Raw genomic sequence first — 72089 nt, forward strand, 5'->3', positions numbered from 1 at the left:
ATAGTTTGATCTAATCTGTTCCACGGATTTCTCTGATATAGGATTCTAGCTGCCCACCAGTCCTGGGTCTTTGTTATAGTTAATGTTTGATAATTCTCCAAATGTTTTCAGTTGGTGAAGGGGATCATTACTTTGAATTTGCTCAACAATCAGTAGCCTCTGCCCATCCTCTGAGCGACTCTTTTCCCCCCCAATCACATCACTGTCCTGCTAATCAACCTAATTAGTTGCCACATGGTCCTCCAGCTGTTTCTTTTCAGTACCACTTTCTTTTCCAGCCTTTCGTTGCCCCGTCCCAACCTTTTTTTCGAGTCCCGTCGCCGCCACCAAATTCAAGATGTTATTCATGAATTAGAAACATTTCTCATTTTAAACTCAACTCAACTTTATTTATAAAGCCCTTTAAAACAGCCGTGGCTGAAACAAAGTGCTGTACATGAGTAACAACAGGCATAAAACATAAGAAACATGTAAAAACAATAACAATATTAAAAAACTAAAAATAACAGAAACAGAGCCTCATGCTGGGTTAAAAACCAGGGACTAAAAATGGGTTTTAAGACGAGTTTTAAAAATGGACAGGGTTTTAAAAGATTGTTCCCATTCCCTTTTCTACACTGGAAAAAATGCCCCTCCAAAAATAAGTAAGAAAAACAACAAATACAAGACGTTTTTGCTTGAAATAAGCAAAAAAAATCTGCCAATGGAACTAGTGAAAATCGGCTTGTCAAGATTTCTTGAAATAAGATGTGATATTTAGGACTTTTGAGATAAAAGTGATCTTGAAATTAGCTTAAAAACCTCTTCAAATGTCAAAAAAAAAGCTTGTTTTAAATGAAATCTGACTCAAAACAATTTGTTTTCAAGACTTTTTCGTTTAACAAGATATTCCAGATGTATTGTCTTCAAACAAGTCCTTATATCTGGCTGAAATAGTACTTGTTAGACAGTTATGTCTTATATTAAGTGTAATGAGATATTTAGACTAGAAATGAAACAAATATACTTGGTAAGACTTTGATTTTTTCCAGTGTACTCTGTGTGGATTATTGGTTCATGGGATTTGCATATCATTGCACTCTCTCTACATTTTAGACGGCATCCCAACTTTTGTGGAACTGGGGCTGTAGAAAAACTCCATCCTGCTCCAGTTGCAGTTCTTCATGATCATTCATTGAGAGACACTCTGTTGGCGAGCTGCCAGACTTCCTAATGAGGTCAGACTCCTGCCTGCTCGACCATCCTGATCAGCAGTATGCGTGTCATTATGTGAAGGGTGTGTGTGTGTGCGTGGCAGTGTGTAAAACGTATGCGTGTGGAGGTGCGCTCTCTGTCCCATAGGTAATGACCTGGAATAAGGCTGCTGCTAATGAGGAGAGGGAGAGAGTGCAGTGTGTGGGGGAGTTCAGGATTGCCAGGTCAGGCCTGATTCGCATTAAGGGAAGTCCTGATTTGAAATGTCATGCACTGGTTGTGCTGAATAGCAGCTACTTTCAAGGTCTGGTGTCACACACAAAAGCTTGGCCGCTGATTTGAATGGTATTAAGAGAATGTCCAGGGGCAAGAACCCCAGCAGATACCAGCGCTAATGCTGTAGCAACTGCAGCAGCTTGGAGTTCGGCTTCTACAAATTTGTCTCTAAGGTCAAAGTCACTACTATGGTTTTGTTTTATGAAGCAAAACATTTGCTTTGTGTATGCTAAGCATGCACATAACTTTGGTATTTTAGGAACTCTCGAAGAGACTTTTGGAAACAATGCAGACTGACTTTGATCTTAAAATACTTTTGAAATTGAGGATAGCAGAGACCAAAGTTTGCTGCTGTACTGCTGGGTCTTCTCGCTGTGTGTTCTTTCCTGACTGACACTCACATCACATCACACTTTTATGTTGTTTTGCCAAAAACTCCCAGTCAAGGTTTTCTGCAACCTTGACAACAGGTTTGATGCATTGCTTTTAGTAATGTCTGTAAATAAAAAAAAGAGTTTTGGTACCTGAAGTTTTCCATTTAGAGTTCAGATAGCACTGGCAAACCTTATTTTAAACAGACTTTGGTCGCATTTTGGCTGTTTTTGTTTAATTTCTTTTACATTTCAATGAATTGATATTTGCTTATAACAGGAAATAGCCCCAAAACATTGGCCAAAGCTGACTTTTTGAAGAAATGTCTAGTCCTACTTTTTTGTCACTTAATAACAGCTTGCCCTCTTTTCGGCACACACATGCTCAGTGAAGGTCTGTGGTCCTGTGACAGTCACTATGGCAAAGGATCAGTGCTAAAATCCTCCTATGGACCGCATAAAGGATAAGCACAGCCATTGTGGTGTCATCCATCAGACTGTGGGCTACTGTTTTGAAGCTTCCAGCTTTGCATTTTTGACATCATACATTCGTAACGAACAGGTGGCTGCTCGGACTGAGACCCTGTAAACTATGCACACCCATTGTTCAGTGGTTTATTAATCCCAAGGGAACTCTGCAAGAAAGCATCCCTAACTGAAGCCTCTGTTTCACTCTGAATGAGACCAGAATTTCCATAATGAACGTTATATCGTATTAACCTAATAATTCAGACCATAAAGTCATTAGAAGATGTTTATAGGGCAGCAATTCTACAAAGAACAGGGTCAGTTTTACTCCGACCTTAGTACCGTCTTACTTTTTTGCAATCACTGGAGTTGCCTCCTGTTTGCTGTTAGAATGCTATAGTTTAAGGCTGAACTAACACAGCTACTCCTCAATCACAAATTGTGATTTTCACCGAACATGGTGTTGATGAGAGCAACCAAAGTGTTGGTGAGTGAACCAAAGCAATGATCTCTTTGGACTGTAAAGTCAACCAAACACGAGACTTCTTTTGAAATAAAGAGTTTTGTTAACTGAAAATGTTGATTGTAGCGCTAAACTGCTCACAGTTTACATGCTAATATGTTATCATTCAGTATGATACATACAAGCATATACAAGCATTTTTATTTTTAATTTTTTTCCAGCTCTGACGTGGAAATTTTGACCCACTGGTGATAAACGTAAAGCAGGAAAACCACAGTCATGAGGGATTATCCCTCTGGGGATCACACCACACCAAATTTCCCAAAAGTATATTGAGTAGGTGCCAGATGTTTTAACGTAAGTGTCGGGAAGATGATTAGTGGCTACCACTACTCTCTCTGCCTCCTAACATGACTATTACTCTTTCTAAACCAAGGGGTTTAAAGGAGATACGGCCTTTTCACAAGCTGACACAACATCCTTATGTCTTAATAAAATGCGTGTGATGTGCTTTGGTCAAAGTACCACAAAGACACAGTTCAACACTTCCCCATCAACCATGTCTTTACATTTCTGTGTGGACTGAGTGACTCAACTCCAGCCTCTTCTTCTATGGTATACTGTATTCCTCTTTTTGAGATCAATATCACAGCTTTGTGCGACAATGCAAACATAAATGTGATGTCGTAGTCTTAATTCTGTAGAAGGGCAGCTTTGCCATTCTTGATCTAAAGAAACATTGGACTAAACAGTGGTATAAGATTATCTCCTTTTTATGAGTGAACCTTTTTATATAACTACTAATGGGAATCCGCTGTTAATCACAAGCTACAGCAAAAGAGATTTTTATGTCCCACAGCCGGGGTGCAGCAAGCGGAAAATGATGTGAAGTTGTGGGTTGAGATAAAGATGGAGAAGCTGGATGATTCTACTCTGTGCTGTTACCATGATGTAACGGTACTCTGTGAATCTGAGCCGCCCACAGAATGACAGATTATCCAGGCTGCACCAAACAGAGCGACAGGTTGCGCATGTCTTAGTGTTTGAGTTGGTAGGCTCTTCAGAAACCCAAATTTATGCTCTTGAGCATTTCCTTCATGAAACGGCTTCTCTAACATGTGAAGCGAAGCGGCAACTGTCTGCCAGGTGCTGCTGATCCCCCCCCCCCCAAACAAACAAACTGATTTCATTTATCTTATTGTATTATTGTTATGATAGACTCACAAACCGTTTCTCCCAGAGGTGGCTGCTGGAGTTTGAGCTCTCAATTCTCAGAGTTTTGTTGTGTACATTCTTACAACCAGTATTCAGCAAAGCCCCAAGACTGCTGATTAACGTCTGGTGCAAAAGAAAAATCAGGTCAAATCTGTTCAGCACTCGACGAAACAAATTTAAATGCTGGCCGGGCAATACTGAGCAAACCGATCGAGAAATTTAAAGCCAAGAGGGCAGATTAGTGCCAGTTTTTTTCTCTTTCCTTATACATAAAAAACAGTTGACAGTCTCCAGTTGTGACACCCTGTGGCATCTAAGTCTGAGCCCGGCGTGTCATTTCAATATTTCTGACTATGCTTTGTGCGAGAGTGAAGCTCTTCACTGTTCTCCATTTGTCCCCAGGCACCGTTACACCCAAGACTTTGATTCGGTAGACAAATGGTGTGTACGCAATAACAGCAGAAGCAGCAGAGCTGGGCTTTGTCCCGAAATGAACCCTGCAGCAGCCGTGGCGAGGGCTGCTCGCTGCTGACAGAGAAAGGAAACGGAGGGAGGGAGAGCGAAAGGCAGGGGACAGCAGAAAACTGACACGGAGGAAAAAAAGAGCAACATGGAAGGCGGACATGACAAGAGACAAAAGTTAGGCTAAATGAGAAGGAGGAAAGCTAAAAAAAAAAATCAGGAAAAACAGCAGAAACAGCAGAGGAGCGAGTGTCAGGAAGAAGCAGAGCAACAGGAAATCAGTACGGGAGACGAAGAGAAAGACAAGAAAATGACACTTACTTAAAGCTTTGGACAAAGACAAAAAAAATCAAGAGAGAAAAAACAAACTAGACATCTTAAATGGTGGTGGTATCAGAAAAAAAGACCAAAAATGTGATGGCTCAGACCGTGAAAATAACAGTATAGTGGGTGGGGAAAAAAACACCATGGAGAGTGGAAAACAAAGACAGTGATCAAGGGGAGAGTGACGAGAAGAAATACTGAGACTGAAAGCATGTAATCAAGGCATTAAAACAGAAAAAAAACAAGCAAACAGAGCCAAAGAGGGAGATGGAGCCAGGTAGTGAGGGAGAAAAAGGAAAAAAAATAACTCTGCCAGCACTGAAATTTCCTTAACTCCCAGCGATAATGGTTCTGCATAGTAAGCCGATTTAGCAGCTCAGTTCTAATAAAACACCCAGGTGGTGCTCACTTTTCAAGCTGCGTTTCAGGCAAATCTGCTTCTCATTGTTCTGTTTGTGTTCTACTCATAATATTCAGCTACAGAAAGGCTCAGGAGGGAAGATCACGTGGCATCAATGAGTCCTCCTGCCTGGAGAATGTTAACATTATGCTGCTGTGTTTGATACGGTGGGACACATGGTGCCAAAGTGCTTCAAGGTGAAGATTTTAGTGTGTCACATGAAGTTATCTTAACTGTGTTTTTTCCCCTGAATGTCAAAAAAAAGGTAGCTCCCTAATGTTCAAACTATGTTCTTTTCAGAACATTTCCAAGGAAAAGCTGGAATGCTGCAAAGTTAGAAATAATCTAATAAAAAAAAACATAACTGCAGAGTTTTTAAGGCAATTCTTTGTTACAACACTGCTTTGCATTTCCACAAAACTCATAAAACTATTGTGATCCCTCCAGGTCCTGCTGCAAAGGAGAAACTCAGAGAGCAATGTGTGCAAAGATTGGGGTAGATTGAGCAAGAAAAAAGGACCAAAACCAAGACAAGACTAATGATTGAGAAACCTTTCATAGATGGGCTTCAGTCTCCTTTAGGGTGACGTACTTTGGATGGAGGAAACCGGTAAAGAGATCTTTGGAAATGCAGTGCATTAGTTTGTTTATAGGTGACGTAAAGGATGTAAACTCACAGCCAAGAGTATCAGGAGTTCATATCTGCTGCTTCACAGAGACAAGTCCAGGATTTCACCATCAAGCGCTGTTAATGCCTCCTCCTTCACGCTTAGCGCTCTGTCTGCCGTCTCTGTCTGCAGTCTCTGTCTGCCATAAAAACTGTACAGAGAGTGTGAAATATGTTCTTCCTTCAGGGTGGAGCTGGGGTGGTTTCTAGGGTTCATCATTTCAATTTCAGTCCATCTAAACCTTCAACAAATTCCCCTCTTGACAACAGTCAATAAACCAACTAGCGCTTTTCTTCTTAAACAATAATACTTTAAAATATATGAAACTCTGACATAGCACAGTCTTCTTTTGCAAATGCAAAGAAAGTCTTTAAAAATCAACTTTTGGTTATTTCCCCCCCAGAAAATAGCAGAGAAATCATAAAACTATTGCATCTGGTTCTCTGCCTTTCCCACAATTTGCCATTCACCATCAAAGCTTTGCAACAAGCTCCATCTGACACTTTTATTTTCTAATTCTCTGCTTCATTTGGTTTTTATTGTTTCAACTGCTTTTTTTTTATGAACATAGACTGTTCAATATGAATATAGACTGAATGTTAATAATGGATGCAGCCACAAGGCAATGCAGAACTGACTTAAAGTGTAATACCACTGACGACCACTGGGCAATGACTCTAAAAAACGTCTGGCTCCAGTGTACACTCTTTCGAAATGTCTCTAATAAATCCCTAATAAAATACTAGATTAATACATTTTTCCTCAAGTACTTACGGTGTTACCAACCAGATCCACTCCTTCTAATCAGTGTGCTGGTGATCTTTCTAAAGATAATTCCATCATTTCATAGATATTAGGCCTAAAAGATACATATTTTTGTCCAATCAGGTTTCAAGTATCATTGTTGAGCTCTACCCTCTTGTCCAAATATGGTCACTTCTGGTTCCAAAAAGGCTAAGATGGTGACAGGTAAGTGCCAAATTCAAAGCACCCTGGAAGCAGAATCCTCTTTTCTTTCAGTAAATACTTTAAGATTTCAGTCCCTCGGCATTCTTCACTTGCATCATGTAAAACTCTTCACCAGAATAGGGATGAATTGGTGGATTACATGCATCGTGGCTTGGGAAAGCTCTCAGAGTCCTTGGGTTCCTGGCATAATCTGACATTTTGAAGATGAAAAGTGTCTGATTAAATGGTAGCATTAAGCCATGTACAGAGCTCTCTGTTTTAAAGGCAGCTGCACAAGCCTTAAACCAAAATACCTCAGCCTGTGGAGGTACAAGCCTTTTATTGTGTGGAGAGCTTGGGTCCATTTATTGTCCTTGGCTTCAACTGATATGATTAATGATGCATCGTATGACTGTGTGCCTCGGCCAGCTCTGCAAACTCTGGAAGAATACAGTCATGGTCCATTGTTCAACTTTTTTTTAATTTGTCAGGTGTGTTTCTTAGTGTGGTCAGTGTTTAGTGAAAGTGGCACACCTGTGTGCACGCCAGGCCTCTGAGTGGAGTTTCAAAGAAGAAAACAGGTTTCCACAGAGAGCTGATGAAAGCTTTTCGTCCACGCTCCTTGATGAGAGGCTGCAGGGATTATGTAAACAGGCAACAAAGAGGAAAACACTATGTCTGTAATCTCTCATTCTACAGCTTTGTTGGCAGCGAGTCGCTGCATTGTTGGTGAGCGGAGGCAGCTCTGAAAGCTGCCAGTTTTTAAAGCTTTTTTTCCAGAATACGAATTCAACTTTGTGGAAGCTGCGCTGCAATAGATAGGAGGGCGCAGGACTCTCATAATAGTTCAATCAGTGCTTTTGTTAGGTCTGAGAGATCTCACCAAAGTTCAGCCATACTCAGAATTTTTACTGTACTCCTTGAATGCCCCTGTTTGTGCCTGCTGTACTACAGAGACACACATTCAGAGTGGAAATACCTCATTTAAGTTAAATTCTCTGTTTGAACGGTTGCCAGAAAAGAGCATAAGCTTGAGCAGGCTGGCTGTCACAGCAGCATCCAAAAACCAACTTTGTGATTCCTGCTTATTGGCATTGTAAGAGTGCAAAACTTTATAGGAGTTGTAACTAAGATTTATGGTGCCCCATAGCACACAGTGATCATAATGTATCTGCAGGAGGATGATGGGGTTTTAGATCAAGACCAGCGGCATTGTGATTACCTCAGGAGGTTCGGCGATGTCAGGCTCTTAAGATGCACCGCGGGGACTGTTGGAACCAATAAAAAAAATATAAATCCATTTTTTGAAAAAAGTTGCCGATGTAACTAAGTTACAGCTGTTGTTGAAACCGTCAGTAAGACCGATGGGGAACCAAGCTGTCGCAGTCTCATGGACTGGAGCTACCTTTGGATGTGAGACTGCCAGCGACCAACTGTGTTAGGTCTAAGTGTGTGTAAGTCATCTGTAATGCTATACTCATACAATGGTTGTCATGTTGGTTGTACTGTTGGTTGAAGAGGCTTTGTGAGAGGTGCTTATTCATGGTAAGCGCATTATCTACAGATTAAGTCAACTCTTTTTGAGAAAACAGAACCTCGCAGAACACAAAGGTTGCTGATTTATTGATGCCGGATCTTTGGTTTAAAGGACCAGGGTGCTAAAATCCCCATGTCACACAATTACAAGAATGAATCAAGGCAGCTGTTTACTGCATCCTGCAGCTCTTTTTTTATCAAAAGAGTTTGGTGGCTTTGAAGATACCCGCTTTCATCACCCATTAGAAAGGGTTGCCTCATGGTAAAGGAGTAAAAATGTTTCTAATTCAAGCTAAACTTAAACTGTCGTTATTAGAAATACGTCACAATGCTGCTTACCCCCGTCACAGCAGCATGGCTTAGGGTATGTGCTGGTGCTCGAGCCTTCTTCATTAAACTGGGGCGTAGCAACTAACATCCCCTGCAAGTGACACACTGACTATAGCATAAGCACCCAACCCCTCATTAAAGAGACCACTCTACCCTTAAAGAGACGTTTTTTGTGGTGTTGAGTTAGCCAAATGAAAAAGGTACTTTTCAAAGTTATGGTCTTATAGTTATAAAAGTTCCCCCCTGTGGTCCCAAGACATTTTTTTTTTTTGCTTAGCTGTTGGTCTTAGCTAAACAGAGTAAGTATCGAGTCAGAAAGCAGCTACTTTATTTGCCTAAACGCTGGTTTCCACACAGTTTGCTGCTGTACAGACTATTTGCTCCTTGGAAACTTTGCATCCACGGAGGACTGATCTCAGCTTTCTCAGTTCTTTTTAATCGAATATTCTCTTTAAATATCTCTGTGATTATAAATAGGAACAATAAAGACGTGGCGAGAATTAAGTGAGGAGGTTAGCTGGCCTGTAGCTTCTTGCATAGTAGCCATTTTGGCAAGCACTTTATGCAGCATATTGCTTATACCCATTAATTTAAAAGGGAGTTTTCCTCCCGACTGTGGCCTCATGCGTACGGAGAACAGGGAATTAATCGAAGAGGAGATTCAGTGCAATCCTTTGGTTTGCTTAGCGAGGCAACTTTTTCTGTGGCTTGAACTGGACTGTATTTTGTGCTTTGAGATGACATTTGTTGTGATTTGATTTGTATCGCCATTCCAGTCCTGTGAACACTGCCCTGCAGAAGACAACAGCTTAGGGGTTCATTACCATCTCACAATTTACAACCATGGATTGTGATAGTACTACATAATGGAGCGTAGTGAAGGCTGCGTATTTTCAGACTGAGGAGGCCCTAAGTGGCCGGGTTGTGAGTATTTGTGTTAGAAGTCAATTTAGACACTCAAAAAGCTCAGAATAGATGATCTATTTCATGTCTCTTTTAACACACAAGTCTTTAGTCACATGTTCTTTAGTGCAAGTAGTTATTTTTCATACTATTTGAACAAGATTCCCCAGTTAGAAGCTCCAGTAAATCTAATTTAAAATGTGGTATAATGAAGGGCTCCGCATGTGTGTATTTTTGTCACAGAAATGGATTAAAACACGTGGATAATAAACACCCTTTTGTTCAGTTTCTCGAGGAATCTGCCATTTGGCTGCCTCAAATCTAATCTCTGCTGGCACTGATCCCCAGAAGTTGAATATTTATGATCATACAGATGCCACTGTCCGGGGAAATCAATTAAAAACGTGTTCCAATGAGATGTAAAGCTTAAACAATCCCGAGCATGCACCTGATGAGCAGCACAGAGGGAGTTGGACAATAGGCCCTTTTTAACCTGGGAGAACGCAGTGGGATGCAGGTGTCATGTACAGACTTGTCATAAAAAGCTAATGTAACGCAGCCGTGAAATAACATGTTTCTGTAATCAGCTTAGGCAAAACATAAGTGATCACAGAGCGAGCTGGGGGGGAAGATGACGGGCACACAGACCCGAATAACTGCAAAAAGTCTTCAACGTTTGCATCCTGTGAGGACCTTACATCTTCAGACAAGGACACAACAGCTTTTTTTGGTTTGGTCATTTCCTTCAGCCACCTTAGCTGTGCATATGACACCTGAAAGTATTTTATCTGCACTCTTCACTTTTAAATTAATTAATTAATGATTATTTTTTATGTTTTTTTTAAATGATTGTATTGCCTTCTTGTGATTTTATGTAGCTGTAAAGCACTTTGAATTGCCTTGTGTACGAATTGTGCTCTACAAATAAAATTGCCTTGTCTCAGAGCCAATTATCTGCAAGTTTTTGAAACTACTAAACAGCAAAAGTGCTGATCACACCAATCTTTTGCTCAGGTGTTTCTCTAAAATGAAACTCTCCATGCACGTGTAAGTCTCTGGAACAAGTTGACCTCAAGTGTCGCCATGTTATGCATATTGTGTTGGAGCTTGTTAGCACTGTATCCATAACAAGGGCATGGGTGGAGAAGCACCAGATGTGGACATTGGCAGATTGTTCATGAGGAGATCCTCCAAGTTCGGACAGTGAGAAATACATGATGTCATTACCAGATGGTTTTCTCATTAACACCCACCCTCTTAAAACATGCAGGAAGGAATAATGCTGTGTGGAGGGTCCAAGGAGCCGAAATGCCACTGAAACTGCTGTGTGCTGATTTGATCAAATGTTAGATGGTGTTAAGCCAAATGAACTTTTTGTTTGAGTCTTTGTTTGTATCGAGAAGCTAAAATATTGCTCAATCAGTTCAATGCTTTTGAAACAGCTTAAAGTTTGTTTGTATGAGGATAATTCATAATGACAGCAAAGAAAGCCTGTAAAAGTATCCAATGCCTTACATTAAAACTCAGCAGATCAGTCAGCCTTTTGTTTGATCTCTCTTGCAGTTTGCTTTCAACTCAAATGAACTGAGTGAACTGGAGGGAAAGGAGGGGGGCGCAGCTACGGCGCTTGGCACACTCGTCTGTTCCACTTCAGCTTGATCCATGCGTTGTGATTCCTGCAGTGTCCTGGTTTGGCCTTCCGTATCAAATGACCAACAGAAAGTAAAGTATTAACAGCACATGCTGCGGTTTCACAGCCACAACACAACGGAAAAAAGGAAAGGCCCGTGTATTCAAAGCAAGAAACCGAGATCCAAACTGATATCTGTGAGAAAACCGTGTGCAGATTAGTCATTTTCCGCTCTTATGGCATCTCTGTGCCAACACACACCTTTTGTGTTGCAAACCAGTCCGTCTGCCTGGAATTAAGAGTATTTTCCAAAAGGTGAAATATTATTTCTAACACGACCTCAGACAACAATTTAAATAGCTTCCTGCCTAAATAACGAAAAGATTTAGACCGTCACAGTGTTGAATCATTGCATTCCAAAGCTCGTTTTATTTAGTTTCTACCCAGCTGTATTTATGAGTGAATAACTCAGCGAGAGATTTATTTTTCAGCAGTAAAGCAAATATGTTTATTGAGCACTTTAATATACATCAGAAAATTCCACTTCATATAATACAGAAACGTTTTTTTAAATGAAAGTTGAATGTACACGGTAAGCTATTTACAATCCAATCACAGACAGTCAAATCAAAGATGACAGACAAAACACCGTCAAGACAAACAAGATAACTGCTTCATAAGACTATACAGTATGTTTTCCAACTCTTTTTCTAGACTGCTCCTGCCTGGAATCCTTCGATTGACCCTTCATGGCATACTTCTGAGCTACTGTAGTACTGAAGAGCTGCGAGCTTTCACGAGGGCTTATAAGTGTTTGTGCATGCGATAGGTTTCTACTCCCCCCAAAATCCAAGTTCATGGCAAGAAATAGCTCACTGTTAACATTATGAAAAGCCTGCAAAAATATGACACAGCCTGTAAATGCTAGCGCAGCTCCACACAGTTCATGAGAAACAGATGTTTCGATTCCCTCGGTGTCACAGCCGAGCTCCTCCTCTCCCCTCCGTCTCCCCCGGGGTTTAAGTCCTGTTGAACTGATACTCGGCTTCTCACAAGGAGGAGGTGGGACAGAGTATGCCGTTTCAACTTTGGCTTTACAAGTCTGCATTTCAAACAATATCGCTAACAGCTAGGAGTCGTTGCAATGGCTGAACCCTTTTTGTGTCATGCCCCTGATGAATCCAGCAGGAATTACTGAAAATGAACCACATGGCAGTAAGGAAACAAAGCTCGACTTTTGTTTTTTGTTTTTTGCACCGCAGTAGGATGTACACGAAACTCAGCGGACTAATGCAATTATTTTTAAACAGTTGCTGCATTTAGCACCAAACCTCTGCAGACAGTACACAATGGTTACTTAAATATTCTTTATGCACACAAAAACATGAGACACTTAAAAAAAAAAAAAAAAAAAAATCCCATAGGGACAAAATGAACCTTTTTTTGTTTGTTTTTACATCATCAATGAACCTCCCTCTTCCTCAGATATTTGTAGTACACAAACGCACAAAGCCAAAGATATAAAAACCAAAAAAACAAACTGCAGGCATCTTCTGAACACAGCACCATGGTAGAATGTAATGCAACAAAAGTGGCTTTATTTTCCAAAAAAATAAATACGCTTGTAAATACCTGTGAAGTAAACTGCCGTAGCCGTTAACATAGTACACGCAACGAAGGTTTTAGCACACTGATCGATGTTAACACAGATTATTTGGGCTCTCTAGAAAAGGCAATCTACCAATGCGCTTAAATTCATACCATGACATCAGTTACTGTTATGTCCTCTGATTTGTCACAATGTACCCACTGGTACACTGCTGTCAGTGTGGAAAAGAAGAACACACATAATAATAATTTTTACACATAATATAAAATAATAATAATAAAAAAAAAAAAAGCATTGGTTTGTTTCTCTCAAACAGTTGATAAAACATGGATGGGATACAAAGTGAATAGAAATGCATGTCTGTCATTTTACTCTTTTAAAAGTGCATACACTGTTTATTAAATAGCATTAAATTAAAATGATACTTTGCATGAATACATGAAGAAGGCTGTAACAGATGTAGGCACATCAAAGTATCAGTTCACATAAGCCTTAGGCAGCAATCAACAATCTTCCCTAGGTGTTGTTTTGAGGTCTCCCACTGATGAAACAAAAAAATAAAATCTAGTATTTTTATGCAGATGAAAACAGTTGCTTTGGCACATTCTCTCCAACGTCTGCGTGACGAATGGCATTCAAGACATCTGAAACAGCACAGGAATGATTTGGGTTAAACTCTGCTAATCCAGACTGATGTATTCTTCATGCAGACATCTGATTTAAAACTGACTGAATGATGGCTATGTCGAGTTGAATCCATTTATTATAGGCCAGTTATTAGCCGTAGCAAATAAAGAGACGAGCTGTTGTAATTCTGGCTTTGATTTCAAACTTCTACACATGCTGTACTTAAACAAAAGCACATATTGATGGATAAGTTGGATAGTAGTCTCTTACCAGCTATAATGGAGTCTCCTTTTTGTAGTTAAACCCAGGGTCCGATCCTTCAATCTGCAGTTTCAGGGCTTGTTTAAGGCTTAGCTCCGTTTCCCCAATGGGGTAGTTCTCCAGAACATCCTGGTGACCCTTGTTTTGCACAGCCCGAGGAACCGATACTCTGCCCAAGAAAACCTGATTGCCCTGAAGATGATAGTTGGGGTTGGTCATGATGCCGTTCCTCTTCTTCTCAGCACAGCTCTGCTGCTGGATGAAGAACTGATCCTGGCACTGCACCCTCTCCTGCTGGACTGGACCACCGATCATGATCTTACAATGAGGATCCTTCACTGCGATGTTAGCTACTGATTTGTTGAGAGCAATTCTCTTGTCAAACTGGGTCATCTCATACTCCAGAACCTGACCTTGGGTTGATCCACTGTTCTTGGCTTTCTTTTTGTCTCCCTGTGCACCTTTGCTATTTGATGTACCATTTCCTGTTTTAGTTCCCTTTGATGACTTCAAACTAGGCTTCAGCTGAGACCAGTCAAAGTCAGTGGATGGAGATGACGGCGGCTGACCGATTGACTTTGTCGTAGAAGAAGGGGACACGATAGACTGTCTGCTCCGGCTGCGAGGCAGTGAGTGCTGCTGAATTTGTTCTGTAAATGTCATTCCGTGGAAACTATCAATCGGCACCGTCTGCGCTGTGGCTGTAGACGATGTTGTTCTCAGGGAGGAGTTTTTTGAGCTCTTGAGGGAATTATTTGACAGGGATGATTTCTGTCGGTCCACAGTGGAATCGGGAGACTCTGATGGTGAACTGAAAGCGTGGACAGGCCCGTTGGGTATACCACGGCCAGAGGACAGCATATCGCCCGCCCCAGTGCTGCCAGAACTACTTGATTTGATGGTGAGGGATTGCATTTTACCAGTCACTGTCAATGGCGTTTTTTCCTCCATGGTATGAACCGGGGAGGGGTTGCAGCCATTTAGAATTGTGGCTCCATATTTTTCCAGAAGTTTTATGATCATCGAATGGCCGCCCTTTGCTGCCACTCTCATTGCTGTGCGTCCAAACTGATCGGCGTGGTTGGGGTCGGCACCGTTTTCCAGAAGTATTTGCACGACGTCGATATGACCCTCCTGGGCGGCTATGCCGAGTGCCGTTGCTCCCTGGTTGCATGTATGATCCACATGTGTGCCGTTCTCTATCAAAAACTGCACAACTTTTGTGTGGCCTTGCCATGCAGCTGACTGGAGGGCGGATCGCTTCTCATTGTCACAGGCATTCACATCAGCATGATAGTTAATCAGCAGCCTCACCATTTCAACGTGCCCTTGCCAGCAGGATACATGGAGGGCCGTTCTGCCCTCAGTGTCACAAGCTTCCACATTTGCACCATTTTCTAAGAAATACTCTGCCATGGCCAGTTGATTTTCAAGTGCCAATATGTAGAGTGTTGGGCGCCCATCTGCATCTTTGTAATCTATATCGGCACCGTGGCTCAGCAGCAGTTCAACAATGTCCCTGTGACCCTCTAATGCAGCTACCCTGAGAGCATTCCTCCCATCGTAACCCCTCTGGTCAATGCACGACTTGTTTTCCAGAAGAATTTGCACACAGTCGTAGTGTCCCTCTTGTGCAGCTAATATCAGCGGTATTCTACCATCGTTATCTACCTCTGTGCAACGAGCACCTTGTTCGATCAGCGCATCGCACACTTGGCGATGGCCCTCAAATGAGGCCATGTGTAGCGGGGTCCAGCCTGAATCGTCCCTGTGATTCTCATCCAGTCCTCTGTCCAGCAGAGTTCTGACCACCTCAACGTTTCCTTGAGCAGACGCGATGCTCAGCACAGTCCTTCCTTCACTGTCGATGCTATCGACGGCAGCTCCCCAGAAAAGCAACGTGTTCACAACAGATGCGTGGCCCATTGATGCAGCGGCCAGAAGAGGGGTGCGCCCGTTGTTGTCCGTGTGATCCACATCAGCTCCGCCTTCCAAAAGCAGATCAACCACATCTACGTGTCCTTCATAGCCAGCCACAAGGAGAGGAGTCATGCAGTCTTTGTCACAGTGGTCAACCTCTGCTCCCCTGTCTATCAGAAGGCTCACAACCGATGCGTGACCTTTACTAGCAGGAACACAGAGAGCAGCCACCGAAAGGGCCGTCCTCCCATCGACATCTTCATGATTAACTTCAGCTCCATGATCCAGCAGATGCTCCACTATTTCTCTGTGCCCCATATACGCTGCAGCGATGAGAGCCGTTCTTCCTTCATTGTCTGCTTTGTTGACTTCAGCCCCATGTTGAAGAAGGTTTAACACTATGTCTTCATGACCTCCCCATGCAGCAGCTCTCAAAGCAGTTCTCCCGTCGGCATCGGCACAGTCCACTTTGGCGCCAGCATAAAGCAGCGCAGACACGACTTCTGAATGTCCGCCCCACGCTGCCGAACGCAGAGCAGTCCATCCATCATGGTCTGTGTGGTTTATGTTGGCCTCACAGCCGATAAGGCAGTTGACCACTTTTGTATGGCCTTGCCTCGCAGCAAGAGTAAGTGCTGTTTGTCCGTGGTTGTCTTCAAGCTCCATGTTTGCCCCTCTAGATATGAGCAAGTTAACTACATCAAGGTTTCCACTATATGCAGCATTGCCTAGCAGAGTTCTTCCACTGGAGTCACACTGGTTCACAGATGCCCCGTTGTCAAGTAATGTTCGTATTGAGTCCTCTCTTTCTAGGGCCTGTTGCACAATACACGAAGCGTGATCATTTTCATTGTTAACATGAGCACCGGCTTTGACCAGAAGTTGCAGAACCTCTTGTTCTCTTGGTATGGAGGTGCTCAGGGAGTCTTTAGCAGGAGTTCCATTCCAAACCATCCAAAGAGCCAGATTAAATGGCTCAATCTGCAGATTGGAGTTGACAAGGTGCAGTGCGAATTCCTGCACCTCGAGTGGTTTGAGCTGCTTTGCTCGGCAAGTGTAGCTCATCGCCAACATGCGATGTCCCTCGGCAGCGTTGCACAGGTACTTCTGGGTGCAGTGCTTTACATCCAGTAGCCATTCTGCAAAGCTGTAGTGAAAAAGGATTTTAGTACTCCCAAGGCCATCGACCAGCAACTTGGAGAGAATGTCCATCTTTTTCTGAAACTCCTCCATGGTCAGTGTCATGTTTTTGGTCCAGACTGCATGGTACAGTTCCTTGACTGTGAGTGGCCTGCAAGTTGCCAGGATTACATTAAGAATTGGTTGGACTTTGGCAAATTGCTTTCTGACAAATAGTCTCTGGCAGAGCCACAGATAGAGGCCATTGAGAGTGCCGGGGATGTCACGGATTTCCCGAAGCATGATGAAGTTCTCCACCACGCCATCCAGCACCCGCTCCAGGTAGAGAAAACAACCGCTGCTTTTGATGTGAAGTTGGTTCAGCATCTCAGCGGTCTCCTTGGTCAGGTGCTGCCGCAGGGCCTCCTCCTGATCCAGCCGGTGAAGGATGTACTGTTGGACATCCTTGACGATGTATGCCTTGCGCAGGTCATCGAGGCTGATTTTGCGGAATCCTGAAATCAAAGAAGAGGTCATGATATGAGTCTGATGACAAATGGATGACAGGTCAAAAAATAAAAGATATTTTAAGAATACATAGTAAAAAGAGAGAAGAATAACTCTCCCCCACCAAGGCCCTGTTTGACAGTGAATACAAAGTATTTTTCCACTCATCGTGTATCTTCAGATAATTAAATTAAGGATGCCTTTAATTTCCTGAGGCATAAGATAATTAACACTGGAACCATGTTGTAAAAGAAAAATCTTTCAGACGAGCCGAGGGCATAACCCCTCTGGCTGTTGGAAGCAGACACAAACAGCAGGTGTTTGCCCATAAAATACCGACAAAAACAAAATTGTTGCAATTACTGCAGCACTTTGTTGATGATGCAGAGGTAATATGGCTGTTAATTCAGCGTGGGCCTAACTTTGGCATAAACATGACAATATATTAAAGTGTAGCCATTTGTCCATGTACCACAAACCATTTAAACACCAACTGAAAGAGAAAAAAAACATTAGTAACCATGTGGAAAACAGTTGTACAGTCTGAGGAAAGCCTGCTTGACTGGTCATTCGACCCACTCATTGAAACAACTGGAGCAAATCTGCATTAAGGGCTGAGGAGTTAAAATGAAGGAGGGCAAGGATGGCAACATTTCCACACCGGTAACACATCAATGGCCTGTAAAACGGTTCTCCAAAGCCTCACTCATCATGCTACAGGACCCCCACACAGACCCAAGTGTGACAATGGCTCTTAATTAATTATTTTAATGGGGTTATTTTCCAAGACATGGGAAAATGGCCCCATAATGGCCTCGGTTAATGGGCATCAAGTGAACTAGCCATGTTTAAACAATCAGTTCATGGTCTGTGGAGCCGGCAGCCTGAGAGCACGGGGAGCAGTTCTGCATACTTGTATTTACAGTTCTCATGGATCCCAGGGTAGCTGGGACAGGAAAAAAGATGTCACAAGAGGCTCTCAGTGTTGTTGACATACTGATTTTTTTCCCCTTATTAACAGGCCTGCTACTATGGAAAAAGCATTTTTCAACCCAACAAAATGTGAATTAAACATGATCCTAATTATAGGCTAATGAATGACATTTTCATTTTTGGCATCCCGTTGCTGAGTGAACGTAATACTTTGTTGAAAAGTATCACAAAAAGCTGTACAAAAAGCCTCTCCAAAAGCTTGAAATGTGATTGCTTTGATACAACACTTTTTCTTTGTTCATCCTATGGATCAGACAGCCACCAAGCCGGAGGCAGAGCCGTGCTCCTCTGACTGCTATTGTGTGGGTAGAAAAACCTGAAATCCTACTCTGCACAGGATGAGTGGTAACCACACACCTGGAAGCCTGATAACAAATTAGACGAGTTTGGCTCCAGTTCCAGAACAGGCAGTGGCAGTTTGGACAACTGATCCTGGTAAACGGGAGGAGCACATGGCTTTTCTTTATCACCCGTTTCTGGGTTTGTTTAAGATAAGAAGCTCCCAACAGTGCTTCCCAACAATCTCCTTCACTTTGAGAGATCGATGGAATATTTCAGACTGCCAAAAAAAATAGAAATTTGTGCCCATATACGGGTTTAAAGGGGCTTGAAGCACCCACACCTCAAATAATTTCTATATTTAATTGTAATCTTTGATGCAGCACAAACCAGTAAAACTTCTGATTAAGGATTAATTACAGCAACTCACCGTTCTTTGAGTGGACTGTGTTATACGCTGTAGTTACCTATGAGAAAATACTTCCTAACCCCAAAGAGCAAGGCGCTCTTATTGGGATAAATGACTGTATTTATTGTAGAGATCATACAGACTTACACTTTAAGCTAGATTTATGGCTGGCAAATGAGGTTAGTAGGACTCCCGTCAGAGGATTTTACCCACTTTTCCTGTGTATAAATCAAGCCGCGCTGTTCTGAGGGTTTCCCACAGGAGCATTGTCGACATCATTACATTTACTGATGCTGATCAACATTGAATTATACCCGTAGATTAAATTACCTTAGTTATCATCCCAGTGATTTATGACATCAGAAAGATTCTGTCAATCCCAGTTCTTTAGCCCTCACACAGTAAGTCTTTGTGTATAACCTCGGTTTACTGTAAATCCGTCAGAGTTCCTCAATCTGGAACCACGTGACGAAAGGAAAAACAATAAACTACCAGATTTGCTTTTTGCTTCAATGCTTAAAGTTACAGTGTGAGAGAAAGACAGAGTGCAAAAGGTTGGACTTCCTAGAGCCATGAAGTATCCCTTTCTCAGCACCACACTGCATAACTGGCTGATATTTACAAAAACTCAATGACCCTAAGCTACTGTCAGCCTGTCGTTGTTTGCAGCATACACTTTCCACACTCCCTTCACCCTCTTTTCTCCAGTTCCATGACCCTCTGTTCCAGCTCTGCTGTTATGCAGCCCGCACTGACATTACAAGAGCCAGACAAAAGTACTTCAATCTCTGAGTACCTAAAACAAAAAAAAAAAAAACACTGCTTCAAATACCTGGCTGTTTACTCATTGTAACCACATTCCAAGAGGAATTGGGATGAGTTTCTGCAACTGGGCTGTGACTTTAAAGCTCACATCAAAAGATTACGCAGCAGACCACAGAATCCTAACGTTTGCTCGCTGCTCTGGCTCCAACTTCAGTCATTAAAGATCAAATTTCAGTCTGATGTTATCATCAGAGGATTTCTCACTCCCTTTGCTTTAATTAACCATCTGATCTACCTGGTTTCTTCCCCCCTTTTCTTACACGTTTGACCTCTTCTTTTCAGGCCAATGTACAATATCCAACGCCTCGGTGGACATGCAGACAGATATCTGATGCTTGTTGTGATCCTCTGCGTGCGAGTGTGACTTCCTCTGATGACAAGACCTCCTACTTCTGCTGGACCAAATCCTTCTTTGGACAGTCTGGTTTTGCTCCAGCTGGGACAGGAAACCCGCTCGCTCAGAATAGTGAAGAGGCCATTAAAGGAAAAACTGAGGGCAAGGGACCAAAAGGAAAGCTATTCTCCACCTACAGAGTGCCTGCTTTGTCCTGCTCATGTGATTATGCAAAGTTCAGACATTGAGCATGCTTTACAATCCAATTCTGTTCTGCCATAAATTCTCTGGGAATTTCTGATAAGCAGTTTTTCTCCTACATCTCATGGTCACTGACACAACAATTATGAAGATGTAGCGAACAGGAAGGCCAGAGGAGGAAACAGAAATAGAAATTTGACTGCAGCCACCGTGAAATAAAAGCACGTGCTCGGATTTAAAAACGGTCGACTTCTGTGAGCAGACAGTAGAAGAATAGAGCTAAACAAGTCAGTCGGAACAAACCAGAAATGCCTTTTCCTGCACTTACTGTACATGGAGGAAGATAACCTACAATTTCCACTCAAGTCCCCAGCAGGCATCACCTCATCAGACGTCAGCTGTGAAGTCACGGGCTGTGTCAGAAACCGCATGCTACATACTCGGAAACTGGATACTTCCATACTGCATACTTCTATGGAAGTATACTCATCGATCAGACAGTATGCAGAGCGTTTACCCACAATGCATTTCGCTCCTGCCCGAGCCGAAATCAGCCGGCCTGAAGCTGATTTCGCTTAAGCTATAAACTCTGTAAACTTTAGCAACATTTGAAACATTTTCAGGCGAGAAAGTCGTCATTTAGATCCCCAACGTGTTGAAAACCAGTGTTGTTTTTGACAACCATCTTAGATTTAGTCTCAGTCTTAGTCTTTTGGACTAAAATGCTTATTAGTTTTAGTCACATTTTAGTCACTTCTATATGTGATAGTTTTAGTCCAGTTTTAGTCGACGAAAACTCAAAAGGGTTTTAGTCTAGTTTTAGTCAAAAAAAGAAAAAATAAGTATAGTCTACTGTGTTAAGAAAATAGTATGGTCTTAACTATCAAACAAGCAGAACAAAAATACATAGCTTATTAACTAACCCTGTACTAAAGCTTTCTGATTTTTCATTCTGTACTGTGCGTGTGTCCCAACTTTACTGTAAGCGCACTAAACGCACAGGTCCTGGTTAGGGCTGCACAACGTCACTTGTGGCTTTTAGGCTAAAGCTAGCAGACTCTACGTATAACAGTAACTCGACCTGTTTAACATATCAAGTTACGTGCTGACAGAACGTACACACAACAAGATAACCACACCACACCTCACTGAATGTAAACATGGCTAAACATGCTGCTAAAGTAACACACACATAATGAATTGATGTTAGCGTAACAAAAGCTAACTTTAGCCTGAAGTTAGCAGCCCATTTGCGCCAGGAGTATGTGGAAAACGTACTAATATATTAGCTTACTATGAAATTGATCGATTATGTTAACAGCATTTGTAACTTACCTTTGAAAAAATATCCCTGTGGCGAGCCTTAAGGTGCCGCAGCAGATACTTTTTAGGTTTTAATTGACACACACAATAAGCAGAAATGTCATGCATTTTAAACGTCTGACAGATCACCCACTAACATTTTCGTCCATTCTCGTCAACGAAAACTCACACACGTCTCGTCATGTTTTCGTCATCTTTTCGTCATCAGAGAGCTATGTTTATCTCGTCACCGTCTCGTTATCGTCATGAAAAAAAGTGCCGTCAACGAAATGATTTCGTCATCGTTATTAGATTCGGTTCTTTTAGTAGGAGGCTCAAGAACGGACCGAAGTAATTCAAGGGAAAATTAAGTGTTTATTGGTATGGCAGCAAGTGCAGTATTTCAGCGCTGGTCTCAGTATGACAAAACTCTCGCAGGAATCCGTCAGACAGAGCCCCTTATTTCCGGTTACAATTTGCATATATCTCTTCTAGTTTCCCACGGTGGATCCCGTGTTGATCAAATGTGATTGGATATGAATCGTACTAACCCAAATAATGTCTCTGAGTAATCCAAATAATGTATGTGTGTGCCTTTTGCACCTGGATCTCAGGGTTCCCTGTTCTGTCTGGGTCAGTCTCAGTAAAGGTCATGTCTCATGTCTTTTATGGAAAACTACTGGGATCATGTCTATTAAATAAGCCAATTTTAACATCGTCATCGTTGACGAAAACAACACTGTTGAAAACCTGACAAAATACCGGCTATTTACAATTTTGTTCCGATGAATTCGGTGCTACTAAAAGCTAGCCGCAGTGAGCAACGCACTTCCGGTTATTTTCACAAAATAAAATACCCGTTGCCTTTTATCACAGGGAAAGCCATTACGATATAATTGGTGCTTTTGTTTTGAAAACAGGAAGTGAACCTACCCACGTTGTAGCTAGCTTGAAACTGCCGTTTTGACAGGAAATGACGATCGGCGACGTCACGTTACGTTGCATCTTGGGTAGTTTGAGTATGAGTAGTAACCTCATGATGCATACCCAACATTTCGGCGAATCTAGTATGCATCCGGGAACTTCTCGCTTACTCAAACTCGCTTACTAACTCAAAAAGTTAGTACGAGTAGTAGGAGAAGTATGCGGTTTTCGAACACAGCCACGGTGTTACTGCTGCCTGATAAAGCACTAAAACAGCCAAACCTGCACTTGATGGCTGTGGTCTAGATGGGACTGCTCAGTCCTACCAAAGATTGCATGAACTCTCATTGGCTACAAATGTTCAGATACAATCCAACAATCCTTTTTCTGTCCTTACTCTCCGGTTTACAATACAAGGGGCTACACAAACCATAGATGAGAATTGTATGTGTTTGTGCTGTTTGTGCATGTGTGTGTGTGTGTGTGTGTGTGTGTGTGTGTGTGTGTGTGTGAGTGAGAGGGGACGGTTCAGACCATGAACAAAAGCGACTGCTAAACAAGCAACAAATGACACATTCATCAGGGTGAGGGATGCAGCTCCAGAGTGCAGGCCTCTGAGCCAGCTGCTGCTCGTTACAGAGCTGGATACCAGCCACAAGAGACAGAGTCTCGCACACAAAGACAGACTGTTTGCTTTCTAGATTCATTTTTCAGATGACAAATGAGACTGCGTGGTGCGTGCGTGCGTGCGTGCGTGCGTGCGTGCAGAGAAACCAAAAGGTTCTAGCTCATCAGCGGGGATATCAGAGTGGCAGCTCCTCTGATTCGGCGTGTTCTTTTGCGAGACACCATCTTAAGGCACTGGATCCATAAAGAAAACAGAAACCTAAGCCTCGCTGCCCTCTCCTCAGGCTCTCCAGTAAATCCGCGCTCAACAAACGTCTGTTCAACAGCTGCAGCCTTCCCTGCTCCAAAAAACATGAGCGCCAACCTCCTAAACACAAGTATGTGGATGAGAGTCAGCTCCATGAGAGTCTGCAAACAACAGTCCTTTGAAAGGGTCTGCTGCCATTTCGTTCTTTAAAAAAAAAAAAATAAATAAATACTGTAAAGTTCCCCCGTTTGATTGCACAAACACTCCAGTTTCTATTCTAACAATTAAAGGCGAGAAAACACCGAGCGTCTTATCTCTGACAAAATGTGGCTCGTGCAAAAAAAAAAAAAAAGTGAGAAAAGACGGTGAAGAAGTGAGAAGCTTTGACTAATTGGGACATAATTTAACCAAACAAAGAAAAGGATTTCAGAACAACATCACACAATACATTCTCTGCTTTACTACACGACTTCAGACATGACACTGGAATCATTACACTTTAACAATCAATTCATGTGAGCTTAAGGCTAAAGCACAAGAAAACACTCCTGCCCAAACAAGCCTCTTTCTGGGTTTCAAACGGGATGTGAAAGGGTTTCCAGTCAAACCTGTTGGAGGGCAACTGAACAAAGCTGAGGTGGTGGTTGGGGGTGGGGTTGACAGGAATACAGTCAATAAATGGCTCAGCGTGCCTCAGATTGTGTCCTGATATGATTGTTGCACGCAGGGCTGATAGTTCTATGATCATCTGTTATGTTTCATTAACCAACCAGAGCTCTGCTTTTCATTCTGAATGACAGGAGCTCAATAAGATGGTGACAAGAGGCCGAGTCAGAGGCAGCGCACCTGGTCACACGTGTGTGATGGATATCTCATCACTCCTCCTCACAGAGCTTCCTACATAGCAGCAGATGACTGGAGATTTCATCAGAGTGATAGAAATTCCAGCAGGGCACTAAAGTAGCAGAGCGTTAGGCCAAGGACACATACAACAGACACGTAAACATTTAAACTGGACATTTATCAACTTCTGCAGCAACAAGAAGAGCTGGACTTAAAAATAGCCTTTTTATTGCCCTCGATCCATTCATAGTCCAAATAGCTGCCGCCATTTTATCTCATTTCAAACCAACGGTGCCGTTTATCAGCTGAAACAGTGGTTGCATGAAATGCTAAATACAGATTCTCTCTGAAATGCACATTTCGACGCTTCACGGTGACCTTCCCCACGCGGGATCAAGTTTCCTCAATCTCTGCTCATGTTTTTGTTCATCAATACCCCGGCTGACCTCCCAGTGCCCTCATTTAGCTCCACTGCTGTAGGTCCCCGTTCACCCGCTCAGGAAACTGCTCTGTCGAGTCAAACAAGCCATTGACAGCCATCAAAATGCACTGCCAACCAAGTCTGCTACTGCTTTTGATAGATTTCACATGTCCAGACTACAGATCCAGCACGAGGACAGCTGGGGAATCAGGTACTTGCAAAGTCATCCTTGGCATGCAGGTCGAGAGGCAGTTGGGTATAAAAAATGCCGTCTTTACTTTGGAGGGCTTTTTTCCCCTCGAGCAAAACCTGCCAATGAACAATCCAGGAATTCTGCACGGCACTTATTCAAGCTAAGGTCAAATTAAGACTTAATTATAACACCCTTAAATTATATATATATGTAAAATTAAAAAACAACAACTAACAAGTCTGCACCACAGACTTGAAAAGAAAAATCAGAAGTTCATAAAAAATGTGGCACAGGCTTGCCACATACCAAAGGGCATCACCTCAGGAGGGAGGAGGCCCGTTTGTTTGCCATGTTCCGAGTGGTGTTACCGCCATGCAGCATCCACGCTGTTACACATGCAGACGAGCTACACCTGTAATTTGCCCGGCTGTCAGACTGCGTGGTGGTAAATTACAGTATTCAGTGGGGATTATGGTCTTCAACTCATCCAAAGTGAGGCTCGACATGCAGCCTCGCAGACGACGACTCGTACAAGAATATGGACATAAATCAGCTTGTCTGTGTAAGCCAATTTAAAGAAAGGGAGGGGAAGCGATTAGAGGTGTCATCCTCGCTTCTGTTATCCTGGAATCGTGGCAAAGAGACGATCAATATGAAAAACTAAGAGAAGGGCAATAATGGTTATGTAGTGACACAAGGCATTTGTCGAATGTGCCCTTTGCAATTCAGGCTCTGGTAAGGGGCCACAGCGTGGCCAAAACATGTCAGAATTGGTTTTTAAGGCTCTTTGGACTGTTCTATAAAGGCCTTTTAATTCTCCGGTTTAAGAGTGTGTTGGAACTCATTCCACTTTCAGTGCTTAAAATTATTCTTGGCATCTAATATCTCATAAAAGTCTCAAAATTCATGTGCTGCATTGTACGGCTCTGCATCCAACTGTCCAAAATGATGCCACAGAATGTCATTTACTGGGGAGTGATTAGGCAGACCCATCCTCGTGCCTCTTCAGGGAGCGTTCCACAGCCCAGAAGAAATAAACCGTCCTCGCTGCTTTACGAGCGTGTTTGTGTTGTCAGTCGGCCAGAAGATCTCGTGGTCGTCTCCTGAGAGGTCTCATATTTGACCAAAAACTAAAGTACACAGAAGAAGAAGAAAAAAAACATCTCGGGTGATGTTAAGAGTTTCGTTGGCCTTTTTGTGGAAGGACTGTTTTGGCTTGTGTCAGATTCACCCGCAGGCCTCTGGACAAAGGGCTGCTCTGAGAGGTGGAGGAGACCACACGCTCTAAGACAGGGCTGCTCTTTTCATTTGTGTTGCTCGTAGTAAATCACTTCAGTCTCTTCGGTCAGTTGGACACAGAAAGCTCCATTCACAGCAGCTAAAGCATGGGTGGAAGATGTGGTTCAGGCCCCGGCTCGGGTGGGCTACCCTCTCCCCAAAGAGACACAAATACAGGAAACAAAAACACAGACCCACCCCAGAGTCACAATTTCCTGAAAATTGAGCTTTTTCTTTTTTTATATATATCTATATATATATATATCTATCTATCTATATCTATATATATATATCTATATATATCTATCTATCTATATCTATATATATATATCTATATATATATAGATATATATATATAAAAAAATAGCTATGATTTGTAATGACTTATCAATACACTTTGGGGTATGCAAACAGATAAAGATTTGGGTAAAAAAAAAAAAAAAAAAAAAAAAAAAGTGCCAGTTAATGTGCCATTTTGGAAAGGAAATGAGTTAAACACCCCCCCCAAAACCATCAAAATGCCTCACAGGATGAGTGCCTTAGAGCAGCCACACACTCTTGTAACATTCCCCAGACTGAGCCAGGAATATAACCATGTTAATTAAAGCTGTGATTCATAACCAAGAGGGCCTTTTAAGTGTGGTTTAGTGTGCATGTGTGAGGCTCTCTTCCTGGGTTTTGCCTGGTCGACCCTCTTAAATCTGGCCAAACGGCCCCTGTCACTAAACAGAGGAACCAAGTGTAAAATTAGGGGAAAAAATGGTTAAAATAATGTTGGATTTTATGATAAAGTCCATCAGTCTAATTGAAGTTGCAGTGTTACTGCAGAGCAGGAATGTTGTTTAAGGGGAGCCGTTATATTTCACTGCTCCAGCAGCACAGGATTATATTATTAGAACTACTGGCCCTGCATCTGATAGTTCCAGGCCTTCACTTTCCTCTCTTTTATTTTGCTTTTTTCTTAATATTCTAAAGGACATCCTGCACAGGGTTTTGATTTGTGTTCCATTAAAACTTGGCTGTATCTGTATCATCTGCCTCTGCATATGTTGGAGGATTAGTCATGAGATGCTTCCAGAGGGGAGGAGACACCGAGCAGTAGCTCACTTAGATTATCTCAGACTTTCACACCCACCTTTTACCTTTCTGTGCATCTTATTGGTGCTATTTGGATTCAATTAAAAGATTCTAATATGCACGTTTGGATGGACATGTTGCAAATTAGATTTTTTTTATATTGTTTCTGGTATACGTGGGTGCTTAAAACTTGTGTTTTAACTTCACTGACTGCCACCTTTTTGCTGCAAATCTAATAAATTGCCTTCATTGTCTTACTTGGTCTCTTTGTTTTCTTTTGGCTTAAAACCAAATGTAGAAATAGTGATCCAGTAGTGTTTGGCTTATCATGGCACAAAATGTAAATGTCAGTAAATCGTCTTTGGAAATAGTGATGGGAAAGTGAAATGTATGTTATCTTCCTGCTGTTCTCATCAAACTGAATGCAAATCATTTGAATAGTTGTGCTCATTGTGAGCTCCGTTGATGCCTCAACATCAGGCCGACGTTAAAGCCCACAGGGCAGCACATGTCAGCTGGCCTGTGCATTTATGCTCGTACAACCTGTTCGTCTTTGCTTGAGGCTGGATCACAAACCCACCGGCTCAGGCTGAGGGGGGGGGCCGAACTGCAAATGAACGCAACCAAAAGCCAAAGTTTGTGGGAGTCACTGAGATTCTGGGAGTATGCGGGGAGCTGATAAACAGTCACTTCTTTTCATATGATGTTCAAGCTTTGTTGCATCACAACAACAGCACAGAGGCAGCGTGATGAAGGTTGGGGGGCAACAGATGTAGTCCAACTGCAGAGAAACTATGAAGGCTGGGTATTTAAAAAGATACCGTTGCCACAGGCTGTTTACTCATATTTATCCACACAAATCAGCGAGTAAAACTGGATCAATATAATCCTGCATCGCTTTGAATGTTGTGGCATGGAATTATTTTCTTTCTTTCATAAAGGACGATCCTCTGTTTGCTCTGCTAAAGGAGATACTAAAGGAAGCACAGGCGCTCCTTTCCTTCATTTTGGAATATTTGAACAGCTCTTATCAAGGCTGCAAATTTCCAAACTTCAGGGTCATTCAATCCATCAGGAAACCTTCCCGGCATGTGCCAAGATTTAACTGAGTTTTTACATGTGACAGGTTTTAAAACGTGATAAACTGAGTCTATTATAGTCTGCAGTCAAAGGTCTGCAGCTACTCTGTAGCGAAACTGGGATCCGGCAATAAATAGACTAATATTGACTGGACTGGTTGTTGCACCAGCATGGGTTTACTGTAAAAGAATCGAATGGAATCTCTATATTTAGTTCTCTACCTGTGAAGAACCTCATGAAGCCTTCAGCTTTATGGTTATTTAAAGTGTCACAGACATGTAGAGTTGAGGTGGGTTAGTTCAATCCTAAAACGACTGAAGATCCATCTTCCCTGATGAGAAATAAAGTGATCAACAAAGTTTGGTCCCGTGTATTCATGCAGTCTTACTTTGCACCCGTCTACACGTTCTGCTTGAGAAAGAGCGACTTTGACAGGCATGAATCATAAAGAAAATTGGGCAGATGGTAGCCATTACTGTTCAGTGATGCCTCTACATGATAAAAAGATCACACACTAGGGTAGATCAAACACTGCGAGGGGATGACGATTAAAATTAGACGGTAATTATTTCAACGAGGCCATCGGTTATGTGATTATTTTGGAAGGCAAAAGAGAAAAGGGAGTCAAAAATAAATCGTCTACTTGATAATAAAATAGGCTTTCAGTTTGAGAGTTCCATCCAAGTCTGAGAAATCATCGCTTACCTTCACAGTGAAAAAAAAACCATGACAGATATGAGCTGTTAAACCATAGACGAGTGTGAGAGGCTGTTTTTATTTAAACCCCCATCTCCCACTTCCACCCCTCCTTCTCTTTTCCTTGCTCTCCCTTCTGCCAGAGGCCTTGTTCGATTGGCATGGATTCCACTCGGCTCCCAAACAAAATTGCTGCCTAAGTGTTTCCACTCTGTTACCCCCACCATGCCCTTACAGTAGCACAGCTCACAAAGGAGGTAAGCGCGGGGAAAGCAAGCTTCTCACCATAGGTCAGCTGTCACATGGGACATAAGGAAGAAGCACGGCTAAAGATTTGAGTCATCGGCTCGGTTTTTAGTGTGACTAACATCTCGAGAGTCCGAGATAACAGAGGAAAGCCTGAGGCTTAATCAAATATGAGCGGTCATATAATGTGAGTCAGCCAGAGGGATACTGTGCAAAAATTCTTGTAGTGCTCCTCACAAACAGACCGGTCTTTGTTTGTGAGGCATTAGCCGAGCGGATGCGAGTGAGGCATTCTGCTGCAGAATTCAGTATGCCTCCGTCTTCCTGCTCGGTCTCAGAGGTGTTGAAAACTTCCCAAAGCACATTCCACTCGGAAATAGACACAAGGAATAACAGTTCAGCAAGGAATGAGGTATTCAGAAAGCTTCTGCTGTGGACCAAATCATCTGTTTTAAGAAACAAAAATGGCAGATTTGAGCGTTTTAAGGACAAATCAAGGTTGTTTTTTTGTTTGTTTTTTTAAATCTATTATTTAAGGTGCCTTAAAAGAGCTGGAACCAAACTTCAGTTTCCTTCAAAATGACTTTGTGGTCTACAGGTCATTCCTCAAAGCCTTATGGACACTGTATTCACAAAACCACAAAGTTCCCATCACCGCAAACCAGAGTATACTGGGAAACCCACACAGCCTCCACCCCAGACAAAATAGGCCGCTCATATAAAAGATGGGTTTGCTTTGCAAAGAGCATGAAGGTTTTTTGGCAGGTCACCGCCATCTCTGAGTTGTAAACAATACGGCGGTTATTTTTAGGGGACACTTGGCCTCAATTTGATACTCCAAAGTCCTTTGGTCTATTTCAGGTCCAGCGCGGGATGAATAAGAGCCACTCACTCTGCCATATTCATAATAAGGTACAAAAGCCAATGGGAGACATGGAGAGTGGCTCAGTGGGTTTGTGTGTGAGCCTACATCCTCCTTAGAGGAAAAAAAAAAAAAAAAAAAAAAAAAAGCCAGTCTGGCAGAAATATCCAACTTAAAGCGGAAGAGTGGAACTAGACAAAGCAAAGAGGCTGCTGAAAGCATTAGCAACACGGAAACGTTGCATTCTGTGGAGACGTCCCAATGCACAAACCTCCATGAAAGCAGAAGTATGAAGCAAGGAAAGCATTAAATCTCCCGCAGCATGTTCAAATAAACACAACGCCATGGGTGAGTCGAAAACAAAAGAAAAAAAATGGGGACATCAAACCTCAACAATAGCCGCTTTCGGACAGAGCCGTTCTAAGAACGCAGTTATCAGAACTGTCCTACTCGAATTTCGTTCTGATAACTGTCCTTCTGTTTCAGTCTGCATTCGCACATGAGTCAGGACCTGATAAGGACTGATGCGCCGCGCGCAGCCGTCTGCTTCAGTGACGTGTTAGCCGTTAGCGCCACATTCAACAACAAAACAAAACCCGTAAAAGTAGGAGAGAAGAAAAAACACCACAAAGAAGCTAATATGGAGAGCGGGGAGGCCACTGTGTTCATGGTCTGCATGATGGTGATATTAATCATGGACGATCACATCAGGCGTCTAATATCGAGGCTGGAAAAGCTCACAGAGAGAGTCAGGAGATACTTTTTCATTTCATGAAGGAAGGAAGGAGAGCAGAGTGCTGCAGACAAATGAGACCAGTGTAAGTTTAACTTATTAAACACCCGCCGGTTGTGTCTGTGTCTATGAGGAAACATTTCAGCCGTGATAGCATGACATGGGGCGTAGCTACCGACTACCACACACCTCCGTCAGATGCGTTCTATAGAACCATGAAAAGACCCGACCTCGGAGAAGGAGCTAAATAGTTATAGGAACTGAGGGAGAAAGCCCCGAGTTCCTGTATGTCCGAACACGGGAGAAAACGGCCCCGCGGATTAAAAGGTTATTAGAACTGCCAAAGGTTCCTACAGTCTGACGGCTTATGTTCTCTCTTTATCTAAAAAGAGACATTTATTTTCAAAGCCAATTTTGATAAGAGCTCGACAGAAGCCGGGGCACCAAAGAGGCGGCAAAACGGGAGAGATGGAACCAAATAAATAAAACATTTTAAAAAGGGAAGATAACTGCTATTTATCAGATTGTTCTGAGATGAAACGCCCTTTCAGCCATGTCAAAAACAAAGAAAAACAGACGCCGCTCATCAGCTGAAAACATAAGAGGAGCAAAAAGCAAGCAGACAGTCACAGAACGTGCTCTGATTCCCTGAGAATTATAGATAAAAAAAATTTAAAAATGTACATCCGTATCGTACCAGCTTATGTATTCCCCTGCTGACTCCTTTGTCAACTTTATTTCCAACCAAAATGACATTTTTAGATTCTTATCCATCTGACTCAGCAGACAGCATCGAATTAACCGGAAAATGTGATCCAATGCAAATTACTGCTGAAAGGAAATCTAATAGAAAACTTCTTCCAACTGGGTCGTCCGTGGGTCAAACACTCCTGAACTGATCCAGAGTTTGAACTACAGCAGGTACCCACGTAGAACCTTTGGTGTTGGATGGATGGGCCTGCATGTTGCCATCGACATCACCCTTAAACGACTCAAAGCGAGGTTCTGATCTCCACAGATACAGTGGATACGACAGATCCAAGCGACACCAGTCTGACCCGTACCTCACGACTTCGTCCACAACACTGGAGCCACCGTGTTCATGGTCTGCATGATGGTGATATTAATCATGGACGATCACATCGGGCGTCTAACATGGAGGCTGGAAGAGCTCACAGAGAGAGACAGGAGACGAAGGATGGAGCGCAGGCCATACTTCTTGGTTTCATGAAGGAAGGAGAGCGCCGCGCCGCAGACAAAGGAGACCACGTGGAGGTTTAACTTATTAAACACGCCAAGGTTGTGTCCGTGTCGTATGAGGAAACATTTCAGCCTGACAACATGACAAGGGGCGGAGCTACCAACCACCAAACACCTCCGTCAGATGTGTTCCTATGGAAACCAGAACAGACCCAGCTGAGGAGAAGGAGCTAAAATGGTTACAGGAACTGAGGGCTGTGGTCCTTAGTTCCTGTATGTCCGAATGTGGGAAAAAACGGCCCCGTTCCTGAAAAGGTTATAGGAACTGCCAAAGGTTCCTACAGTGGGAATGCGGCTATTACCGGAGCCAAACAGATAGCCATACCTGCATCATAACAGTTCCTGAAGGATTGTGCTGCAAACAGGGGAGCAGAACTTTCATAAAGAAGGATTACAACATGACACGAGGGAGGTCAGCCATGAACAAATATAAAAACAGCTGCTTTCCATGTTAAATTCTCTCCGTGTTTGACTCACATCAGCAATCACTGCCACGCTGAGGAGGAAGGTATGAATGTGAAGATTGATGCTGCTTATTTCTGGGGACATTGTACTGCACAGATATGGGCACCGCGTGATTGTTAAGGGACCTTGAAACTGACCGCATGTACCTCCTCAGTAAGGAGCCGTGAAACTGCCTGAATATTACGTAACCGTAAAAAAACGTGAGGCGAGATAACAAGAAGCTGTGGCATTCAGTGGTTGTGGGAGGTAGAAAGGGTACCCACAGCAATGTGAGCCTGCGGAAGAGACTTCCTCCCACACAGTGAGATTTTTGATTAATGCCATGCCAGCTCATCACCACAGAGTGGGCTGCTGCCCCGACAAGGAGATAATAGCAGCTGTTATGGTGCGGCGTCATTAGCACCAGGAAGTTCTGCAACTCTTACAGAGGTCCGCAGCGGTGACCGGAAACTCGTCAGTCGTGCTGAGGTGTTAGAAAAGCCTTTTACATCTGTACAGCTCAACAAGCTGAAACAGGAAACGCTCCACACCGCACGCTTCGTTTGCATTTTGAGCAAAAGGTAGAATATTAAGATAGAAAATAACGGCCATCGACGGAAAACTGGAATCAAGTAGTACCAACGAGTGCAAATAACGTCTCATTACATTACATTACGGTCATTTTGCAGATGCTTTTATCCAAAGCGATTTACAATAAGTGTGTTCCACATCGGTAGGCAAAAGAACTTCAGGTTACAAGAAATCAGAAGTGCATTTCCTTCCAAAACCAAACAGCTAAGAGCATAACTAGTGCTAGAGTAAGTGCGGTAAGTTAGGTACCTAGACAAATGGGAAGACAATTTAGGAAACAAATAAGTGCATAAGGAGCTGGGACGAAACAGGTGATGTCCTAAAAGGGTGGATTCCTGAAGAATCAAACTAAGCTGGACGAGATTATGACCATAATGCACAAATCTTACATACAGCAGATTTAAAACAACCTGAAAACAGAATCCTCACTGGGTGACGTCAGCTGAGCGAAAGGCAAATCTGGGAAACGTACCCGTAAAGAGTTTTGTGATGGCCTTGTTCTGTCGCCGTGCAGAGCAGATAAGCAGCAGCCAGGGAGGCAGGAACTCGTGGTGACTGGCCAGGAGGTCAGCGATGGTCCTGGGGGAACCGGGCGAGGACCGCTGCTCCCCCTCCCCCAGCTGACAGCCTTCATCGATGGAGTCCACGAGCAGGAAGAGGGACTGCTGAGGCGGCTTCACGCTCAGGAGAGGCAGGAGGACGCACCTGAGGATCAAAGGCAAAACAGAGAGTGTTGTAGTTCAAAGAATCAACGGCACTGTCCAAGATGAAAACTTCCAAATGCAGACGGCCTCCAGCCATCAAGGTTATTCATAGGATTATAGAACATTTCAGAGAGGAAAAGGAACCCCTTACCTTGTAAATCTATTAAACTACACATCTTTCCAAAGGTAAGCTGGGTTAGGTATTAATAATGTATTACACATCGTTCATTACTGTAAAACCCTGCACCCACGCACAACTTTTCAATTAGTTTGTCCATGGTTTCATTTAGATATTTGAATGTTTTTCCGTTACCATCAGTGTGGCATTCAGTTAATCAGACGTTGGTAACTTTTCCATTATTGTGGTGTGTGGAGTATTTTTGATTTGCAAGAAAATTGGACAGTGCACGAACAGTCTTTCTACAGTCATAGTTTCTCCCATCACCACAGTCGTTGTGTAAAACACGGTGGTGGAGGGAAGCAGTTGAAAATATTCCTTTTCTACATGTCGAATCTTCTTGTTACAGTTGCGAGGACTTAATTGCACAACTGCAGCAGCGAGGCTGTTATTATCTTGAGAAAAATGTAATCTTTTACAAAACCTGAGGACACGTATCCACACCGTCTGCTGTTAGTCAGAGAAGCCACCGCATCACACAAACTGGAAGTCCTATAGTTAGTCTTCTGCTAACATTCTGTCTTTTTGCCATAAATATTCACATGGAGCTAACAGACGTGCAGCATCGTATGTGATGCAAAGGTTGCACGACAATGACACAGCCACAATGGACACGAGTGACCCTCCTCAGGCACGCCAACCCTGCTTTCATAAAAAGGTCAAATGACAAGAGTGTGGGACCCTAAATGCAACTTCATCCAACCCAAATTGGATCCATTAACAAGCCCACTGCCAGTGATGTGAGCCCCAAAGAAGCATCCAGAGCAGATGCATTCATTATGATTCAGTGAGCTCTGCCCGAGAGCTACACAACCAAACACGCACAACAGTTTCAGAGTCAAATCTTCACAAATCTCCTTGCAGCATTGATATTGTTGCCTGAATATTAATGTCCAGTAAACCAGCCCTGTGGCACTCGGTGATAAAGCAAAGAAGATGTAAAGCAACCCATCAATACTCAGCTGAGCGCAGCAATTTAAAAGGCCACATTCACCTTTTCTCAGAGCAAAACTGACTGCTGGACCCGCTTAGCTTTAGTGCTAACGTCACACAGAAACGCTCAGTGAAGCGACACGCCAACAGATGCATTCTTTCTTCTTGTGGAGTCACGTTTATGCTGGAAAAACCTTTGTTGCACTGCGACTGCCACCAACAGTCTGAAGGCAGCCATCAGACACCCGTTGGGGAAAGTCTTATTTCCTCATAGACTCATAGAATTACATCCAGCTCAACTGGCTGCGATGAAGCATCTGAAGATTTTATATTAGCGACATTTAATCTGGGTCTTGGTTAATTAAACATTTTGAAAAGGTTGAACAAATCAATTCATTCACATGCAAACTTAATTTAAGGGTATGCAATGCTGCAGGGCATTGGGGGCTCTTCACGGGTCGCTCAGATAAAAATCTGCCACCTTCTGGATGATGGCACAGTCTCCCAACTAACTGCGTACCCTACTGGAACAGACATGTACCGATTTAACAAGACTCTTCTTTTGAATGCTTAACAGCCTGTAACTGACCTTGATGCTCCAAAGCTATTCCCTTTGAAAGTATCAACAAGTTTAAACTAATATCTTACTCCAGGTTGAAAATCATTTAGCACACAGAGGCAGACGAGTCTTGAATGAAGGCGTGTTGGGGTGCTGATTGTCTAAAATGCTGAATATATACTGATTTTTACAGTGACTTGGTCATAAAGAGCCCTGCAATTACTGACACTTCCTGTGAAAAGAAATGTAGAAAATCACAGGAAATAAAATCAAACACTGATAAAAAAAAATATATATATATATATACATTCCTCTTTACAACAATGTGTAATATGATGGAATAAAAAGAAAAGTCATTTCACTGGACGGTAACTTTGTACGACCGTGTTACATGAATTCCAATTTACAAGCACACAGCTGGCTCTGTAGTGTCCAACTTGTTCTTACGTGGCATTTCATTTAAAATCGCAGGCTGCAGAGATTATTTTCATTCTATCAACCGACTGTTTCTAATATGAAAATGGCAAGATGGGAAATGTAGTTTCTAAATGAGAACATCTATCAGCCACTGAAGGATGAATCTTCCGATTCACGACCCACTCAATAGTCTGAAGTCTACGAACCGCTCTCATCTTGGTCAGCGTTTGGCTGATGGCTGGTGCTAATTTTCTGGAAAACATTTGCACAGCCCAAATAGCCAGAATTAAAGTGGTGATTGCCATTTTTCTTGACATTAAATAGCTGAACCGGTTTTCTGACAGCTTCTACAAACCTCGGCTTGCATAGAAAACTTTCTCCAAACAGCAGGAAAGAAAACCCCCGTTAAGGTCTTTTAACCTTCTCACTCCACAACGCTGCTCGGCCTTTCAGCAACACAGCAAATCACTTTTTTCTTATGGCTGCAGCCCACAGAGAACCTGCAGCTCCATCTGGGAGTCCTGCCAAAAGGAATGTCCATCCACAGGGGTGACAGTGTGTGAGTGTGTGAATGGTTGTGTCTGGGGCCATGTTGCCTACTGAGACAATCAAATCCACAGTGACAGCAAGTGGGCAAAACAAAGAGCCATTCTTCTCTTACAATTTAGCTACTTTCAGGCTGTCAAAGAGTCAAAAGACAAGGATTGCAGACAAAGTAAACTCAGCAGGGTATGGTAGATGGAGGCAAAATAAGCTCTGGAAAAGCTGATTTAGTTTGCCTGACAAACCTCCTGCATACCTGGGCCACAACACTAAAAAGGAGCTCATCCCCAGACACAAAAGGTCCTGGATGTTTGCACCAGCCTCAACATATACCCAAGTTAATGCCAAATGCCATTTAGGACAGAAAAATGGGGGAAGGGCCACTTTAAAGGCATCTAATACACTCACCATCTGTCATGTTGTGTTGAGGACTGCCGTCACTGAAACCACAATGAGCACAGCGGGGCTTTCTTTGCCATGTTCAGTGAAGACGTCTGGCCAGAGTCTTACAATTTTTATAGAGCGGCAACGGAGCCTGAAATCCGTGCTACACAACCAGAGATCAACGTGCACTCGCACACAAAAACCTTTACCCGGGATACAGCATCAGCGTTGTTATACTGATAAAGGAACGGTCAGCAGGCGAGTGGAGCTCCAAGCTTTGGACAGGGTGATGTTGACAAAGCTTTCCTCCATAATCAGTAAGAAAAAGAAAAAAAAATTTCATTAGATGGGCCTCCATCTCTTCATTTAGCGTTAAATCAATTCAAACCAAGCTTGCTCAGCGTCTTTGCAGAGTCAGCAGAGCTTAGTGCCACAGAAGTGAACAACAGCAGCTGAGTCACCCACCGGCTAACCCAAACTGAGAGAGACAACTATCTTGCAGATCGTTTCCTCCCACTTCAGTGCCATTCTTCCATTATGCATTACGTTATTGCAATCACACCGCTCAGAGTAATCGAAGTGATGAGAAGACAGTAGGAGAGACTCGTGCTGAGAGCTCCGAACAGCTCAGACACGTCGGCTGGATTCTTTTCATTTCAGCCACAATTCTGGGGCTTCGCTGGAGCTTTTCCAACAAGTACATGCCGCCAATAAAGCTCGTTTTTTAAGCTTTTAACAAATAAAAGGGTTTGATGCAAAGTGGTTGCACGGGGGCAGAAGTGCAGTTACATAAACTGCGGACTGGCATATGTACATTAATTTGTGCTCAGAGCCTTTCATTACGCCGATAATCCACTGAAGATGTCAACTTCGTCGAGGCAAATTAGTCCCATTTCAAATATGACAAAAGTGTCGATAAAATCATTCATTCAAGCCAAGTGAGTGGAGGTTTGGGTCCTTATTAAACTAAACCAACTACATTGTGTTCAAACACAAACGAGCACAAGACGTGTCAGTTTTCTGACAATTTTTTGGGCGTCATAACTCCAAAGATGTCAGTATTGATCTCTTCATTTGTCAAGCGCTTTATTGCTTCATGCACTGACAGGATTATGAGGTTCCAGTTTATTGTTTTGAGAGAAATATCATAAACGTCAAGCTGCTGCGACACTTCACACCAACTTAATCTATTCTTCTGTTACCATCTGCTTTTTAAAATTCAGTTAAAAGGGGGCGAATAAATCACTCAAGATAAAATATAATAGATTCCAAATTAAAAAATCCGAAGCCATCAAGAGAGCACAAAGCAACTGTGCAATTTAAGGTCTGTTGCAGGCACAGAGCTGTTGTAATGGGACGTTACTGACGCCACAACCCTTTCATTCGAACAACACAAATTAGGATACTGCTCACTGGTCCATATCAACTTTATCAATGAGGAGTTGACAGATTTGATGAAATTTCAAAAGGTGGAACCAAGTTATTCCAGTTAGAGATGTTGCATAGCATCCCGATGTAATCGAAAAGTTTTTGGCATGACCAAGACCTGCAGCGAGGGTCAACATCAGCTTACATCTCAGAGAGCCTGACCTCTGAGGAGCGAAGCAGGCATAGGACCTTCTTGGCTAATACAAAGAAATCCCATTCACATCTCGTAAAGGCCTTTCTCCCAACTGCATTTCAGAGAGTTTACGGATACAGAAATCATAAAAATAAGCCTCTGGATACTGACCCATGGAAAACAGGGTTCTATTGGAGTAACTGAAATGTGATTATGTTGGCTCCAACATGGTTTCAAATTTGTAGAAAATCTAAAGAAAAGGCTCTGGGACACATTCTATTTTTGTTCTACTTTCACTGGTAAAAAGGGACAAACATTTTAATTTCATTTTACTGCACTTAAATAGTTGGAAAGAGTCGTGTAACAGAGGCCGTAATTCAGGATATAACATGTTAGCTCGCTGACATCAGCGTCAGCAAAGTACCCAAGAGCAGCCTTCCAAAGCTATTAGAGTAGCAGAAGATGTTCGTGTCCACTTACGGCTACTTTAAAAATATAATTTACTTGGAAGAGTTTTCATAACACCTATATTTTAAGCTGTTAAACCATAGCGGACCATATTCTTCTTTCGGCCTCTCCCTTAATCAGGGGTGGCCACAGCGAGTCGATCTCTCATCATTGATTTGGCACATGTTTTACGTCGGATGCCCTTCCTGACGCAACCCTCACCATTTATCCGGGCCGGTACTAGGAACACACTGGCTCGTGCTCCCCAGTGGTTGGGCGCTCACGCTAACACCGAGGGACAATTTAGAGTCACCATTCAACCTAACATGCATGTTTTTGGACAGTGGGAGGAAGCCGGAGTACCCGGAGAGAACCCACGCATACACGGGGAGAACATGCAAACTCCACACAGAAAGGCCCCAGCCGGGAATCGAACCTGGAACCATCCTTCTGTGATGCGACGGTGCTAGCCACCATACCACCGTGCAGTCCATTATGGACCATATCCAAAGGATTTAAATTAGATAAGGACTCTGTTTCACATACACAGATTAAGCCTAGTTCAGTAGGAGATATATAGATAGAGTCATTTATCTTTTAATCATTTTAAAATGCAGGTTTGCAATATGTAAACTGTGGTTTATGAAGTCTCTAAATCTGGGATTAACTTCAATACTTGTACAGCAAACTGCCATAACATGTAAAGTGCTGTATATCCAACACTCCTGCTGGGTTTGGGCAACAAAAACACAAAAAGCTCTGGCTGACATACAAGAATTTCTTACAGACAGAAATAATCACAGACAGTATTATTTATTAAGCCCTGGCACATCTGTCATTAAAGTAGGACTCATATTTCTTTTAAAGGCTGATGCTATAATGATATATCAAAGATTTCTAACCCCATTTGAAACTCAGTCAGGGTTTTAAAACAGATGCCTTCCACAGATCACTTCCTGTCATGGCAAAACATCAGCAAATACGATTAAAAAAAAGACCAAATCACAAATGATCCCAGAAGGATTTGATCTTAAATGCTTGCTTTTGCTGATTTCTAATGGGGATCTCAGCTTAATGGTTGCCACAATCAATTCTGTGCTGGGTCCCCAAGCAGACAATCGCCTCCAGCCATCTGAGGAATAATCTCTGCCGACTGCTTGGTCCACGAGAAGTTGGAAGCTACTGAAGTCTGGGTGGCCGCTGCACACAAATGCAACCGTTTCTTTTAAGAACAAGCCCTAAAATGGTTCTCCAAAAATCAGGCGTCGCTAATGGCCACAGAGAGACTAATTTAAGTCATTATCCGATGACTGGGGGTCTTATGATGTTTGTTATTCAAAAGATGGTCATGGGACGTCACAGTCAGTGACCACATTGTTTTTGCCGTCAAAGTGTGTGTTGTCCTTCTGAAATCCGAGTACAAATCTCTCCAGAAATGGTCTTTTCAGCTAGCTTATCACATGTCATATTCCAATTTAATCACTGAAAGCAGACAAATTCATATTAAAATGTGATCTCTCATTTCACATTGTATCCGTTTACCTCTATAATGGTGCCTATTAATGATTTGCCAAGGTGTACGCACTCTGAATGCAACTCATACCTCAACTATCCCACATCCCCCCAAAGCTTTTCCAAACCCAGACGAGGTGTGCATTCCTGACGAGCTATCCAATACTGTCAAAGGAATCTGAAATTTCATCCCTCTCAACCTCTCTCTCTCTCCCTCTTTTGTCCCCCATCCAAAAATCTACCCCAGTTCTCATCACACACACACACACACACACACACACACACACAGATGCACATGTCTGAGTCCAACTGTATTTCAGTCTCTGCAAAAATCAAAAATACACTTTGGAGAGGATTTCAACCTCGACAGGAAAACTTTAACGCTGTCCAGCATGAACCAAGATGGGATCGTGTATGCAGCTTTACGTCTGATCAGCAGCTTTTGGGTAACAAAGGCCAGCAGTGTGAACTCTCTGGCACAACAGATGAACACGCTGCTGCCGCTGCCGCTGAAGCTTTCAGCCAATTATCTGAAAACCATCTTAAAATGTGATCAAATCTGCTGAGGTAACATTCTCAGCCACGTGCAGCGAGTATTCTGGTTGCACTTAAACAACATTTGCAGCCAGACTTGTTATTTTTGCATTGCTGTTATGGTCCTCAGCTTTCTTAAAGCTTTAAAGATGACATATTTATGTCCACAAAACAGGATTTAGCAGCATTTCAGCCTAAATGTGATGACAGCTATGTGGTGGTCTGCTTATGTTGCCAGCCTATCAATCACACAGGATCCAAACATAGCCCATGCAATCCTGATGGAGAGGGAGGGTGGCTGAGATTTGGACTTTTAAGCTTATTTACAATAATGATGCCTTTGTAAACATTTGTGGTTGTGCCTTTTCAAAAAGTTACGCTTTGTTGCTTCCTTTTTGTTTTACTTCACTGTAAACCGAGCACTTCTGGGTTGTGGGCTGAAACCTTAGCTTCCACACATTATGCACCGTTTTCCCCCATTGTTTAAAAGTCTGTAGACAGAAAAGATTAAAAGAATAAAATAAAAATGAAGCTAAAGCGTACATACTGTGGTGTTATACGACTTTTACGAGCAGGAAAACACCGTTATGTGAAGCAGCTGCATAACCATACACACAAATCCACCTTAAAAAAGGTAAAACTGTGCACACACAGCTGATGGTGTGGAGACAGATGCTGGCATCAGATTGCTGAGTCATCGTTGCAGCCGCACCAGTGCTGCCGCTTCACCTCATCTGCTCAATTGGAGTCGATGCGTCACACTGGGAGCTGCGTGTTTTTTTTGTTTGGTTTCTAAAATGTGGCCCTAATCTGCAGCATGTTTTCCACAGCAGTGCACCGCATGAAAGCCAAGGAGCCGCTTTCATTTAACGTCCCTTCGTCCCAATAAGAGGACCGCCCAACGCGCATCAGTCAAAAAGTCGAGAGGAAGAAAAGAAATACGCAGCGCTCCAACTCATAAACTGTCAATGATGATTTTACTAAAGACTGGGATTTGTCCCAGTCTGGACTCACTACTTAACTGAATTAACAACAGTTGTTAGGAAGAATATAAAGTTTTATAAAAGGCATGTTTGATGCAGCGGCCAGAAAAATCTACATCTAACCGTCTTTAATCAATTTCCTCCTTCACAGAAATGCTGAAGCATTTCAAAACGTTGCCCCGAAAGGTCAAATCCTCCTCACAAATGTAAGCCGTGGTCATTCATCATTCCAAAGTCTGTGTCCTTTAAAGAGAAATAGCTGCAAATACCAACTAAACTCGTGGCTCAACAACAAAACCACGCGAACACATACCTATCCCAAAAAAAGAAATAGTTTCGTCCCATCAGCAACAAAAAACTGTCGGCTTCAGTGCGACTGGGTTAATTCCACCTATTTGAAGCCAGCTCTTTTGTCCCGATGGGAGAAAAGAAGGCATGTTGGATGACAGGAGGCCGGCTGGCCATTTAAAACACAAACCGACTCCAGGTGGAGTCAAAACACGGCAGTGGCCTTTGATAAAGTGAAGACGGACACGAGATAAACACATTTGTCGAGCCTTGATGATACACATGGATGGCAATGAATGTGAATGAAGTCATTGTTCCAAAAGTATCGAGTTTATCGTCTGAACAAGACATCAGCTGTTGCTGCAGAAGAAAGACAAAACTGCATTATATCAGGAGAACTGAGCCCCATGTTGGCAGGCATGTGTCCAGCTCATGCTTCATGTTAAATTATGAAGTTAAAAAGCCTTAAAGAGGGGCTGACAATCGGTTTCAAAATGAAGCAAAAGGACTTGTTTTCAGCACATTCCTCCAGTAACATAATCACTGTTTTTTTAGTGTTTAAAATATTAAATAGTAAATAATGCACACTGTGGGCATTTCAATGGCTTTTTTTGTCCAAAACACTAAATGTGTTTGAGAAGTTTACACTAAATCATGACAAAGACAAATTTTACCAGCTATTTTCTTTTCTTTTCTTTTTTTAAAGTTTCCTCTAATAAGCAGGTCTACGGGTCGCAAAATAGGAAATGCATGAAGAGAACTAATAATTATATGAATAAAAATGTGAAAATATTGTGCCTCCTTTCTAGGAGCCTGACTGCAGCAGCCTGGCAGTGACATCCAACGTTTCAAGCATCCTGAACTACATGCTGTCACATTATGGATGGCTGCTTGTCCACAAACTGATTCCAGCTTTGTGGTCAGTTGTGTTAACATGGGCATTTAATTAGGCTAAAGTACATTGCTGAGGTGCGTATAAGTTCAAATTCTGCAAAGTCTCTCCTAAAAACCAGCATCTGTGCTGTTCCTCTGCCATGTTGCTGTTCTGAATGGACATCGGTGCGGGTGCACACGTGGTCGGCATGCTCAGTCTGCATGGTTACAGATATTTTGGCTGCGAGGAGTCAGCCACAGATGGAGCTGCTGGACTCTTTGCAGAGTTATGATGCTAACGGGGAATTCATATCGCACTAACCCTGACCCACGGATGAGGAAACCAGGAGTCAGCTTTAACAGTTGGGCACAAACCAGACGGCAATCTGGTCTTATGTGATGGAATTCCTCCGTCTGAGGTCCGTTAACTGATCAATCACACGCAACATTAAATACTTAGTGGCACTGACCGCTGTTATTAGCTGAGGAGCCGACGTATTTTCCAACAAACTCATTTGAAAGCGTTGTAGTAGATGAGCAGCTCTTCTGTAAAGCCAGCCACGTGTTTGCATCTTTTCCTCTAACTGACCGCACAGCGAGCCACTGAAACAACTGACTTTTCAGACAAACCACACCTTCTGTCCGTTGAAGAGAACCACCAGAACAGCCCAATGAGCCCCAGGACTCCTCTCCAACCGGCACAACGCATCATTTCTGAGTTAATGCAGCTAAAATCAAAGCTGGGCTGTCGTCTGTGGGGATTGTCGTCCGACCACGTTATGGCTGCTGATTAACACGATGTTTTAACATGATGCAGAAAAGCATCGGGCTGCTTCAGCTGCTCCCATCCTGACTGTCGTGTTTTTGACAACCGCAGAACCCTGACATGAACCGTTGTGACAACGTGAGATTTTGTGCAGAGCAAACTCTTGCCCCGTGCACGAAACCTCACCTGCTGCACCGTCCAGGTTTGCTGGAGCAGCAAATGTCACGCCTGGTTTTTCCTCGGTCACTGCTGGAGGTATATGCGAAGGAAACTGTGAGGAGCAGCGATGCAAAATGCTTTGAATACTGAATTTCTAACAGGAAACATTAAGCTAAATGAAATTTGTAGTCGATTTAAATACTGGATATTTGTGAAGCCGTTTTAATCATCTTCAGAGATTTTATTTTTATTTTATCTCCTCTGAATATTTGAATAATTTCAGGAACTTGTACTCCGTTTATCCAGCGAAGTTTCATGCTCACCTAATCATCAACAGAGTTAACAGGAAAATGTACTTTTTACTGCTGTAAATCGGGTTGTTTATCAATTACCTTGCAGATTTAAATCCAGAATACAGAGCACGTGATAAGTCCACAATAACAAGATGTGCAGAGTTCCACACCGAACGACCAAACGGTTCATAATCAGTAAAATTACCCTTACTTCGATGTTCCTTCCAGCTGCTACACTACTCCTCTGGTACAGCTGCTCCCATTTACTTAAAACGGACAGCAATAAAACACATAAGTAATAAAAACACAAAAAAATGTTGGCACGATTCCGTTTGAGCACATCAGAAGCAGAAGGGGAATTTTGAGGAATTTGAAGATTGCAAAATGAACAAAGTCGAGCAGTGTGTAGCGGCAAAAAAAAAAAAAAGTATGGACAAAAAGGGACTTTGAGTGGACTTAAACTCATGTCTGAAACAGTTTCAATGTATTAACACATGAGTGGTGATTACGACCAACAAACAGACTTGTTTGTCTTTGACTAGGCAAAAGAATTTGGCAGGGCCCCTTGTGCTCACTCGCTAGCTAATGTTTAAAATCACAGCTGGAAGGGGGTTTCGTGAGGGAGGGTCAAAAATCTGTGTTAAACAAGACCCTCTACTACATGAAACTCGTATAACTCTTATTGAGTAAAGTACAGGCCTGTAGAAGCGTCTTTTTTTTTTTTCATTCCTGATGTAAATTAGTGGTGAAATAACAGTAAAGTTTTACACTTTTCCACATCCTGCTCTGCTTTTTTTAAACCTCACTGCCAGAGGGAGCTGTTTGTGTAGCTTTTACACCTGAAATGGCAATAAGGCATCCACTGAATTGTTCATTTGGCTGACAAACCAAAGATTTCAGGCCCGGGGTCTTGAGTGTGACAGAATATTTGCTGGATGAGGCGTGGGCTGAGCGAGTCGGTGAAAGAGCCCGCTGGATGTCCAGCGTTGACACAAAGCAGAGCTGGAGTGAGCGGCCCCGTCGCCGCTGGGTTCATTCTCTGTTTATGTCCCAACAATAACCCGCCTTTCATCTAAAACGGGTCAAACTCGAGTCAAGAGTCGCCGGGCAGAGGCCACATGATTACGAGCAGATGATGGGAGCACCTACATCCTGAGTGGGCGTGTTAGAAAACGTGAGATGAGCGTGAGGTCGACTCTGGTGAGCTTTTAAAAAATGATTTACCCCACCGAACATTTGACCTGCTTACCCCCCCACCCCTCCAACCTCCTGTGTGATGTTGAGATGGTGCAATAAGTGTCACCAGATGGCCAGACAAGAAGCGTGCATGTGTGTTTGGTGCTGCGTTACAGCCTGTTACACAGACTGCCAGATCTGTACTGTGTAGACGAGTCGTCCAAGTCACCCACACACACTCACGTGCAGCTGCTTTTATAGCCTCTGCCTACAATAAACAGTCCATCTTGATCACGTTACATGCCCAGGCGGGGTGCTGGAAGCCCGCAGACCTACTGTACTCCAGCTTTCTGCAGCACAGGTCACTCAGGTGTGCGAGTTCAAAGCTCCGTCTTCAACGAGCCGTCCGGCCACCTGAGCTCGGCCGCGGCTCAGAAAAATATCTGGGATTTGTGGAATCAGAAGTCGCGCAGGGACAGTCACACCCAGCGTGCCACAGCGGGGGGGAAAACCAACAAAACCATGACATCAAATAAGAGGAGAGGCTGCTGAGGCGGAGCTTTGGGATGTGTGCGGGGGGGGGGATGGGGGAAGGGTGCATCAGGGTCAGGAGGTGGAGAGGGGGAGGGAATGGGTTTGCATTTTACATTTCCAGGCAAACAGGATTCCTAGATCACCATCATCACCTGGAACTACAGGATCGACATAAAAGAAAAAAGCTTATTTTTTTTTGCAAAAGATTAAACAAATAATCCTCTAAAGCTGGCGGGGTGACGTGGAGGACAGATTTTGTTTTCTTTTATTCGGTTTTAAATTTCCAAGAAATGAAATGCTCGGTGATTCTGTGAAGGGCTGCAACAAGCAATAGTTCCTATAAGATCTATTAGTACAAGTCTCCAATGTTCAATATGCGATTAATCATCACGTAAAAACTGGCAGAAGCACCTGATCCGAAGAAGCTGAAAGCAAATGTTTGCTTTTACTGCTCGACAACTGATAAAAAAAAAAAACAGTTTGACATTAGCAATCATCTACTTTCTAGATGTGTGTGTTAATTAATTGTCAAAATCCTCTGACTGTAGTCACATTGAAAGCACGTGGAGCTTTAAGAGGAGGAGAGGAAGATGCTTGTATTCCTGTGTGTCCGTGAGTGAGTGAGTCCTTACCTCTTGAAAGCCTCCGTGGGGTTCCTCTCGCACTCTCCAGGCTGCAAAGTGCTCTGAACAGCCGGGTCGCGCACCTTCTCCTCGTAACCCGCCAGGAGCCCGCTACGGCAGATCTGAGCCACGAGACCTCGGATGAAACCGCCGACGCACAGGGTGTCCGAGTCGTCTGCCCGACAAAAGTGAAACGCCAGGCTCTGCTGGTGCAGAGCGCGGTGGGTTCCCTGGCCTGACGTGGGCCACAGCAGCTCCGTGCACAGCGCGGTTTTCCCGCTCCCGGGGCCCCCCACCAGCAACACGCCCCAGGAGCTGCCGGATTTGGCGGGTGCTGCTGTGAGGCTGCCGGGGATGGACGCACCCCCGCCAGGCACCTGTGGGGGCTGCTTACTGGGATTGCTGGGCACTCCAGCGAGGCTGTTGGTCTTCTCCTGGAGGCAATGCTGGATCTTGTGGAAGACCCACTCCCGACAATAAAAGCGCTTCCCCTGCAGCAAACTGGTTTGGGCCATTCTGAACGAGTGCTGCTGTTCCACCAATCCTCTTCATAGGGGTCTTTTCATTCTACCCCACACATTTCCAACTCCAACAGACGCTGGCTGTAAATCTGAACATCCATTTTGTCACCTCTCGGTGAACTGGGGTGGGTTTGGGTCCCTGGCGCTGATGTTAAAGAGGATGCAATTTTGAGTGAAAGTTTAAAAAAAAGAGGAAAAAAGAAAGCAGATTTGCTGCAGATGGCAGGAAAACCTGCTAAGATATAATGCGTTACAGAATATCTAGGTCAAAATAAAAAAAAAAAGAAGATCAAAATCGAGGCTCAAATCATAGATTTTCCACCAGCTTTTTCCACAGTTTTCCCACTGGTTGAACTGAGTGCTCCTTGTTATTATGCATGTGTCGCCTTAGCATGGTGCTGGGCATGGCAGGGCACCCGGCTCTTGAGTGCATCCACCGGCAAACTCGAGCCGCCACCGCCACTCGATACAATTAGCCATCGGAGTTCCTGATATATTTCCACTGATGCATTTCAGATGCTGCCGACCAAAAGAGTGTTTCCATTACAATAACATGGGCGAGCCTGCCAGTGCAGAGTCACTTTCTCCAAAAACATACTTAAAGCCCGGCTCCTTCCCTGAAAAACAGAGAGAACAGTGACCAAAATGAGCACGAAAATCCAAATCATGGGACAACGAAATTCACCAATAAAGTCAAGTAGGTGTCTGAAAATGCAAAAATGCTTCGAGACCCATCGGTGGACGAGCATCTAAACAGCAGCAGCAACAGTTTGACCCTCTTTGCCATCATGCACGCTACATTTGGAGATATTTTCCCTGCCTACAAAGAAAGTGTAGACTCCTTGTGGTGCTCCGAAAAAGGTGTGCTGGTTTTTTAGCGCTTTCATCCTCCACAACCCACATCACTCACTGCCTGCATTGCATGCCCTGCAACTAAATTCTTGGCAGGGGTTCGTCCAGTTTCTCTAGTCTATCCACTGAGCCCCTCTTCCTTCCTATGTGGCTTTAAATCCCAAACAGTCCACATCCGTCCTGAGCAGTGGGGGGAAAGGTCCAAATGAGAGGACCCCCCCCCCACCCCCCACCCCTTTTCCTGCACTTACAGGACTTGTTTACATGGGTGGAAGTTGAAGGTACTAACCCTTAAAAATGGCTTTAACAGCTATTCAAGCCGAGCAAAACAAATCTTAGAAACAGAATAGGTTGGTGTTAAGTGCACTGATGGCAGACCTTTAAAGGAGGAAAAGAGCATAAAATTAGAGCTCACACTGATCACATCTTTGTTGTTTTGCTTTTTTTTTTTCTACAGCAGATTTTGCTATTTCTCCCCAGGAAAGAAAACACACATGCACACACCCGGACACACGCACAGCCTTGCTGATACTTTGTAACGCTGCCAAATAGCAAGGTTTTTACCACGGGCTGGGATACATTCCCACCTTTATGTTTCTCTGCCTCCAGCACAACACAAAGCTCTCCACACAAATGTTCTGCATGTCCAGGTTCAGTGTTTCCAAACCAAAAAAAAAAAAAAAAAAAAGACATTTTAACAGAGCAAACGACACGAATCTACTTCAGCTGACTGGAAAAAGGTAGCACAAGTCTTTTGTATGACCAGGCAAACCTCACCCATTTCAGATGGGATACGGTTTACACCTATTTGGGTTTTTTTTTTTAAACCCCCCGAACAGATTGACTAACAACTGCATGCTTTGAGGAGAAAAGAAGAAAATAAAAGACTCATTTAGCTCGTCCTGTTATTGCAGTCCACCACAACTGTTCCCTCAACTTCAATTTTGCCAATATTTTCGCCACAGTTTCTACCGTCTCTACGGTTTTCCTCTCACCTCTTACCGATTCCTTTTGCTGTTTTGGTGGGTTTTTTTTCTTCTGCTTTGTCCGTTGGCCCCCCGTTTCTGTCCACGTTAAAGCCAAGCCTTCACACAAACCGTTCGTCCGTTTCTCCCGGTACAATTCAAAACCCCATTTTGTTCAATAGAGCAACGCTCATTTCTTTCTTTGAATCGGTCTTTTCTGTCGTTGTCGGCTCCTCCTGCTGCCCGACAGAGCTCAACAGAGAGCCGACTGACTCTCCGCCTACAAACACTCTACATTTGTCCCCACTGCATGCAGAACACACGCCAACGGGCGGCGCAGGGCATTGTGGGACCTGGAGTTTTAAGGTCTCGTGACCATTAGTTTGAACAGGTGGTACATTTAACTGACCAAAAATGTATCAACAGTGATGAATTATTCATTATGTCCTTGTAGAATAATTATTTGACTATTATAATGTTGTATGATGATACATTTTCATAAAATTAACTGCTTTACATCCCACAAGATGGGCAATATCTTACAGAATCGTGCAATCAGCATTAATTGTAGTTTTTCTCATTCACTGTACATTACTTTTCTTTTTTTATTTAGTTTTAGGTAGTCTTGAGCAATAGTTGAATATTTCACATACTAAGGGTCTTTCTTAAATCACTGAATCATATTAAAGGCACCCAACTGAAGATAGATAGATAGATAGATAATTTATTGATCCCGAAGGAAATTCAACAGATAGCTTAGCAAAGAAAAATATTAAGTATTTGGATAGATAGATAGATAGATAGATAGATAGATAGATAGATAGATAGATAGATAGATAGATAGATAGATAGATAGATAGATACTTTATTCATCCCGAAGGAAATTCAACAGATAGCTTAGCAAAGAAAAATATGAAGTATTTGATCTTTAGGGGCTTTGTTTCACAGATTTAAAAAAAATAGCATTTTTGCTATGATTCCCAAAGAGCTATGAGCTGAAAAGTTGGCAAATCTCAGCATGCTGTGCTGTGTGTTCAGAGGAAAAAGTTTAAGGAAAAGTGACCAAAGAAGAAGTTCCGGACCAAAAAAATATCCACAGCAGATAAACAGTATGTGAAAGTTATGTCTTTAAGAAGGAGGGAAAACAACTCAACAAAACCTGACACAGGACCTGAGAGATTTATCCAGCCCCTCAGCTGATCCATCTACTCTTGACTTGAAGCCTTATCACAACTTGATGCCGTTCTTAAGGAAGGGAAACAGGGAGAAAAGGCTGAGCTGTGCCAAATGACACAAGAAGTGGACTGAAAATCAATGGCAGCAGATTTTATGGAGTGATGTATCTTCATTATGACAGAAAACGGAACAAAAGGCAGCCGACATCCAAAGAAGAGCTTTGGGATGTCCTTCAAGAAGCCTGGAGAACTATTCCTGAAGACTCCTTAAAGAAAGGACAGAAAGCTCGTCTGAGAGAGTTCAGGCTGTGTTGGAGAAAAAAGGAGCTTGGACATTAACTCTCAAGCTTGTTAGAATTGTACAAACAGTTTTTTTTCTTATTTACTACATTTCCATTTATATCTGAGCATGTTTCAATAAATCTCTGTGTCTATTTCGTGTTTTCTTGGCAGAATGAAAAGAAACAAGGGATGGCTGGCCTTGACATCTCTGCAGAGATGTGAGAGCATGTGAGAGCATGCTCTTACATTAGTTTACTTTGAAGTTTTATTAAACTAAAAATGAAATTCTCAGAACTTGATTTATCTGGGAAATTCGCCAAATGGACTTTTTGAAAGTTGCTTATTACAACTGTCTCTATTTGATAAGACTATGTACAAGTGTGACTTTGAGAACTACATCCTTATCTAAAATACAAATTGAATGCTGGAGGAACTACACATTAGCTGTCTGCTTAGTTTTGTATTGTTTTTAACAAACCAGAATTAAAGGTTTTCTGTTATGTTCCCCACTCAGACTCGGCTTGAGTTTCAATTTGTCATTTTGTTGTTTTTGGGATGATAGAAAGCCTTAATCACTGACCTCTGTGGGTTCATGTGCAGGAGATCGTTGGGTTGACATTGATCCTACATAATAATTTTGGCTTCTCGCTTTGCAAATGTCACGTGAACAAGGAAACTACAGTCTTGGCATATTTACTGTACATCTCACAATTTATAACCACAGACTGTGACGGTACCACGTGAGAGGACAAATGCTTTCCGATGAGACTGGCCTGGAATACCTCCTCAGCGTAACCCCCATATATTACAGTGGCAGCGAAAGATGCCAAAGGCCAGCTCCAGAGTCAACGTTTGGTTTGGGCCACAGTGCAAACATGCCACTACAACATGGAGGAAAGTGGAGGGAGAAGAAGGACGACCTTGTTTTCTTCTGATGTTAATCCCTTATTCTAATGCAATGAAAACACATCAGTTCTCGTTCTCGTGTAATTCTTCGCTGAAGAAAACATATAGATGGCCCTAACTGTTACAGACTCGGTCTATAATGTGGGACTGAAATTTATCATCAAACTGACTGAGATGTGATGGAGCACTCAATATAACCACACCCAGGACTCTTTGGAAAGAAGCCTTAATGGAATGTCATGCTTGAAATAAAGTGGTCTGATTGATTGAAGTGGCTGGAATGTCTTTGGCCCTCGATACAATCTCCTTTCTCCCTTCATCTTATTCTTCTGAACAACCATTTAAAATCCTTCCATTAAGTGAGATCTTTAAACACAGAAATAACTGCCACTGACTTTAAAGTGTCGACTTAGAGCGCCGACCTGGATGTGTGACACAAATCCTGATGTGTGGCGGCTCAGATGTCTGGTTTGTTTTTCACTCTTTCTAAAAGTCGTCTGCAGTAAAGTAAAGTTGTGGATCGAGGACAACTCGGTTTTATGCTTTCCATCTGGTTACGGAAGAGTTTTAGCCTTCAAAAAACATCAAACCACTTTCAAAAACGGTTATTGATAACTTTACTCAGAGATCGATAATACCACATCAGACAGTCATGTGTGCTCAACTCAATCATGGCTTGCTTTTAGAGATATCTTCATCTTAGATGTGTCCTCAGCCTGTTTGTTTATAGATGCACTGAAAAATAACGAGCCAAGTTTTAACAAAAGATAAATGTCGCCCCAGGTGGTTCCTTTCATGGTTGAGCCATTAGTTGTGTTGTTCTTCAAACCTCACAGACGATAAGCCAGATGTTGTAACTGATAGTGAGCAGAAGGTGGGCGTGTGTTTTAGACTCGAGGAGACGTTCTTAATTTGGAAGTTTTGACAGAGTTGTGGTGCGCCTGTACCCCAGCTGATGTGCGTATTTGGGGATTAGAAATAAAAGGGAAAAGACATCAAAACAACATGCTGGGTGCTTTCAGAGGCTCCTCTCATGTCCTACTTTTTCTTTTTCTGCCATGAGATGATGTTTTTCACAAATACAAGTGAAATCCACCCATGGCACAACACAGGGCCACTGCTGCTTCAAACCAAAGAAATTTTGAGTCACGTGACAAGTGAATTACTGCAAGGGCGTTGTAGAGCCTCCCAGAGTGTTTTCCCCCTTCAGGAAGGGAGGCACGTGAGGCTTTCAGGTTGATGTGCTTTGATCTTTCTGGAAGCTGCTGATCTTACAACTTATTTATCATTCCCTGAAGAACTGCCTCAGTGAATGATACTTTGAGCTGCAGCTGCAGTGGGTTGTAATAACTGACAGTGTGTTACTGGCTGATGCTGACGATGCTTTCAGAGATAGTTCAGTCTGGTGTCGAGGAAAGATTTAACTTCAGATCTGTTTTTTTCATTTTATTTTAGAACATTACCTTATTACGCAGTCCTTTCACATTTGATTGCTTGAGGGCAGGTTATTGCTGGGTTGAGGGGGCAGAAACAGGCAGGTTAGTGTTAAGTGAAAATAAAGTGGGAAAACAGTAATATTAAGCAAATGAATAATAAAACTGAAATGAGACTTATTGAGGGAGCAGATTTAACTGTTGACTCAGCCTCCAATTGGATGTTCAGGAGGATTTTTGAATGTAAAAATCAAATTTTATTAAATGCAATAAGAACTTAAATCTGTAATTTTCTTTATATATTTGGGCCTTTATTTCACAGACATGTCCGTAAAAATGATTTCAAGTGGCTTAAATGATTTGATTATGCTGCAAAGAAATGCAAACAAATTTAAAATCAACCTATTAGTTTTTAAACATAGTTTTACAACTTTAATTTTATTAGTTTTTTATTGTTCACAGATTCTCTGTTTCCTAAATATGGAGGACAATTTCTGCTGTAGGACCCACGACACAATGGTTTTTAATGCCATATTGTAATGATGATACAATATCAAAGAGAAACAGGACAATCAAAAGAATTATGGGTCAAACTCGGATAAGGTTCCTGTAAACACTCTTGCTCCTGAATTCCACCATTACATTATATGTCTCCATTTCAAAAGTGATCAATTGTAATGATCCATTCGACGGATTATGGAAGATCAAAACGAGCATTCTATTGAGATAACAACAGTATTGGAAAAGAACGCCACACAATAGTGCTGACTGGAGGAAACAACACACTCTGCACACCTACCAGCTGTCTCTGTGTTGCTCTGTCAGTTATGTAACCTCCTGCTCTTATGCAGAGCAGGAAATGTTGAGGTGCCTCCTGTGGGGTGCAGAGAGGAGATAAACAAATCCATATATTGAACTCCGCTCCAGAGTAACTACAAACACTAATCAACCTTACATGGTGGCGCCTGCGCCTGCACCTCACCGTGTAAACAAGAGAAAGACAGACAGAGCTGTTCATGTTTTCAATTTCACCTCCTTCTAAGGGTAACTGTGGAGCTGCAACTCATTTTATTTAATCCATAAATGATGTTCTGCATTAAAGGTTAACAGCCTCAGTTGGTTTCTCCAAAATCCAAAATATTCAATAACAAGAATGTATCCAATTAAATAATACTTTTCCCCCCCTACAGTTTTGGCATTATTGTTATGGTAATTATCGGTGAAGCTAATTTTATTATTGTATTGTACAAAAGCTATTTTTATATACAATTTCTAGTTTTTGAGCATTGTTGTTCACCACTTCCTGACTGCTGGAAATCTAGCTGCACAGCATTAATTGAGCTCATTAGATTCACATTTGTTTGAAACGGGCATGCATGTGGTTGCAGTTTATTGTGCATGTGGTGCTCAGAACTTCCTTTTCTGACCTGAACATGCCATGTTTTTAAATAATTTGACTTCCAGCAGAGTAAAATAAAAAAAAATCAAAGAAGAAACTTTTCATTAGCAGCAACTGCCATCGTGTTTGTCAGGTTTAGACTCACTTCCTGTTTACTGCAGCAGCACCCTTTTGTAGCTCATTCTACTGGGAGGAACAGAAGATATCAAGTGACACGGATACGCAGGGAGGATGTCGTGGTGGATTCTAGTACACATGTTTTTCAGACTATTCTGTGAAAAGAACGCTCTGGCCTAAATGACTACAGACAGTCGGATAGGTAAAGAATTCATATATCAAATAAACATTTTCTCGAGAAAAATACTCGTCTATGAGCAGACAGACCTGTTGAGGGATGATAATAAAAGTACATCTTCCTCTGAATGTTGCTTCTCCCTTCAAATTCTAGTAACTTTACTACTGTATATTTTAGCTTACAACTGTAATCATGGCCATACAATACAAATGCTATCTCAGAATAGCCAAAAATCTGCAGAACATTCAGCCTTAAAATGCATAGAAAAAGTTTCTCATGGTTAGTCTGTTGTCCTTTCCACACTTACCACCTCCAGCAACTCAAGATGCCAAATCTGCACTTACTTTGCACTCCTGTACCTTTTCTAGTTATACTCTTTCATTTGAAAAGGTTTAACACTTAGTGCTTTTGCCACGGTTTCGCACTGTGCTGAGTCTCTATTGCAGTTACTCACTTATAAGTCACTTTGGATAAAAGCATTTGCTAAATGGCTAAATGTAAATGTAAATGGAGAAAAACTCCACTAACACCCACCTACATCTGGCTCGTGTCCTCAGTGGAAAATGGTACAATTGGCACTCAGTCCCACATCCGAGGACTCTGCAGTTGTTGCAGATATTCATTGGCTCCAGCTCTACTTGTCAGTGATGTAAATATAACACTCAGGCTGACATGCTAAATTTTGCTGAGCGAGTGCTTTGGAGAAATTTTCAGTTCCAACGCCTTGAGTTACAATGCTTCTTTTGGCAGAGAGAAAGAATGGATTGCTTTGTTGAACCTGCCTTTAAAAAACATCCTGAAATAAAAGATCGGATGCTATTTAAATTGCATGACATTTGGCCCATTTTGTGTAACGTTTATTCACATTTTAGGCTTTTTCTGTATCTTTTTACATTGCAAAAATGACGCATCAAATGATTAAGGTAAAAGTACAGGGTTGAGTGTTTTACCTTCAATTCAATTCAGTTTGATTTATAAAGCGCCAAATCACAACAAATGTTATCTTAAGGCACTTCAGTAATACAGTCCAATTCAAGCCAATTAGAGACCAATTCATTGTAACCATAATCCAGTCAAATCCAGTTAATTAAATCCAAAATTAGTCCAATTCATACATACAGAGACAATTCAAAAACACTTTCCTACCTAAGGAAACAAACAAATTGCACCAAAACGTTTCGTTGGTCCAATCTCCCGTCCTGAGCATGCCTGAGGCGACTGTGGAGAGAAACTCCCTTTTAACAGGAAAAAACCTCTGGCAGAACCAGAACCAGGAACCAGCTGGGGTTTGAGAGGACAGAAAAGAGGGGACAACAAACACTGTAACACCATTCAAAGGATATCTGTTGGAACAGGGAAACACGAGTTAATGACCACAATAATGCCAAATGTACATAATGTCATATGAGGAATTAAACTGGGAAAAAAGAGAGCAAAGTGAGGAAAGGTGTGACATAGGAGGCCCCCCAGCAGTCTGGGCCAATAGCATCTTAACTATGGGATGTTTCAGGGTCACCTGAGCCATCCCTAACTATAAGCTTTATCAAAAAGTAAAGTTATAAGCCTGATCTGAAAGTTAGAGAGGGTGTCTGCTTCCCGGACATTTACTGGCAGCTGGTTCCTTCAAAACATGCCGAGTAATGAAAAGCAGAAAACAAAAAAAAAGCAATACGCAACATGACTTGGCATGTTATTAACACGCTGTTCTTTTCATTCATTAAAAAGCTGAATGGGATGTTAAAAAAGGACATCAGAAGGAATAAACAGGTCTGTCTCAGTGGGCACCCTTTTCGTAATGTTGTCAGAAAAACAAAAATCGTAGTACTTTTACTTTGCTGCACATTGTTGTTCCTTGTGATTACACTGCAGGTGTTCAATGGCTACTGGTCACATCGACAACAGCAAAGATGTTTCTGCCTATGAGTGTTTTACACCAAAAAAAAAGAAACAATAACATTCAGGTTGACCCCAAATATTTTAATGAGGATCTCAACCCTCTTTGAGTTGTTAAAACCACAGTCAAATTTCAAAGCAGCAGTCAATGTTTCTTGTCGTTAACCACATTGTAGAAGAGGGACCAGTATTTAACCTAAATTGTCACCGATGCTCTCAGTTTTTAGCTTCTGTAGGTTGTATTCTGATGGCTGTGTCACAGAATGGTAACCCTGTCACAGAATGGTAACCCTGTCACAGTATGGTAACCCTTTCACAGTATGGTAACCATGTCACAGTATGGTAACCCTGTCAGAGTATGGTAACCCTGTCACAGTATGGTAACCCTGTCACAGTATGGTAACCCTGTCACAGTACGGTAACTGTGTCACAGTATGGTAACCCTGTCACAGTACGGTAACTGTGTCACAGTATGGTAACCCTGTCACAGAATGGTAACCCTGTCACAGTATGGTAACCCTTTCACAGTATGGTAACCCTGTCACAGTATGGTAACCGTGTCACAGTATGGTAACCGTGTCACAGTATGGTAACCGTGTCACAGTATGATAACCCTGTCACAGTATGGTAACCGTGTCACAGTATGATAACCCTGTCACAGTATGGTAACCCTGTCACAGTATGGTAACCCTGTCACAGTATGGTAACCGTGTCACAGTATGATAACCCTGTCACAGTATGGTAACCGTGTCACAGTATGATAACCCTGTCACAGTATGGTAACCCTGTCACAGTATGGTAACCCTGTCACAGTATGGTAACCGTGTCACAGTATGGTAACCATGTCACAGTATGGTAACCGTGTCACAGTATGATAACCCTGTCACAGTATGGTAACCGTGTCACAGTATGGTAACCGTGTCACAGTATGATAACCCTGTCACAGTATGGTAACCGTGTCACAGTATGATAACCCTGTCACAGTATGGTAACCCTGTCACAGTATGGTAACCCTGTCACAGTATGGTAACCCTGTCACAGTATGGTAACCGTGTCACAGTATGGTAACCCTGTCACAGTATGGTAACCGTGTCACAGTATGATAACCCTGTCACAGTATGGTAACCCTGTCACAGTATGGTAACCTTGTCTCTGTATGGTATGGGAGCTGCTCTGTTGCAGGGCGCATAGGACTGCAGCAGGTGGTGAAAACTGCCCAGCGCATCATGGGAACTCCTCTCCCTGCCATCGAGGACGTCCAGAGGAAACGCTGCCTGCCTCGAGCTCGCAGCATTCTGAAGGACTCCTCCCTCCCAGCACATAGACTATTTTCCCTCCTGCCCTCGGGTAAGCGCTTCAGAACCCTCCGGACAAGGAGCAGCAGACTAAGGAACAGCTTTTTCCCCAGAGCTGTCAACTAACTGAACTCCGCTGACCCCTACACACCAGTTCATCCACAGCTCTCAACTCCTCACTAACCAAAAACCATCACTCCCTGTAATACCGGACTGTTCTGCACAGGCACACTTAAACAAGCACAGTACTACACAGTACTATGCACATAATGTTGAACTAGTTCAGCTAGCAGGTAGCTACTGTTTATTATCTATGCACCATTTAATCCTCACCCCATCTGCATTCATATCACCTAACTTATCATCTGCCTTTTTCCTTTATTATAAATCATGCTATAGTTCCTGTGAATAGTTGTTTTTCAACGCCTCAATCAATTATTGTGTATATTTTACTCAATCACCTGTACATGGATTTTCATCTGTAAATACTGTCCTTATGCTATAAAAACAGCCTGTACATACCTCTATATATCTGCTTATTGCACTTCTGGTTAGACGTTAAACTGCATGTCGTTGCTCTGTACCTGTACAAGTTAAATCTAATCTAATCTAATCTAATCTAAACATCCAATATAGTTAACATTACTGCAGCCTCTCTTATTCATTTAACTAGCCGGACTACCTTCGTCAACACCAAAACGAGGCTGAAACTCGGCTCACAGGACGCAGTGGGAGGTAAGAAAATGTTCATAAATAATATTGCTAGTATAGGATGTCATACAGTTTCATCTCAAAAGAGGCGGACTATCCCTTTAAAGCCTTTTTATGTCAAAACTGGAATAGTTTTTATAATACCGTCCTGCACTTCCATGGATACAGTATCAGTAAGCACCGACACAAAGTCTAAAGAAGAATGGGAATATTTTTAGGCCACATTCTGCACGCACACACATTGCATGTCGACTGGCTCAGAGAGCTCAGTGAGACATTCTCCAATCTGTCTGCCATTCCAGTGTCAGCAGGAGCCAAGCTGGCCCCTCCCCGCAGGAAAACTGCAAAAGAAACGCACGTTGATGTTGCTTTTGACTTTTTTCACACTGCGCCTCGTGTGTAGATCCACTTCCAGTCAGCTCAACAATTACAGCAATTTTTCTGCCTTGGTGTTGACCAAATACCAGTGAGTCCCAGTCATCGTCCTCAGGAGGCTGGAACAGCGTGAGCTGCCATGATTGTTCCCTCTTTTGTGAATATGCTGAAATATTCTACACCTAGTTATTAAGAACATGATGACGCACATTTGGTGATTGGGGTTTGGCTTGAGAATACTAGGTTTGCTTCAGAAAGTTCAGTTAGACCAGACCAGTCCATGTCTTCTCTGTTGTGTTTCTTCTCTTTGAGATGGCTGCTGTCGGAGAACCATGAGACATTTCAGTTTTGGATGTCAGTCATAGTGGTCGGTTTGTATGTTTAACTTTAAACTGTTTACAAAAGGAAAGATGTCTCACTTACAATGACGAGTCCATTTGGCGTTGTTTGTTACATTTGTCTTTGGTTTCGGAGTTGCGGCTTAAAACATTTCTCCTGAAATTCAGTTATAGCTAAATGTATGTTATTATGGAGAATTTTTCTTTAGGTTGGAGGTGTGTGGAAAATATTCTGGCTACAAGTTATGATGCAATGCAAAAGTCTCGAGCCATCTCTCAATTTCCTTACATTTGTTTCCAAGGAACCAGACTTGCTTGGAAAACCTTTCTCCAGGTTTTCTGAAGGTCTTTCAAAGTCCGGTAAACCTGAACATTTTCAGAAGAATGCGATTTTTTTTCCCTCTGTTAGACCACGCAACTCTGACCTATGAATCATTCCAGCATAAAAAGGCATCGAACTCAAGGGATGAACCATTGTCTTCATAGAAAAGACAGAATGAGTTTTCAACTGTATCTTTAGGCACTTTGTTACTTCCATTCAGTTGCAAAGACGCATCACTTTCTGAATAAAGGCCTCAGTATGCTTCTCTGTCACTATCCGTCAATCCGTCTCCGTCCTTTCGAAGTTCTCCGTCGGGATGTCGGATACGCAAGGCAATTCACCTCCCGATCAGTAGGCGTCGCTACGTTAGACGACCCAATCTCGCAACGTCTTTCATGAAAATCATTGATTGATTGTTCACCTTCCGGCTCCATTCCACTCCTCACAGTGAACGATGGCGACCGAGAGAGAAAGACTGTTGTTGGAGTTGGAGCTTGTTGAAATTGAAATGCAAATAATTTTGACCAAATGTTGACCGGCACACAGTAAACTCTTTCAAAAATGGCGGTGTTGTTGTTCTGAGAGGAAGGAGCTAAACCGGAAAAGTGATTCCAGAAATGATGTTGTTAGCTGACCAATCACAACCCTTGCGGTCTCTGTGAGTCTCCGTCTCCTCGACGGATAGTTGGGAATTTTGGCCGACGCACACAAGCGACGGAGAGCCGTCTCCGGGAGGATCTCCGTAGCTCTCCATAGGCGACCATAAATCAGCCTTAACCACAAGACAAGACCTTCACCGTGCAACAGGACCTTAGAGTGGGTGGTCCAATAACTTGAAGGTTGGCGGTTCGATTCCCACTCTCGCCCCTTAAAGATTGGTGAAACTGACAGCTGGAGGGGTGTCAGTCCACCTCCTTGCCACAACTAAAGTGCTCCGTACCCCCCTGCTCCCCGGGCTCTGTGATTGGCTGCCCACCTCTCCAGAGTATGGCATCTGTCTCTATGAGTGTGTGTTTAACCCTGAATGGGTTTAAAATTTCATGTATTTCCCTGCACATAGATCTGATCTAAAAAAAAATAAAAATTCCCAAAGCAAAAAAAAAGAATTAGATAACATTTAAAATCGGCTTAAATCAATAATACATAAAATGTAAATAAACCCAGATACAAAATGAGGAGTCATATTTACATAGTAGATCATATTTTAATAAATGACTCTCTGTGTCTGTGTGTGCACATATATTTAAGGTATAAATGTGTTCTGGCATTGCATTTTATTTTCTGTATTACAACAGTACAACTGGGTGAAAGGAGTCCTCTTTAAAAATGCAGCCACCACTTCTCAAGATGTCCCACATGTCCTGCTGAGCGAAAACCGCATAATATTTATGGGAATGATTTCTACACAATTACAGGCAAAAATCAATATTTCACCACCCAGAATGATAATGTGGCGATAATCAACACTGAGGATGCCAAGCGTGATAAGTCCTTCAACGGTACTTCACTCAGTCTCTGAATAGAAGCTGAGTAAAACATAATTGGCAATCATGGAACCTGAAGCTACAGCCCTGTGGCCACTAATTTGCAATCACAGGATGAGGCATTAATGCCACTCCAAGAGTTTTCTGTGCATGCTTGTGTGCGTCTGTGTGTGAACTCATGAGTCACAAAGAGTTGAAATAATTTGAACGCATGATCAGTTTCGTGAGCAACAATAATCTATGCAAGAACAGATTAACGGTGTCTTGTGTCTTGGCAGCGTTCACAGCTAATTAGTGTGTCCATTCAGTAATAGAATAAAAGTTCATTAAAATTAAGCATGGTGGCATGTACAGTATTAATAAACCCATGTTCAGTTTCTTTGTACATCATCAGATGAGATACTTGAGTTTAAAAATCAGTTTTTGCTCCCCATGTAATAATATTTGGCTTCAGTGAAATGAATCACATGAAACAAAAACTGAATCCAGCTAGTCTGTTAGCTAGTCTCTCTGTCAGTCTCATACTGAGAGAATTCCAGAAGTCAGAGTGAAAATACAGATTGAAAAAAGAAAAAATACGGAGAAATTTCAAAATAAAAAGGCTCATAAAATTGTTCATCACCCAAGTTGAGCTTGCGTTGTACTCCCAATGTGCGCAGGACGTCATGATGTCGGCAGTTCTCACCAAAGATGGGACCAAGTCACACATGTGCTAGTCTCAAGTAAGTCCCAAGTAATTTTTTCTTGGGCAAGTCAAGTCAAGTCACCTTATTATTGCAATTTTACCTGCAGAATCTGATCTTAATAAAGTGAAAAGACAAGATATAAGTAGCTGTCAGTAAACATCATTGGCCAATGTGTCCAACCTGTCCACCCCGTATCATATCAAGCTAACGTTAGCTAACTTCCGACTAGGCTAACAGGATAATATTAGCTAATTTGACAAGCACTTACTGGTCAGAATGGATCTTCAAATGACGAACAAAGTTCGAAGTTATGCTAGATGCTTAACTCTCAAGTCATTCAAGTCATCGTGTCTCAAGTCAAGTCAAGTGCCGAGTCTTTAACTTCCAAGTCTGAGTCGAGTCTCAAGTCTTTTATTTTTTGTCAAGTCAAGTCACAAGTCATCAAAACAGCAACTCAAGTCAACTTGAGTCCAAGTCACATTGACTTGAATCCCCATCTCTGGTTCTCACTGTTAATTAAGACAAGAAGTCTGGATAATAAAAGCCCATTTATGGTGGCAGTTGGCTTTAAGTGTCCAAAAGTTAAACAAGCGTTAAAATCCACAAATTTTTCCTCAGTTCTTTTGCTTTTTCCACTTTTCTACTTAATTTCCTAATGGTTAAATACGGGAATACATATATCCATTATCACAGACTACAAAGTTTTGTACTCATTGGTCACAGTTTCAGACAGTCAGATGACTTGACACTACCTGGCACAGAACCATAGCCTGAAATATTGTTATCTTACAGTCTTGGAGCCTTGATTGTGAAAACACAACATTGTGGACATCAAGACAAATGTTCTTATTTTACCATTTCTGGTAAGACTGGGCAGGAAATTGTACGTCATCATTGTTGTCACTTGCAAAATTGAAGCTAATGCAGAAATACCTCAAATGCAAAACTGCTGATGACTTTTCAGGCTCTGGTTTCACTTCTGACTGCAGTAGAAAAAATGTCTTCCTCTGCCATGAAATACTGAGTTAATACACTTTTCCCACAAGTCATTATGGTATCATTAGCTCGTATTACGGCTCCTGATCAGTGTGCTGTTCCTTTTGAAATTCCAAACTCCAAGAGCTATTATTCTTCCATGAAATCATTATGCTCATCGAGGATTCAAGTGTCACTTGTGCTCCGCCCACTTCTCCAAATATGGTCACTTCCTGCCCAATAAACCCAGAGGGCTTCAAAACAGCAGCTCACTGTTCTAAAGGGTGATGTTATGGTGGCTCACCCAAAAACAGCAACAATATGAAGTCTTGATCATTGGTTTAAGTAGAAGAGGGGTTTTATCTTTCAACTTTCCTGGATGTGCCCACATCCTGGGGACAACATACCTTTTTCTTTGAGCATTTCTAAATTCTTGTTGACAACAACCCCATCATTAAATTCCATTTCATAGCTCAGAGCTTGTTGCTTGTTAAGATAGGCTTGTGGACAATGTAAGCTGACGATATTTCAGAATGTTTGCACCTTTTTTTCAGTTTTTCATGTTGGTCGTGTGTTGCTCTCCTTAATTTCCTATACCAACAGGTTCGATAGCAACCACCCATGGTAGTAACGTTAGTTTGACACGGTTCAAAGCGTAAAGATGTCCATGACAAAGCTACTTTACAACCTGCCACTTGTAACAGAAGTTACGCCCAACCTGAACTTACTGCATAAAATCAAAAGTGCCGTCTGGGACAGTGGCTCGAACCGATGACAAGTTATTAATTACAGTCTGCTGAGATATGCTGAGAAAGACCAGATCCTGATGCTATTCTTGATAACAAATGGTTTGATATTGCCAAGTCAGTAATTGCACTGAGAACCGCATTGTTTCTACAAAGGAAAATCTGCCAAACCTTAGATATGAATAATTGTGTTCTCTGTGGACAGAGTTTTGCATTTTTAGTCACAAGTGGACTTTGCAGAGAGATTAATGCCTTTGGGACTTGCAGGATTCCAGTCCACCCATTTACTTGTCTGGGTGTGATCAGCAGAATAGTGGCTGCTAACCATGGAACAAAAGTTCAAGGAAGAAGACAGACACAAAACTACATGCCTCGGGCATTTATAAGCAAAAATAGAGTGGTTTTTTAAAGCTCCCTCTCAGCTGGGATCTTTGTGATTTCATTTTTCATGTGAGAAAGTGTTTAGACCATATTTAGTCTCTAGAAGCAGAAATGTCTGATCATTCGTGTGATCAATCATGTGAGGAAAATGTTTGCAATGTGCAAAAGGGATTCTGTGCAACGCAATCAGGTGCATGTGCAGCTGGAGGGCACAAAGCAGTGCTCATCCTGCTATGTTTGGTCGAGCTCCTAAGCAGGATGACAAGACAGTTCATTTTACCATAAAGATGAAAGAAATGGTTCAATATTCTAAGGGAATCACAGTCCTTTGCCAATAGCAGAAAAAGATTGTGGAACCAAGCCAGTAAATGGGCAGACTGTGATATAAACCACCTCCATCTAACAACACTCCTCTCCTCAGTTTATTTGCTGCAAACCAGTGAATGGAACTCCCATTATTCAGCCACATTTAAGAACTGCAGTGCTTTACACTGGTTGGAAACAGAGTAATACTGTTTTTACCCCAAAAGTAGTAAGTTGAAAGTTTTAGTTTTTTTTTTAATGTAACATGGGGACAAAATAAGCTCAAATAAGCCAATTAAAGTCTTTCCCACTGAATGTCGATGCAGATTTATCATCAGTCCTCTGCGGGCTAAAACACACTGGTCCTGTATATCTCTACCTACTGCAGGACGGGCGTGTCACTTGACAACATGAAGAAATGGCATTAAACTGCATCCTGTGCGTCTGATAATCACTGAGATAATCAGACTAGTTTACAACTTTGGACTGGAGGTGTCAGCTTCACATAGCAGCACAGAAAACAGACTTCGAGCTGTCTTCACCACCGGATAAAAATAAAAAGTTTCATCTTTTTTAACTTAGTTTGTTGCTGTCAGTTTTAGGGCCTATATATGAGGTTTTACGGTAGGTAAGCGTGTATCTTTGTACAGAAAATGTGAGCTGTGCCCATTTTTCTTGCCCCAACGGCAGCATTCTGAAAATTTCATTTAAACCATCCTGTATTTAAACTCTTTTAACACAGAGTTTAAACTGCTGTCATTGTATCCCTCTCTCTACAGCCATCATCAATTCAAGCCCTCAGGACCGAACACTGTAACCCTTGGGCTAATCCCTCTAACAGTTTCCAGACTATCTCTATGTCAGCTGTTGCCTTATGATGTTTGTTCGGATTCAAGATAATGTGTAACAGCGCCTGAGCCCCATAATAACACCGAGTGAGGCAGGGGAAGACCAGCAGCTCCTGTGAACAGCCAAATAAATTGACTGTTTATGACGATGCAATTGGTCACTTTGAAGAGCGCATAGACAGATAGTCTGTGACCTTGTATTTTTAAGTGTTTGTGTGATATTCACCTGCATAATCTAATCTGAGAGCGCAGTTTACAAAGAGGAAAAAAAACATGTCCCCTTTGGCAGCTGCCAATCTGAACAGCATCTACTGGAATATCAGCAAACAAATGGAATGATTTTATATTTTACAAGTCATGCTGCATGTTATGTGCGATTGAGTTAAACTCTGTCTGTATAGCATCGATAACAATCCAACAGCATCTGGAGCCTGAAGCCCTGTGTAGACACCATCAGATATCACAAACAAACAAACAAAAGAAATATATTTTATATAAAGTTAGTTTCCTCTGTCAGTGTGTCCATCAGATTGGTTCAGACCAAACACCTCTGGACACTGTGGAATCCTCCTCAGACCATAATTAGGAGGACTTCGCTTGATGGACTGCTACTGAATTACCAACATGAAGGTTCTCCTAAGGGTCCAATTACACTGTGGGCCAGCATCTATGGGAAGTTAGAGGTATTCCACGCATGTGCACGTCTGCACCAACAGTACAAGCTGCTGGGCACACAGTCTAATGACATCATCCGGGTTGTTTTCTTTTGTTGGAAGAAGCTCAGTGACCTTACAGCGTTGAACTTACATAACAAAACATCGACAGAAAACGGATTTAAAGCATAATTAGAAATTTTCAGCATTTGTTCAGTTGATTATTGTCACGTCCATGGGGTATTCCCCATGTTTTCAGTTTTATGTTTTATCATGTTTTAGGTTGTGTCATGTCTTGGTTTTTGAGTTCATGTTTTGTTTTAGTCCTGCCATTGTTTTTCCCCTCAGTCCCCATGTTCTGATCATTAGTTCACTCTCAGTTCACTATTTAGTTTCCAGGCTCCCCTTTCAGTTTGTGATTTCTTTCACCGATCTCACCATTCCCTTCTTACCAGGCCACGCCAGGCCACGCCAGGCCACGCCAGGCCACGCCAGGCCACGCCAGGCCACGCCAGGCCACGCCAGGCCACGCCAGGCCACGCCAGGCCACGCCAGGCCACGCCAGGCCACGCCAGGCCACGCCAGGCCACGCCAGGCCACGCCACCAGATAAGTGTTTTTTCATGCCATGTCATGCCAAGTCTTTTGTTTTTCTTGTCACAATTATAATCATGTTTTTGATCCCACAGTTTAGTGTCGTCTTCCGGCTCAGCTGCACTTTTTGTTTAGACTTTTTGTTTTTGTGAATAAACCAAGTTTTGCTTTTACCTGTGGAGTCCGCATCCGTGTCCTGCCCAGTGTTGGTCAAGTTACTTTTAAAAAGTAATTAGTTACAGTTACTATTTACAGCTCCCAAAAAGTAATTGAGTTAGTAACTCATAAATATTGAGTATAAAATGGTGATAGTGGTCACCTGTTTCTGACCCGAAAAATCAAGTGTTCTGTAGCAGTCACAGTGCCGTGTGGATTAAGAGCTTTTCAAACTTTGACAAAACCAACATTCCTGTGGGGGATGTTTACGTATGTGGATATAAACCAGATCTTCATTTTCTTTCCACAAAGGAAAAAGAGACAGAAACTGCCTAATTTACAACACCCTTAAGAGCTTTTGGGGAGTCGAACTCACTCTTGGAAAAGTGGGACACTTACTATCTTATCTAGACCATAACTCGAAAGTTGACACTTTAACAGATCAGACCGACCAGATGGCTACACACGAACTGAGAAGACTCACTTTTAGTCGAATCTTAAAACTATATTAAATGTGTTTGATGACCGTGTACAATTTCTTTCAGGTTTCCAGCTTGATCACAAGACGCATATAGAGACAATTTGTACGATTCTGGCTTAAATATTGACAAAGAACTGATTTTGGTGGAAAACGCCCAACCTGCCTGATGGAACCACATTGCCCCCTAGTGGTCTGCATTGTTGATTAGTTGAACATTTAAATCCCAGAGGACTCAGTAAAATGGACAAAATATATGCAACTAGTAACTTCTAACGATGTCCCTTCGGTATCTATTTGGTATTTGTTTAGTGTCCCCATTGTTAACACAGAAATTAGCATTGTGACTCACTATTCATATGTCACGATTTCATAGATATTCATCTGAATTTTGAAAGTCATAATTGTCTTTATCATGTGTGTTATTTTGATGTCTTTATATTACAAGTCTATGTTATATCTTTAATCTGCATATCTTAACAAGATGTGGTGTTTTCAGAATCAACGAGACAAATGTTCTATGAGATGGGAGTAATGGAGAAACACAGAGTTCTTTGTCTCATCCAGAAATCCCCCTATAGCACAGATCACCTTACAGAGACATGCACACAGTTCAAGCATGTCATTGGCTGAAAAAGTAGTGTAAGCCCCGCCTCCGAGAGTCAAAACCCGGTGCCCCGCGAAATACACTCTCTTGCCTTCTTGCTCTTGCCTTCTTGCCTCTCTCGTTTCTTGCCTCTTGTTGTTTTCCAGAAGCACGCTCTTGTTTTCAGAGGGAGAACAGGTCAGAGAAGAACAATGGAGAATTGATCAGATGAGTTGCTCAGAGAGATTTGAAGAGCACGGAAAGATGAGAGTATGAGCCGTGGAGAAGACGACGGAGGGGAGGAAGGAGAAGGACGGAGCAGGACCCAAAGAAAGACGAAGAAGACCCGAACAAAGAAACAGATTGAAATACTCTGAAGATGCACGTTTTACGTGTTTTTGTTCGTCCCTCGCCATCCACGTCCTTCTACGTCGCACGTCCTAACCTCCGCTGTTTCACGCCATCATCACCTTTTCCTACCAAGAAAGCCAACTCCAAGCAACCTTTTATTAATCTTCTGTGAACTTAAGTTCACTTCATCAGAGAAGCAACGGACCCACTGACACTCAAAAGATTCGATCAGCTAACCACAGTCCTCGGCACCATCGTTTCGGTTTCCCGGTGAAAGAAGCAACTGAGAAGTCCGCTAAAGTCAGCCACGACAGCCAGGAAGGCCCAGAGAGCGGAAGAGAAATCCCCTCGGACCCCGCGTGGACGCTACCATGGTCCGAAGCGACTGAACAGAACTTCAGCACAGTAAGACCGACCCGTTTTCACCTTAAAGTGGGTTTGATGGATGTCTCGAGGCTTTCACAGAATGATAAATTAATCCGAAATGTCAGTATTTAGATTCAAATAGTCAGCCAACCCAAACTATTTGAATAAATCCAGTAACTCTCCATTCCCATACTTTATTTTATATTCACTAAGTGTTTTATATAATCACCCATATTCCATGCATCTCCTGTTTGTTTAAAGGTTCATGTCTAAGATCATATCATTGTAATAAACAGCTCATATATCTATATATATGTTATAATCACAGATTGTGTCATATGCTTTCTTTACGTAATGTCTGTCCAACCAAACGAGAACTTCACGAAAGTAGCGAGATATGAGACTGAATATTAATTGAATATTAATTATTAATTAATTTAACACCAGGATCATAAGATTTTAACAGTCGTCCTCCCTGGACTGTAACTTAAAGCAAGTTTAAACATCAGCGAGGTGGTGCCCTAATTTCGAGGTTTAAGGATATTAAGACAGTGAGAACGTCTTATAAATCCTTATATTTAATACGTATATAAATACCCGGTAACGCTACAGTTCTTTGTTTTCGAGTGGCTCCGTCTCCTTCGCTGGGGCTCACGCTAGCTGCATTTGGACTTGGGGTTGGGTTAGCAGCTGCATTTGGGCCTGGGGTTGGGTTAGCTAGCTGCATTTGTGCTTGGGGTTGGGTTAGCAGCTGCATTTGGGACTGGGGTTGGGTTAGCTAGCTGCATTTGGGGTTGGGGTTGGGTTAGCTAGCTGCAGAAGCAACAAGTGCTTCATATGCGCATGGGTTGATATGAGGTGCTTCATTAGATTTGAGTTACTTGAGGCAGAAGTGGATAAAGTTTTTTTCCCTGGGCGTAGCGTGCATGTTACATTCACGTTCTTGCCTTTTATCTCCACGAGTGAGAAGTAGTGCCGGTACTTCCAGTTAGAGAACGCTACCTTTGAACTTCCCTGGCTCGTCGCCATTGTCGCTGTCTTGTGTGTGTTTAGTAGTAGTCGTCAGCGTGAGCAGGGCATCCGACCTCCCATGATATGAGGGCACACACTTGTTTCAAAGCTCCTGAGCTGCACGGCATTTAAAAGCAGAAAACGATGTTGTGTTTCGGAGCGAAGCTTTCCTCAGACCACAGAGAGGTGGTGATAAATACGTCAGCGGTTTTGAGGCCTATTTAGGTATTTATTTTAGGGGGAAAATGTGATGTGTCTGCAAAGGCAGGATGAAAATTAAGCTGTCATATTCTGAGTGTTTTTACATTAGCTTATAATACTTTATGACTGACAAATTGCACTGAAGAATCATCTTTCTTACAATCATCAATCTTATACCGACTCTTATTTCACTTACAGTTTGTTGAGCAGTTTGTCACAACTTGTTCCACTCCAGCTCATTTTCAATCTTCACAAAATTTAAAGACCAAGACTCTTTTGCATTCATTCCAAAAACCTTGTGTACATGAGATACACTTTGACTGATATAACAGTAAGAACTTCCTTCCTGAAGGTCATGTGTCGGCTTAATTTAAACACAGAGGAAGATCAGAGACGACCCGTTTAGCACAAAAGAAAAGCTGTCAGGCAAAGAACCTCTTCTAATGTCTCAAACTTTTATATTTATTTTTTTGTACATTTAAATCAAACTTCAAAGGCTTCCTTTGCATGCAACAAGACATAGAATCCTGAAGCCAGGTTGCTTTGTTGGACTACATTTCAACTATCTGTGTCGTGAACTCAAGACAGTTCATTCTAGATATTATGCCAGCTATTTCTCTGCAAGCTTGTCAAGTTCTGCAGACTGAAACTAACAACAACTCTCTGAAATATTTATGTCCACAGAGAGAATCTGCAGGTCTGTGTGGTTGGAGAAGTGGCACAGCATAACATTCAAACCAACACATACTCTACATCAGGGGTGTCAAACTGATCCGGGAAATATGTATGAATTCTTGTCTTCACTTAGTTCATTTTGGACTTCCTTGTGAGTCTTATGGGAAACCATTGTTTTTCACGTTGCAAACCTATAGTACTTTACTGAGGTTTGGAAAAACAATAGCTTAACTTGTGATGGAACCAAAAGTTGTTCTATTTGAGCAGTTTTTAAATAAATTGTGACACCCAGCTTGACTGACAAAGCGACTTCAAGGTTTATTTTTCTACTGCATCTGTGCTTTGCAGGTAGGCAGGACACGAGAGGATCTTTTTTAAAGGTCCAGGGTGTAGGATATATTGGCACATAGCCACACAAATTCCAAACTGGAACTAACTAAACACCCCTATTTTACACCCAATCTCCAGTGGCTTCAGTAATACTGCTGAAGACTCACTTGTGTCAAAAAAAGACAAGATGTGTTGTAATAACAAGTTGTGTTTTCCAGATAAGTTCAAGAGACCTGGCTGAATGGATCCCAAAGAGAGTCCAGCATGTTAAAACGTGACACCGAGGAATCCTGATGAGGCGTCGGTGTTCCATCAGTTGACGACATAATCAGATTTTCATTGTGGTTTGAAAGGAGTTGGACAAAAAGCATCAAAGTAGCACAGACTTATGGACTGATAAAGTGCCAAAAAAGAGAGATGTAATAGAATATAAAATTTGGAAAGAAGTTTTGAAAAGTATCAAAAAAAAAAAATTGTGGGAAATGAGTGATGAAGAAAATATTTATTTTAATCAATTTATGTGTCAGCTTATAATATTCTATGTAAATAACTTTTCTGTGTATGTTTTTCTAATTCAATCATTTTCATCCAACTGGACCTGTTTTTATTTCTCCTCATTCGTTTAAGTATTTTGCTAATTCTCAGTTGCTGCAGACTTTTTCCCATCTACACTTCTTTTTATCGCTTGTCTACTGGTCTTAAACTTGCAACGCTCCAATGACAAATCAGTGTTTTCATCAATGGGAAAAGGAAATGCTTTTAGATAAATATACGGGAAAAGACCTTCAGTGCAGACAGTTCAGTTGATTGAATGAAACAAGTAAGCTGTGCTGCTGCAGGGTTGGAACAAAAACCTGCAGCCACACCGGCCCTTTCAAGGATCAGTTTGACACCCCTGCTCTACATTAAAGGATAAGACCGGTTTTTTGACATTGGGCCCTTGATTTCACATTATAACATGATGTTCTACTCACCCCTGCTTGTTGTTGGTCATTTGGAGCTGTTCCGAAGATATTCGAGAGGCGTCTGGCTGCTCTCTTGAGATATTCGGCCATGAAACGGTTTCCTATGGGCAAGTTTATACAGGCACAAACTATGCTGTTTATAATTTATTAATTACTCTACACTAGCACTGATAACGTGGAGGTGCGTCGCTTACTTCAAAAAATCCGGGTTACTGTAATTTTGAATTTTTGTCGTAAAGTGGGTGTTACTGACGTCATCGTCGTGCTACTACCACAGACAGCCCACAGACCTGCTGCCTATTTATTCATTCGGCTAAAATTCAAAACCGGTCTTATCCTTTAAAGGTGGCCCTCCAGATGTTTTTCTCCTCCGTCACTGTGCCTCATCATAGTGGATCATATCTTTGCTTGGCAGTTTGTTACTCTATCATTAACAAACTCATTACACTGCATCTCAATCAGGACATTTCTTTAAAGAAAACATTCTAACGTATTTTCAGGATTTGGTTTTGTTTTAAAGGTCCACTGGCATGCTTTCCCATGTTTTCTGCAGTATTAAATGATGTATTATCACCTGAAATGTCACAGAAAACTATAATATTTTTATACAGTTTCAAACTCTCGCTCACGAAACTTGTTTTCTACAACTATTCACTCACACATCACAGTGTTGAAAGGGAAATTTTCCTTTTAGGCGGTACGTGGCCATGGGAGCAAGCATTTTATAGATAGATGTTATCATGTCCACATGGAAAAAGTGATCCACTACTAATTATGAAAGTTGATCCTTTTCGGCTTCCCCAAAGTTTTAGCAATCTTGAATCCGTACAGGCATTTTGTTTTTCCTGGTCAGCAGCCCAGGAGGGAACAAGTCTGAAATTGGACGTGTGAATAGATTGTAGCACAAACACCATGGTTACAGTGAGCGAAAAGGCAGCAAAGGACGGAGATACTCGACACGATCAAGCAACAGTGT

At 42.3% G+C, this 72089-nt stretch overlaps 1 protein-coding gene across 2 annotated transcripts; it reads right to left on the reverse strand.

Moving 5' to 3' along the window:
* Positions 1-11661: 11661 nt before the first annotated feature.
* Positions 11662-49197, reverse strand: ankrd50 (ankyrin repeat domain 50). 2 transcript variants are annotated; one of them, XM_075481948.1, is made up of 5 exons: positions 48939-49197; positions 46573-47701; positions 33569-33801; positions 13695-17239; positions 11662-13441 (listed from the first exon to the last, which is right to left on the reverse strand). In XM_075481948.1, exons 2-4 carry the CDS (start codon positions 47076-47078, stop codon positions 13698-13700), a joined length of 4281 nt encoding a protein of 1426 aa, XP_075338063.1. In that variant the 5' UTR covers positions 47079-47701; positions 48939-49197; the 3' UTR covers positions 11662-13441; positions 13695-13697. The 2 variants fall into 2 exon arrangements, with proteins under 2 accessions (XP_075338063.1, XP_075338062.1); XM_075481947.1 differs by having other exon boundaries at positions 48932-49197.
* Between the last annotated feature and the right edge of the window lie 22892 nt (positions 49198-72089).

This window comes from Odontesthes bonariensis, chromosome 13, assembly GCF_027942865.1.
Source record: "Odontesthes bonariensis isolate fOdoBon6 chromosome 13, fOdoBon6.hap1, whole genome shotgun sequence".
Taxonomy (NCBI): Eukaryota; Metazoa; Chordata; class Actinopteri; order Atheriniformes; family Atherinopsidae; genus Odontesthes; species Odontesthes bonariensis.

What these genes read in the sequence shown, in the direction of transcription:
- ankrd50 (XM_075481948.1), bottom strand. Translation starts at nt 47,078, where the DNA reads ATGGCCCAAACCAGTTTGCTGCAGGGGAAGCGCTTTTATTGTCGGGAG. An exon ending in CCCACGGAGGCTTTCAAGAG is followed by an intron (nt 33,802 to 46,572) that starts GTAAGGACTCAC and finishes TTTGATCCTCAG; the next exon opens with GTGCGTCCTCCTGCCTCTCC. An exon ending in CATCACAAAACTCTTTACGG is followed by an intron (nt 17,240 to 33,568) that starts GTACGTTTCCCA and finishes CTTTGATTTCAG; the next exon opens with GATTCCGCAAAATCAGCCTC.